Source organism: Nicotiana sylvestris, chromosome 5, assembly GCF_000393655.2.
Source record: "Nicotiana sylvestris chromosome 5, ASM39365v2, whole genome shotgun sequence".
NCBI classification, from domain to species: Eukaryota; Viridiplantae; Streptophyta; class Magnoliopsida; order Solanales; family Solanaceae; genus Nicotiana; species Nicotiana sylvestris.
Genome location: NC_091061.1, coordinates 180,791,918 through 180,852,865, shown reverse-complemented (window position 1 = coordinate 180,852,865; position 60,948 = coordinate 180,791,918). Strand labels below are relative to the sequence as shown.

At 33.0% G+C, this 60,948-nt stretch overlaps 6 protein-coding genes across 8 annotated transcripts; 3 read left to right on the top strand and 3 right to left on the bottom strand.

Moving 5' to 3' along the window:
* The first annotated feature begins 16,764 nt into the window (after window positions 1-16,764).
* LOC104220532 (uncharacterized membrane protein At1g16860) lies at window positions 16,765-23,342 on the top strand. Its single transcript, XM_009771414.2, has 4 exons — window positions 16,765-17,624; window positions 21,319-21,474; window positions 22,370-22,581; window positions 22,667-23,342. The coding sequence occupies exons 1-4, from the start codon at window positions 16,896-16,898 to the stop codon at window positions 22,857-22,859; spliced, it is 1,290 nt and encodes a 429-aa protein (XP_009769716.1). The 5' UTR covers window positions 16,765-16,895; the 3' UTR covers window positions 22,860-23,342.
* Window positions 23,343-30,402: 7,060 nt separating this feature from the next.
* LOC104220533 (glucan endo-1,3-beta-glucosidase 8) lies at window positions 30,403-32,997 on the top strand. The gene is made up of 2 exons (XM_009771415.2): window positions 30,403-30,758; window positions 31,881-32,997. The coding sequence occupies exons 1-2, from the start codon at window positions 30,403-30,405 to the stop codon at window positions 32,995-32,997; spliced, it is 1,473 nt and encodes a 490-aa protein (XP_009769717.2).
* A 1,196-nt stretch (window positions 32,998-34,193) lies between these two features.
* LOC104220534 (tropinone reductase-like 3) lies at window positions 34,194-37,613 on the bottom strand. 2 transcript variants are annotated; one of them, XM_009771417.2, is made up of 6 exons: window positions 37,303-37,613; window positions 36,368-36,484; window positions 35,259-35,393; window positions 34,932-35,057; window positions 34,591-34,692; window positions 34,194-34,499 (listed from the first exon to the last, which is right to left on the bottom strand). In XM_009771417.2, the coding sequence occupies exons 1-6, from the start codon at window positions 37,432-37,434 to the stop codon at window positions 34,350-34,352; spliced, it is 762 nt and encodes a 253-aa protein (XP_009769719.1). In that variant the 5' UTR covers window positions 37,435-37,613; the 3' UTR covers window positions 34,194-34,349. The 2 variants fall into 2 exon arrangements, with proteins under 2 accessions (XP_009769719.1, XP_009769720.1); XM_009771418.2 differs by having other exon boundaries at window positions 34,194-34,516; window positions 37,303-37,577.
* Window positions 37,614-39,735: 2,122 nt separating this feature from the next.
* On the top strand, window positions 39,736-41,184 carry LOC104220535 (uncharacterized). The gene has a single exon (XM_070147399.1). The coding sequence runs from the start codon at window positions 39,736-39,738 to the stop codon at window positions 41,182-41,184; it is 1,449 nt and encodes a 482-aa protein (XP_070003500.1).
* A 494-nt stretch (window positions 41,185-41,678) lies between these two features.
* On the bottom strand, window positions 41,679-46,720 carry LOC104220536 (EH domain-containing protein 1-like). 2 transcript variants are annotated; one of them, XM_009771420.2, is made up of 16 exons: window positions 46,583-46,720; window positions 46,406-46,485; window positions 45,556-45,624; window positions 45,409-45,466; window positions 44,836-44,891; window positions 44,708-44,753; window positions 44,545-44,606; window positions 43,957-44,076; window positions 43,758-43,860; window positions 43,595-43,644; window positions 43,255-43,383; window positions 42,916-43,167; window positions 42,725-42,804; window positions 42,385-42,511; window positions 42,129-42,272; window positions 41,679-42,044 (listed from the first exon to the last, which is right to left on the bottom strand). In XM_009771420.2, the coding sequence occupies exons 1-16, from the start codon at window positions 46,665-46,667 to the stop codon at window positions 41,859-41,861; spliced, it is 1,647 nt and encodes a 548-aa protein (XP_009769722.1). In that variant the 5' UTR covers window positions 46,668-46,720; the 3' UTR covers window positions 41,679-41,858. The 2 variants fall into 2 exon arrangements, with proteins under 2 accessions (XP_009769722.1, XP_070030239.1); XM_070174138.1 differs by having other exon boundaries at window positions 44,708-44,747.
* Window positions 46,721-50,368: 3,648 nt separating this feature from the next.
* Window positions 50,369-54,416, bottom strand: LOC104220537 (RPM1-interacting protein 4-like). Its single transcript, XM_009771421.2, has 4 exons — window positions 54,354-54,416; window positions 53,126-53,509; window positions 51,233-51,421; window positions 50,369-50,457 (listed from the first exon to the last, which is right to left on the bottom strand). Exons 1-4 carry the CDS (start codon window positions 54,357-54,359, stop codon window positions 50,437-50,439), a joined length of 600 nt encoding a protein of 199 aa, XP_009769723.1. The 5' UTR covers window positions 54,360-54,416; the 3' UTR covers window positions 50,369-50,436.
* Between the last annotated feature and the right edge of the window lie 6,532 nt (window positions 54,417-60,948).

Sequence of the window (60,948 nt, the reverse complement as noted above, 5' to 3'; positions counted from 1 at the left end):
ATTTCAGTATATTATACTGGAATCTCATATGTAAAAAAATCAAAATCCAGCATATTATGCTGGAATTTTTCCCGATCTTTTTAGAGTGTTTTTGTTCAAATTTTATCTTTATATGAAAATGTGACTACATTTCATTTACTTTTAAAAGTATGGTTATTTTTCAATTACCAATTGTAAATCAGGCAATTTCTAAATTTTTTTCCCGCGAAAGTAGCCACTAATGTTTGCATTAGAGTATGCGATTTATATCACATCCCTTGGGGCGCGGTCCTTCCCCGAACCCTGTATAGACGCGGAATACATTGTGCATCGGACTGTCCTTTATATTAATTTTCTCTTAAATGTAATTGGATGATCTATAAAATATTAGAGTATTTTTGGTCATACAATATAAATTAGTAAATCAATTTTCTTACACTTTGATTTATTTCTAAAACGTCTCAAAGAACATGCTCACGATAATATAATTTCATGAATTCTCTATAAAGTTTATATATATATGAATCGCTGTGGTTTCTCATTTATTCATAGAATTTTTTTTGAAATCTATATGCCTTGATTTTGAAAATCAACATGCAAAACTTGTTGAGAATATTTAGGAATTAAGTGAATACCCGTCTTCTTACGAAGTTAAACAATCTCTAATGAAAAATAAATAAAAAAAGAAAAAACACAATAAATTTGGAAAAAATAACAGAAAAATAATCTCGTTAGACACTAATCATTAATTATCAATTATTGTTTTTCTCGAGTACCAAACATAAGGTACAAATAGTAGCTTTCTTATGCCTAATTTTAATTATGTGGTTTCCCCACAAGTTGGTCATGTACTTGTCATCATTATTTGAAGCATATGATTAGCTCAATGTTATTTAATATAACTAATTTTAGGGTATGCGCGTTGCGCGTGTACCCATATTCATTTATGTAAAAAATTATATAACTATTATGAAATATATACTTGAGTTATAAAATAAAAAATGAAAGAAAAAAGTATAAGTTTCTGAAAGTGAAGAATGTTGATCCTTCGGTTAAATGGATAAAAATCTCGTGTGTCTATCTAGCATAAGTATTTGCTTTGTCATGAAATGAGAAACTCAAATTTATTGATTATCTTAGTTGCTTAATTGCTATAAAAAATTATTGTACTTTTAAATTTTTTTCTAAGACAATGAAGAGAATGTTGAACCCATATTTTCTAATGATTTTTTGATAAAAAAAAATTGTTTAATTTGGCTTACTACACTTTTGGAAAGAATTATAGTTATGTTACCTAATTCATTAAATGAATGATTTATAAGCTAAAATCTTAGATTTTAAAATCCTGCTCTCTCTGTCTCATGAATTTATGTGTCATACTTCCTTTTCTAATATGTCCCAAAAATAAAATTCATACTTCCTTATTTAGAAATAATTTAATGTTAGACTTTTTAATTTACACTTAAAAAGATGATTTATGGCTGCATAAACATTTGTGGCTTGTTTAGACCATAAATTTTAAAAAAAAAATCGGCTTTTTTAAAGTTCGTGCTAAGTTAAATACTGCCAATAAGTTAGGTTAAAAAGAGTAAATATTAGTGTTTTCTACATAGTTAAAATAAAAAAAGATTTAATAAGCAAAATTTTAGTTGATATCAAAATAACTAAATGATAATTTTGTCTAAGGTAAAATATATGTTTAGAGGATAAAAAAATCGATCAATATTTTGTATTGAATTTTCATTCAAAATTAATTTCACACAATTTTAATCGACCTTTTTACTCTTTAAAAATAAATTTTATATTGGATAAAATTCTATCAATATTCTAAAATGCAACATATAAGGTATTATAATTATATTAATTAATTCGAAAATTTTAAATATTAAGACTTCCTACATGTTTAAATAAGGAAATATTTCAAGGAAATATGTAGGAAGATTTATTTAAAACTAACTTAATATTTCTTATAGATTACAGTATAATTTATTGCTATTAATTTCAATTTATAAATTAGAGTATCATATATATGCTATACTTATCCAATATTGTAATTGAGTTTTTGATTTGATATAATTATGTATTACAACATGGAAAAAAGATTAAAGTATATTGTAATATTTATTATTACTATAAATTATTATTATTTTCAAATGTAGGCATGTGGTTTGTAAACTTGCTTAAAGATATTTTCTTACTAATGTGTCTCTATATGTTTCGTTTAAATTGTATATATAGTCAACTTCAATATTTCAAGACTTAAAATAGATCTATTATGATAAGTGAATATATAATGTGCATGTAAGGAGAAGCTATTAATTTACACGAGTAAAATAAGAACAAGATTTATGTAACCTAAATGTTACGAATTTATTCAAAGTTCAAATAAGGAAAATGTAATAATAAAAATTTTAGTTGATTTTGGAGTCCTAAATAATAGGAAATTAACTTAAATTATAGTATTGTTCAATATAAAATCTATTCTTGAAGGGTAAAAAAGGCGAAAGACATTTTGCTATAGTATAGATGAGTTGAGTGATAAGGGTTTTAGTTTTGAAAAATGGAACTCTAATTAATATTTTTCATAACAACCTTACTATTTCTAGAAATCTTGCTATACCTTGATTAAATATCAAATGAATAGTTTTAAAGAATACTAGTATTAGCACCCGCGTGATGCGCGAACACAAACTATGTCAAATTATGATTTGTGTAATTTAGGTTATGTGCAAATAACCTTAGTATTTAAACTTTCATATAAAAATTATAGATAATCAGTAGATATTAAGAAAGAAGAGGACATTAAATCATTTTTCAAATCTCGTAGTGGATAAGCTATTTTTTTAAATTTGTAACAACATAAATTCTTGATTTTATTACTTGCATTTCGTCCCGCGATCAACATTAAAGACTACTAAATATGCCACGTTGTGATCTATCTTGTTTGAGCATATTAAATTATATTATTTTAACAAAATTCTTACTAAAACTTTATTTTACATCTCAAGTTCAAATGTCTTATCCTTCCACATTTTTTTTTCTTTTTGTTCTTTGCTTATAGTTATTGTATTGCTCATTACTTAATATTGTCATATTGTCACATGATTTTTTATTAGTTTACCAACTGACTTAATGTGTTGATTATTTTCCTTTTAATAATTATTGAGAATTATAATTTTTTATTCTTGAAATTTAATGTATTTACGCTTTATCCTCTTACTTGGGACTCTTTTATCATTTAAATGTATCAATAATATTATATTATCTAGCTATTTAATTTATTTATTAAACCATTTCATTATCACATTTTCATGTATTTTTTCAGTAACTTTTCACTTTATTTAATATAATTAACCAAATATAATATAAATAGATATGTCAAATGAATAGTTTTAAAGAATATTTGTTGAGATTTTAATATATATATATATATATATATGCTCTGCGTCAAAATACTGATGAACTCGTTGCCGAAGGCTAGATCCACCTTAACGATAAATTTAGATTTTGATGTAGATAGATTTATATTTGATTATTGCTTAAGCTTATTACACTTGGGAATTAGTAAGAAGTGTATATACTAATTTCAGTTAACTTATGAAAGCAAAAGATTATCCCCCACTTGTTGGACATAAGATTTGGAAATGATTGAAATAACTTAACACGTTGAAAGTTTTAAAGTATACTTAGTATATTATGCTTCTTTAGATACTAACTAAAGTTTTAAAGTAAACTTAGCCCTCATTTGTTTGTACTTAATAGAGGTCTGAATTTTAATCCTTCATATCTCATACATTAAGTTCGTTTATTTTTAATATCTGAATTTTAATCATTCATATCTTAATTATTAAGTTTTTTTTTTACTTCACAACCACTTAATGGATCTTAATAGGTCTGTATGATTAAGATCTATAACAAAAACTTAACTTCATTAAGATGTTATTATTCACATTAATCATTAATTGCCATCACCACATGTCATTATCAACTATTGTCATGTCACCCACTACCACCATGCTCAACCATTGCTACCACCGCCACCATTATCGACAACCACTACCCATAATCCCCACTATCCCTACCACCATCATTCTCAACCACAACCACAAACTTATCCATCTCAAACTACCATAACTAACCACTATATCACCATCAACAACTATAATCGGCACCGCCAACCGTTATAAACTACTATCACCTTTCTCAATTACAACCACCACCACCTACCATTATTAACTATTACCACCTACAACTACCATTCTCAACCACAATCGTCATCACTACCAAATACCACTAGCTACTACTCAAACCACCACCATCAACTAAAACTACCACCAACCACAGCCTCTAGTCGGCATTCACAAGCACTACTATTAGCCATCACCACTACTAACTACCATATTTTAAAAATATATATTATATTATATTAGATTAATTAGTATTTTATTTGAATTTTTATATTTATTAACTTTCAAATAAAGATAAATTTTATACATTCAGATGTTAAAAAACAAACAGTCTTAATCATTTAGTATTCAAATATTAATACACATCTTAATATTCAGATGTGTATTCAATTTGGATATCTTAATCTTAATACACATTTTAACATTCAGATGTGTATTCAGATTCAGACGTCTTAATCTTTAAAAAAACAAATGAGGCCTTAGTATATTATGCTTCTTTAGGCAAATAATTCTATTTCAATATAATTTAATGGGGTAATAGGACCCCGGTCACAACCCGAATTTCCCACCCTCGGGAGTCGTGATGACGCCTACTAGTGAAAGCTAGGCAAGCCAACCAACTGAACTATTTACCGTGTTTTCATTTTTAATCCGATAACAGTTTAGAGCCAACAATTAGATAACAACAGAATTGAATAAGCGGAAGGCTGCATTGCAAAGTTTTAATAATACTGCTATACCAATCCATAACAGATCTACCCAAGACTGGTGTCACAACTTCACAAACTGTCCAGGAGTACTACAAATAAAGGTCTGAAAGAAATAAATACAATACTGTCTCTGTAAATACATGAAAGAAACATGAATAGTAGATAGAAGGAGACGCCAAGGCCTGCGGATGCCTGCAGCACTACCTCGGGTCGCCTGATGAACAAGAAACAACAATCTCACTGCGGTCCGAAGTCTACAACACTGGGATATGCACAAAAGAGTGCAGAGTGTAGTATCAACACAACCGACCCCTTCTGCTGGTAAGTGCCTAGCCTAACCTCGGCGAAATAGTGACGAGGCTAGGACCAGACTATCAAATAAACTTGTACAGTTAAATCATATACAACAGAAATAGAAGCAGATAATTACAATTAAAATTGGGCTGGGGAAACATGATGCGGGGAGTAACAGGTAACAACAGAACGACAGTAGAGAACATAAGGAATGCCATAAATCAATTACCAGCAAAAATAAGGAAATAGAAGAAATGGGCACACACGTAATACTATTGCAGGCGTGCAACCCGATCCCATTTCATCTATTACCGTTGCAGGCGTGCAACCCGCTCCCATTTCACATATTACCGTTGCAGGCGTGCAACCCTCTCCCATTTCACATATTACCGTTGCAGGCGTGCAACCCGCTCCCATTTCACATATTACCGTTGCGGGCGTGCAACCCGCTCACCCGCTCCCATTTCACATATTACCGTTGTAGGCGTGCAACCCACTCCCATTTCACATATTACCGTTGCAGGCGTGCAACCCGCTCACCCGCTCCCATTTCACATATTACCGTTGCAGGCATGCAACCCGCTCCCATTTCTTTTTTCAATACCAATAAAAAAAAGTCTCGACAAAGGATCAATAATATCAAACAAACATCCCGTCATCGAAACAATAATATGACAATAACATCCTGGCAAGGGAACAATAATAATAATAATATCCTGGCAAGGGAACAATAATGATAATAACATCTCGACAAGGGAACAATAATGATAATAACATGTGAAGTGCAATAAACCGCAACGGAGTCATAACAATTACAATACAAGACTCACGGACATGCTTGACACCGGTGTATAGATACTCGTCACCATGCCTATACGTCGTACTCCACAATTAACACATAGCAAATAAGACACGACTCCTAATCCCTCAAGCTAAGGTAAGACCAAACACTTACCTCGATGCCACGAACACAATTCAAGTCTCAAGCATCGCTTTACCTCTTGATTCCACCATCAATTCGCTCGTATCTAGCCACAAGTTACTTAATTACATCAATAAATGCTAAATGAATCAATTCTAATGCATGAAAATAAGTTTTCCAAAGTTTTACCCAAAAAGTTAAACATCGCCCTCGGGCCTACATGGTCAAAACCCGAGGTTCTACCCAAAACACGCAATTTCCCCCATGAAAATCATTAATTTTGAGTTGAAATCATGTGAAAAGATGTTAAGGATTGAAGAAAACTAGTTAGAAATCACTTACAATCGATTTGGAGAAGAAGTTGCCTTCGAAAAATCGCCCTAGGGAGTTTATAATTTGAGAAGATGTGAAAAATGGTTGAAAATGCATCTAAGTTATGAACTTATAGGTTGCAGGTATCGCAATTGCGACCAGGGTTCGCAATTGCGAACCCAGACTCTGCTAACATCGCATTTGCGAAGTGACCCTCGCATTTGCGAGGTCGCTTTTGCGGTAAAACTGTCACATTTGCGACGACTGGGCTACAACTGGAGGATCGCATTTGCGATAATTTCCTCGCATTTGCGAGGTAAGCTGGCCTGAGCTATTTTCGCATTTGCGAACTCGCATCTGCGAGATTTGCGAAGCCTGCAGGCCTGCAATAGAACAGCTGAAACCTGCAATTCTCAAAAGTCCAATTCTGCTCCGTGGCCTATCCAAAACTCACCCGAGCCCCCGGGGCTCCAAACTAAACATGCACATCAACCTAAAAACATCATACAGACTCGCTCGTATATTCAAATTACTAAAATAACGTCAACAACTATGAATTTAGCATCAAAATCATGAAATTTCTTAAAAACTTCAAATTTTCCAAATTTCTCAAATAAAGTCCGATTCACGTCATTTCAAGTCCGTTTCTTATCAATTTTTACAGGCTCATCTTAAATCACATATAAGATATGTACCGGGCTCCGAAACCAAAATACGGGCCCGATACCAATGGTTTCAAACATTAATTCTTTTCTTTACTTCATAATCAATTCAGCAAAATAATTTCTTTCAAAAATTCATTCCTCGGGCTTAGGACCTCGGAATTCGATTCCGGGCATACTCCCAAGTCCTATATTTTCCTACGGACCTTCCGGGACCGTCAAATCACGGGTCCGAGTCCGTTTACCCAAAATGTTAACCGAAGTCAACTTAAATTTATTTTAAAGTCAAAATTCATTATTTTCACAAATTTTCACATATTGGCTTTCCAACTACGCACCCGAATTGCACACACAAATCGAGGTAATGCTGAAAGAGGTTTTTTAAGGCCTCGGAATGCATAATTCATTTCTAAAACAAGTGATGACCTTCCTGCAAAGATAAAGTGTGTTGTGCATGAAAGGAAGAAAAAGAAGAAACATACTAGCATGATAAATGGAAGAAGAAGTTGCCTTCGAAAAATCGCCCTAGGGAGTTTATAATTTGAGAAGATGTGAAAAATGGTTGAAAATGCATCTAAGTTATGAACTTATAGGTTGCAGGTATCGCAATTGCGACCAGGGTTCGCAATTGCGAACCCAGACTCTGCTAACATCGCATTTGCGAAGTGACCCTCGCATTTGCGAGGTCGCTTTTGCGGTAAAACTGTCACATTTGCGACGACTGGGCTACAACTGGAGGATCGCATTTGCGATAATTTCCTCGCATTTGCGAGGTAAGCTGGCCTGAGCTATTTTCGCATTTGCGAACTCGCATCTGCGAGATTTGCGAAGCCTGCAGGCCTGCAATAGAACAGCTGAAACCTGCAATTCTCAAAAGTCCAATTCTGCTTTGTGGCCTATCCAAAACTCACCCGAGCCCCCGGGGCTCCAAACTAAACATGCACATCAACCTAAAAACATCATACAGACTCGCTCGTATATTCAAATCACTAAAATAACGTCAACAACTATGAATTTAGCATCAAAATCATGAAATTTCTTAAAAACTTCAAATTTTCCAAATTTCTCAAATAAAGTCCGATTCACGTCATTTCAAGTCCGTTTCTTATCAATTTTTACAGGCTCATCTTAAATCACATATAAGATATGTACCGGGCTCCGAAACCAAAATACGGGCCCGATACCAATGGTTTCAAACATTAATTCTTTTCTTTACTTCATAATCAATTCAGCAAAATAATTTCTTTCAAAAATTCATTCCTCGGGCTTAGGACCTCGGAATTCGATTCCGGGCATACTCCCAAGTCCTATATTTTCCTACGGACCTTCCGGGACCGTCAAATCACGGGTCCGAGTCCGTTTACCCAAAATGTTAACCGAAGTCAACTTAAATTTATTTTAAAGTCAAAATTCATTATTTTCACAAATTTTCACATATTGGCTTTCCAACTACGCACCCGAATTGCACACACAAATCGAGGTAATGCTGAAAGAGGTTTTTTAAGGCCTCGGAATGCATAATTCATTTCTAAAACAAGTGATGACCTTCCTGCAAAGATAAAGTGTGTTGTGCATGAAAGGAAGAAAAAGAAGAAACATACTAGCATGATAAATGGAAGAAGAAAAGCGGGACAATGTCGCCGGCGTTGATGTCAAAAAAGTGAAGACGGAACTGTAGGAGAAAAGAAAGAAGTAAAAGAAGAAGAAAAAGGGAAAGAAAAGAAAAAAAAGGAAAAGTGAAAAATTATATATTTAATTCAAAAAAATTAAGAAAGTAAATTTCTTCTAGAAATTAAAATTATAATTTTGCTTCTTAATCTCTCATACAGAGTGAAATACACACGCTCTGCCTTTAGGATATAAATAATTCAATTTCAATATAATGTAAGAGGATAATAGAACCCTCGCAAAGATAAAGTATGTAGTTGAAAATTTGACTATAGGTCATAGGGTACTTATGTTTTTTTTCCTTTTTTTTTGGTAGGGAAAATTACATATACGTCCCTGAAATTTCGACTTGTATTAAGTTCTCTCCCCTTACAAAAATGTTTATTTATTGGCCAAAACTATGTTGTAATCTATATATTATAACTACCCAATTTCGTCCTTCCTTTGTATATTTTTTTTTATAACTTTTCTTCCATATTGAGTAAGTGAACAATTTTTTTTTTTTTTTTGGCTAATCATTTTACGTATGCATTTAATTATGTCATGCCAGTCAAGTACTTTAAATTAGTGTTAGAACCCGCGCGATGCGCGGATAATTTGACGGAATATTAATCTTATAAAATTATGATCTAATATATCATATTATTTTAATAAATATTAATTATTATTTTATTATTTAATATAGTCTACATAAATATAATAAAATCTATAAAAAATCAAAGGTTACAAAGCATTATAGTAAACAAATTAATTGTTTATTATTTATTAAATTAGCAAGTACTTAGTACTATACATTTATTAATGTAATTTTTTAATTAATTTTTGAATTGACTAAATATTTTGATACTACTTCTCTTCTAGTAGAACATACGTATTGTAAGCACGTGATTTTTGCCCTATATGAGAATTACTCCCAAAAAATTCAAAAATAAAATAATTTTTCTTGGTGTGCAATTTTTGTGATATTTTGTGTAACTATTTGTATGTTTGTCTATGCATGTTTATTTGTTAAATTAATAAAAAATACAAAAATAGGCATCTTTTGCATTTTTAGCATTTAATGTCCAAATGAACAATTTTATGCTTAATTATTACTTAATTGTGCGTTAATTATTATTGGAAGTTAATTTGCGCTTTTATAACTTAATTTAGTTCTTAATAATAATTTAAGTACTTTTATAATTTAGTTTTAGAAAAATAAAAGAAGAAAAGAGAACAAAAATACAAAGAAAAATCGGATTGGGCCACTTCTTCAATTTCAAACCACAGGCCCAAATAATTGCCCAACTTTCCCCATGACCCGGTCCGTTTCAAACCGGGTCGATCCGGTCCGCTCCATTAACCCAACACCCCTTCTTCATTTTTGTCCAACACAAAACAAAACCAAAAAAATAAAAAATAAAAAGTGAATTATCACTATTAATAGTTTTATTTTTTGTTTTTTTATATATAAAAAAAAATCCGAAAATATTTTATTTTATTTATTATTTTTATTTTAAAAAATATATATATATATATAGTAATTTCGGAAATGATTTTAAAAAAATAAAAAATAAAAAAATAAAAAAAAGTAAAAGAATGTAGAAAATTTAAAAAAAGTAAAAAGTTTTAAAAAATTTAAAAGTAAAATAAGGTTGGAATTAAAAAATAAATATAAAGGTATCTGAAAATTTAAAAAATTTAAAGTAATTGAAAGTAGCATTTTTAAAAGAAAAAGAAAAGATAGTGGTTTGTTTTTTAAAGAAAAGTTAAATAAAGTGAGATTCTCTTTTAAAAAAATAAAAAGTGGAATTTTAAATAAGATAAAGTAATTAAAGTTGGAATTTTAAAAATAAAAGTAAATAAAGGTGGGATTTCTTTTTCTAAAAAAATAAAAGCAATTTGTAAGTGGGATTTCTTTTAATTAAAAAAATAATAAAATAATAAAAAAACAAATCTGAAAATTTCGAAAATTTTGCTATAAATAGAAGAGAAAATTTAGGAAGAAGGGGTGGAAAAAAAAGAGGAAAAACTAGATAGAGAGAAGAAAAAAAGAGGGGGCGGAGTGAGAAGTATACACCCGATATACATTCTGGATACACTGAATATACAGGGGCAGAATTCATTTTGGAGAGTTTTGAAGTTGAAAAAGAATAGTTACTGTTTCATTGCCTCGCTTAAGATCTGAAATAGTCAGAACCTTCCTGCCTTTTACTTCTTCTCTATACTTGGAGTCGTTTATAGTCTCCTGGGTTTTCTACTATTCCTACTGTTACTGGTCTATTCCTGTGTTGCTGGACTGTCGTTGTTGTGCTACATTGTTACTACTGTTGCTGCTTCTCAGCTTCATCTTCTCTTGTTTTCCAATACCAGGTACACGAATGTAATACTAGTTATTGCAAGCTAAAAATGTGGAAGCATGAATACATATGAAGAATCGAATTTTGAAGTTTTAATTTCGCTTTTTCTCTGTTCCTTTTATTGATTGTATTTAGGCTATTTTATGTATTATTGAATAATAATTGGAATAAGAGAAAATAACATAAGTTAGTCTTTAATGAATCGGCTTGGCAAAACGGGTTAATTCACTAGCTATGAAGGTTCTAAGATTATCAACAGTAGGTTAATTGTGAACAAGTACTTAAATTTAGCTAAGGCATGAATTTGAACTAAATTTCGTGAATTAGGTATTAAGGCATGATTTGAGTTCAAACAAAATTAGAAGAACGTTTAAGTCTAATAAACTTTCTATTAAGCTTTAGTAATTATGGTTAAATCCAGTTTCAAATGGTTGTGAATAATTAATTCCAATAGTTTTTTTTTTATATATAACAATGCGAGCTTCAATCTAACTATATTTGATTCTTTTGAATATTAGTTGTCAAATTTTTATTTTATTTATAATTTCGAATTTTTTTAGTAAAATTCTTGTTCATCAATATTTGTATTAATATAGCAATTAGTATGCCATGCTTTCTTAAATAAAAAAAAGCTCGTAATTAATTAGGATTTTCTTTATTTATTTTAGAGACTAATTTTAATAGAAAAGATGTAGTCGCTTTAGGATTTGTCCATTTAAAATAAATGAGATGAGCCTCGCCTAGTAAAATATATAGATTGCGGGGCCCTCACAAATGTATGTGTTAATTACTTAGAACTCGGGATCGGCCGCTTAGCGAACTTCACGGCCTTTTCTCAAAATAACCCTGCGCTAGTCGCTTTAGGCGCGTATTTAATAATGTTATCTCCTTAAACTCGGGTGCACATTTATGTGACCCAAATCCAAATCTCAACGAAATCGAAATGTGTCTCTAATCACGGGTACATTGATTGTGACGTGGTCTGAGATGTATTTCCATGACATTGCAAATTCTTTTTAATAATGAATGAGACGAGCCTCGACAAACAAAAAATGCACAAGCTGCGGGGCCCTCTAAATGTATATATTAAAATACTTAGAATTCGAGGACAGGCCGTTTAGCGAATTTTACGGCCTTCCCCAAAATAACAAGACGCTAGTTGCTTTAGGCGCGCCTTTAATAATTTATTTTCCTTAACTCGGGTGCACATTTATGTGACCCAAATCCAAATCTCAACCGAGTCGAGATATGCCAAACAACTACGGGTGCATTGATGTAACGTGGTTCGAGATATGTTTCCACGACGTTGCAATTCTCGTAAAATAATAACAATAAGTAAGAAAGCGGTAAAAAGATAAAATTTTGCACATAAGTTCATATTTGTATAAAATCAGATAATCAAGCCGAATATAACAGTTGAGCGACCGTGCTAGAACCACGGAACTCGGGAATGCCTAACACCTTCTCCCGGGTTAACAGAATTCCTTATCCGGATTTCTGGTGCGCAGACTGTAATATGGAGTCATTCTTTTCCTCGATTCGGGATTAAAATTGGTGACTTGGGACACCCTAAATCTCCCAAGTGGCGACTCTGAAATAAATAAACGAATCCCATTTCGATTGTCCTTTAATTGGAAAAAACTCCCTTGTACCCTCGCGGGTATGTAAAAAGGAGGTGTGACACGTATATATTTTCTTATTCTGAAAATATATATTTTTATATTTATATTATACTGTTTAAAATTATTGATAAGCATTTTATTATTTTTATAAAAAATGTACTAATATTTTACTAATTAATAAAATGTGTTTTATATATAATAATTTATCTTATGTATAATACCCTGATAGTTTCTTTATATTTTTGTATTATTCATTATGAAATTATGAGTTCTATTTATTAACTAAATTGTCCTACATGAGAAGTTTAATTAGTATATGTATTTTTACGATATCATTTGATTTTGTTTTTTAGTATTATAATACCCTAATAGTTTCTTTATATTTTTGTATTTTTCATTATGAAATTATGAGTTCTATTTATTAACTAAATTGTCCTACATGAGAAGTTTAATTAGTATATGTATTTTTACGAAATCATTTGATTTTGTTTTTTAGTATTCTTCATTTATGACTAATTGTTTATTAAGATTTTAGTTATGTGTATATGTACGAATTTTCTCATAATAATTATAATTATTTTTATAAGTCTTGTATGTGTGTGTGTATATATATATATACGCTCCTTGGTTATCTAACTGTATTATCCATTTTTTAATATTGTTAAATTGACATATGAATTATTAATAAGTAAAAAATTTAGTATAATAACTACTCCCATATATATATATATATATACACACACATATATATATACACACACACACACACACTACTACTACTACTAATATATTAAAAAGAAATTACTCTCCAACTTGAATTGGTAGTTTTTTATTTTTTTATTGTAAAATAATTTTAAAACTCCAATTTGAATTATGAGTAGAATACTTTTTTGTATTTTCGTTTTTATCATAATTATAAGATATCTATATTTATTAATTAAAGTGTGTGTGTATATATATATATATATTTGCTCCTTGGTTATCTAACTGTATTATCTATTTTTTAATATTGTTAAATTGACATATGAATTATTAATAAGTAAAAAATTTAGTATAATAACTACTCCCATATATATATATATATATATATATATATATATATATATATATATATATATATATATAGAGAGAGAGAGAGAGAGAGAGAGAGAGAGAGAGAGAGAGACTACTACTATATTAGAAAGAAATTACTCTCCAATTTGAATTGGTAGTTTTTTATTTTTTTATTGTAAAATAATTTTAAAACTCCAATTTGAATTATGAGTAGAATATTTTTTTGTATTTTCGTTTTTTATCATAATTATAAGATATCTATATTTATTAATTAAAGTAGTGTAACCAATTAATTCAAAATTTAAAATTCAAAAAAAAGTTAGTTAGAAAAGTAGTTTATTTTGTCTTAACAATGCCACTTGACTTTTTGTTGTTAAGACACTTGCCTTAATGTAGTGTATTTGCTTCTCCTATTCTATATAGATAGATTTTTAATATTGTTAAATTGACATATGAATTATTAATAAGTAAAAAAATTTAGTATATAATATATATATATATATATATATATATATATATATATATATATATACATATACATATACACACTAGTACTATATTAGAAAGAAATTACTCTCCAATTTAAATTGGTAGTTTTTTATTTTTTTATTGTAAAATAATTTTAAAACTCCAATTTGAATTATGAGTAGAATATTTTTTTGTATTTTCGTTTTTTATCATAATTATAAGATATCTATATTTATTAATTAAAGTAGTGTAACCATTTAATTCAAAATTTAAAATTCAAAAAAAAGTTAGTTAAAAAAGTAGTTTATTTTGTCTTAACAATGCCACTTGGCTTTTTGTTGTTAAGACACTTGTCTTAATGTAGTGTATTTGCTTCTCCTACTACTATATTACAAAGAAATTACTCTCCAATTTAAATCGGTAGTTTTTTATTTTTTTATTATAAAATAATTTTAAAACTCCAATTTGAATAAGTAGAATATTGTTTTGTATTTTCGTTTTTTATCATAATTATAAGATATCTATATTTATTAATTAAAGTAGTGTAACCATTTAATTCAAAATTTAAAATTCAAAAAAAAGTTAGTTAGAAAAGTAGTTTATTTTGTCTTAACAATGCCACTTGGCTTTTTGTTGTTAAGACACTTGTCTTAATGTAGTGTATTTGCTTCTCCTATTCTATATAGATAGGTAGTAGTATCCTTAGACAAATAGTATTAAAGAAGCTGAAAAATATGTAATAAAGAAGAATATTTAAAAGCTTGCATCTCTTGTTTTATTTTGTATTCATTTGACAATTTATGGTGGGAGTAGATTTGTGATTAATAAAATAAAGTTAGTGCAATAAAAGGTAATTATGTCTACTATAGATTAAGTAGTGGAAATCTTTAAATAAAGTTTAAAGATGAGATGTCTACGTATAATATTTAAAAATATAGACATTAAAAAGTGATTTTCTTTTTTAACTCAAGTTATTTTGTTGAACAATCAAAGGAGTGAAAATCTTGAATCACAAGGGAAAAAGAATTCATATTCCATTAATCAAAGTTACATTAAATATTGAACAAAACTAGTGTATATTGACATTTCTCACTTATATACTATCTTCTATTTTCAACCTGCCTTTTGTCTCACTCATTTGTTGAATTATTCATCACATAATAAATAGTCCTTCTATCAAAAAATATATTAAAAATAAAAAGTAAAGAATCAATGTTAAAAATAATAAATGCAAGAACAATAATAACATTAAAATAACAAATCAATAAGAAAACCAACACAAGATAAACAACATGTAATAATAGAAATCGAAGACTAAGATAATACGAGAATGATACGCAATCAATTCAAAGTATGACATGTAGGAAGGCTTTTATTTCAATTTGACATATCATTAGCCCAATTAATTTTGTTTTAATCTAATTGAAAATGACCTTATTAAATTAAATTTAGTAACCTTTTATTGTCAAAATCATAAAATTGGGACGAACAATCTATTCACTTACCAAACTAGGACCAAAAGATGGTGATGGCTTATTTGCTACCGACACAAATAAATAAAATGGAAAAACAATTACAAGGACATGAAAAAATAAGTAATTTAATGCATAAAATATAATCAATTAATATCAAACAAATTAAATTGATGGGCTATACTGACAATCATCCACCGAATCTCATTGATTTTTTATTAACAAATAACATCATAAAAATACTTATAAAAGAAATAATATAAAATAAGATAATGTTTAGCAACCTCCTAGATTGGAAAAAGACAGCGCATGTTGTACTGCTATTTATAGACAGGGACACAAATGTCATTATCTCTAAACACATGTCTATAATTGAATTTTCAAGCCCCTAAACCTCCACTAATACAATGTAAAGCAGCAGCAACAACAACAACAACCCAGTACCCATAACCTTACCCCTACCCTAGGGTAGAGAGACTGTTTCCAAATAGACCCCGTCATCCTTCCCTCCGAGAACTTGCCACCTTGCTCTTGAGGAGACTCGAACTCATAACCTCTCGGTTGGAAGTTGAGGTTGCTTACCATCAGAGCAACCCCTCTTGTCACTAATACAACATAAAGCGTGCATGAGAATACAATCATATTTATACTTTAATCTTTTATAGTCATATTTATTAATCCTATTTATCATATCAAAACTTAAGAAGTTGCATTCATTGAGATGAGTCTTAGAGCCTGTTTGAACATAAGAATATTTTACTTTTTTTTCGGAATTTTTTTAATTTTTTTCGAAATTAGTATTTGGCAGTAAAATTTCTAATTTTTTCACTTGAAGATATGATTTTTTTTGAAAAACTCCAAAATTTATTTTTCAAAATTTTCGCTCATATCACTCGCAAAACTTCAAAAATAACCTAAAATTTTATTTATGTCCAAACAAAACTCTAATTTTCAAACAACATTTTCACTTGATATTTTTTTTCACTTTTTTTTTTTTTTGGAATTTTACAATTTTTATGTCCAAATGCCCACTTAATCATCTTATTTAAATTACTGTCCTTTTTTGTCTTTTCAAATCCCCAGTTTCCACTTTCTAATTTCATCATTCTCCTTTTCCACTCCATTGGCTACATTACACTTTCACACTCCAAATCGACACTCTCCTCGTTCTTCAGAGCTTCAATTTGGATTCTCATTCTCTAAAAAAATGGGTTCTCGAACCGGGTCGCACCAGCTAAGCAACGGGTTAATCGTCTCGGGCCGACCCGAACAACACAAGGAAAAACAACCTACAGTCGCATCTCGTGCCGTTCCTTACACCGGTGGCGACGTTAAAAAGTCCGGCGAGCTTGGAAAAATGTACGGTATCGATTTCTCAAGTGGGGACAACCTCCACCCTCTTGGAGGCCCACCAATTCTGAGGCCTTCATCTTCTTCACAGCATAATAGTGGATCCGGACCCGTCCGATCCGGGCCTAACTCCGGCCCAATTCCGAAAAGATCCTCTTCCTCCGGTTCCGGTCCAATAATGACCCCAATTCAGCCTACCGGTCTCATTACCTCCGGTCCGTTGAGTTCCAGTATTGGTCGACGGTCCGGCCAGCTCGAACCGGCCAGTTCATTTAAGAAAGTAGTCTACGGCTCCGCCGTGACCAGCTTGAGCGATGATATAAAGATGGGTTTTAGGGTTTCAAGAGTGGCAATGTGGGTTTTACTTGTTGTGTTACTAATGGCTTTAATGGCGGGTGCTTTTGTGATGGCGGCAGTTAAAAAATCGGTGATTTTAGTGGGTGTTGGCGGAGTTTTAACTCCAATTTTGGTGATTTTACTGTGGAATTATGGGTATAAAGAACGAGGCTTAGTGGGGTTCTTAAGAAGATTTCCTGATGCTGAGCTTAGAGGTGCTGTTGATGGACAGTATGTGAAGGTTACTGGGGTAATTTCACACTCTTATGCACATTTTATATTCTGGCTGGCATATATAAATTATAAATTGTGAATTTTAAAATTAAATTCTTTCTAAATATAAAGAAGTATCATTTTTTTGGAACAGACTAAAAAGGAAGGAGTATCAAGAAGAAACATTATTTTATTTCTGGAATTTGTATTTGATTTCTTATTAAATTTTGTTTGGTGATGTTGAAGTCTATATTCTATTTTCTTTTAGCTCATGATTTGTCATTAGGTGGTGGTTATGGTTGTTTAGTAGGACTCGCTCCCGGTCCACAATAAGCGATTATCTAGCGTTTCAAATTTGGTCCAAATCAGTGACAATGATTCGAACAATTTCCTAAAGTCAACCAATACTTATGTATTAATGTTGAGGAGAGATAAATGTTAATTTAGTCAGCCAAATAACCGTCATAATTAATGTAATTAAGTGATCTTCTTATTGGGTGTGACGAAATCTTAAAAATCACTTTTTGTGGAGCGGAGGAAGTAGTTTTAAGATTGTCATTTACCATATTGTCCTTGAGGTGAATGACCATGTGTGTGAATGACTTTGAGTGTGCTTGTGGGATATTTGTTAAACTTTGATTTGAGTTGAAGAGAGAATTTTCCGTATTGATTTTGCCTGAAGTCACCTAAATTATGCTTAAGGAAAGGTTAAAGCACATAGCTTTATGTGGTGTTTTAGTCATGTGAAATTGTTGGCTGCTGAGTACTGTGATTTGATGTTACTCTGAAGTCTTTCCTTGGATTCTTAATGTGGAAGAATTGTTTTAAAAAGTGGAAAATGGAAAGATAGAAGGGAAGGAAAATATGATATAATAAGTCGATATGTAATATACTTTCATTTTTTTTAAATATAGGTTACTTCCTCTGCTGAAGTATATATACTTCCATTTTTTTTAGTAAGTTATTCCTTTGCAGTTTTAATAGATTTTTAGTTATTAGTATATATACCTTCCTGATATCTTGTATTCTTTCATTACCTATTCAACAGAGAAATACCTTTTATCTCCTTTTGTATCTTATAAGTTTAATTGTGGCGCCCTTTCCTTTCTTTTCTTCTTTCCTTTTGATACCAGAAAATAAATACTGTTTTCGTGCACTTCCTTTAATTGTATGTGGTGTTCAAGTTCTAATTGTCTCTTTGTTTCCTTTATCAAGGTAATATCTACTGTTCTCCTCTCCTTTGCGATTCCTATCCTACCTAAAACAGGAGAACTTATGCTTCTTTCTTGCTTGCTTTTTTTTCCAATATACCGTCTAGCCAGATGTACCCTTTACATGATATTATGAGATGGTCTAAGAAATAAATTTTGCTCCTGTGTTAACATTAGTAGTTGTTCTGACCTCATACATTTTGTTTGCAAATCATAGTTCTAGATAATGTCATGAGTACTTCATATAGCTTTTCAACTTGTGCATCACATGTGAAATGAACATTCCTAACGAATAATCTTTAAATGAACATTCCTAACGAATAATCTTTACTTTAATAAGATTACTTAATTTTTGAGAAAGAACTTCTATAAAATCATTTGTAGAAAGATTCTCATAATTATTGCTAAACATTTTCATCTTACAAATCTCAAGATTTGTAGAATGTAGAAGCCAATCATAAAATATAAATGGCAGTAGGAACCAACTATAATATTTAGGCGAAATCCGTGTGGGTGTTGGTACTTACTCTGCAGCCTTTTGTTTTAATTATGACCAACTTAGGTCTCAAATGACAACCAAACTTGTAATATTTAAATTTTTGTATGATTAGCTTAAGGTGGTTGTGTATTATCTAGTATAGAATACATCTTTACACATCTTTGAGCACGTTGCTGTAAGGAACTTATGCAGTTTAATAGAAATGCGTTCTGCCTTGTTAGGCAGACTGTAAAATAGATAACTAATGCCCTGACATTGTTAGGGCCACATAATTTGAAGTCTTTTTCATGTAAACTAATCAACTTTACAACAATAGTGACAGGTGATGTTTGATCGTCAGGGTGTCCAATTGCAATACAACCATTTCTCTCTTGATCTAGTTCTCCATCTCAAGATTAAATTATAAGAAAGTTCAGTACATTTGAATCCACGTGAGAAGTGAAATGGGCAGCGAGTATCGAGCTTGATATTTTATATAGGCAAGCTTGGAAGATTGATTCTTCTATTTCCCCATCTAGATTCTTTTAGTATAAAGGCAAGCTTGAAATGGAAACCATTTACGGGTCTAAAAGCGAGATGTGTTTTAAGTTCTCCTTTCACAATAACCTGATGGAATGAATAAATAGGAATTGTTATTGCATTTCTATTACCCCCTCAATGTAGAGGATTTCAGAAATGCACATTTTCTGATCCAGCCTCTTCCACGAAAGCAAAAAAAGAAGAGAAAGAATCATCCAAAACAGCCATACCAAAAAGTTGACAAGTACTTTTCTTTACACAAACAAAATAAAATAAGAACAAAGTGGCAAAGGTTGAGGGACTTATGACCTAACTCACAAATTCGAGCCCTGTGCCATGTGAACTGAGCATGGTTTAAGCAGGGAGTGAACCCCTTATCCTCGAGTTTCAAAGGCTGCAGTTGGTCTTAAAAGCCTCATTATTAGCAATCTTTAAGTCATGTAATGCCCTTATTCGTTGCTTGTGGGAGGTAGCAGGTGCTTGATGGAGTAGTCAAATGTGTAGGACAATCTGGCTCCCCGAACACCATTATAAAAAAAAGGGTCATGTAAGACCTGGAAAGCCTATGGTATAGCCGAGAGTCGCTAAGAGATTCTGATAATTGCAGTGGTTTGCCAACCTTTAGGATTGGATGCCTCATTTATACTTACCAAGAACTAAATCCAGCTTGAAACTATTATCCTCAGTATTTCCTTTAAAACATTTTTTTCATACAAACTTGGACAATTTGAGGGCTTTGCTGTAGTCAGCCGGGCATACTATGTACCCTTCCTATGCTTCTTGTTGCTCCAAGCCTCCAGCAATAGTTCTATGTCCTCGTTGCTTTGCTCTGAATTTTGTTTTGAATTCTCATACATATTACTTTTCTAATAGACACGGTAGAAATTGAACCTAGGAAATCTGAAACCTAGGGCTGTGGACTTCTAATATCCATGTTGCTACCCCAGAAGATGGAAACTAACCTCCTGTTGAAATCGTGTTTAATTGTTTTTGTCATTTAAGTAAAAGAAGAATCTTGTTTATTTTCGACAGGCACCTTCAATCTCATACCATCTAATGGAGACTTCTTGTTAGTTATACTAGCTTCACAATAGCTTGCGTATTTATTAATGTTTAGACTGTGATAGAGTTGATGACACCTGCTAGAATTCTATTCTTTCCTTTTAAGGTGTCAATTTAGTTTTTTTTTTGCATGAACGCACACAGAAAGTTTACCATTATGCTACCTTATCAAAAGTTGATCATTAAACTACTAATTAATTCCTTTTGAATCCTGTCCTTGGGAAGTAATTATTGAGAAAGAAAATTCCATCCATGTGAAGACGCCCCTGAAAACAAACCTCAGTGAATACCACAGTGTATTTAAGTTTTGTTTTGAGTTGTCATAGCATTCTCTTGAGGTTGTGGCCAACCATCCATTTCTCCGCCATTAAAATCTTCCATTCCAAATTCTGCACTCTTCATGTGTTATTTAGGGAATAATTTTAATTGTTCTCCTGTAGGTTGTCACCTGTGGCAGTTACCCCCTTGAAACTTCTTTTCAGCGGATACCAAGATGTGTATATGCTTCTACAGAATTGCAAGAATACAAAGGTTGTGGTGGAAAATCTGCACATCCTAGACAGCGTTGCTTTTCATGGGGTCGCAGGCATTCGGAGGTTAGTTTGCATATCAACTACGATTTGAGTATTTCTTGATTTGGTCATAGCACTCAGTATCAATTGGTATCAGCAATCTTTGGATGCTATTTCAAGTACAATAGTTATTCTTACATAACAGTGGCATAGATATAGATAATGTTGATACTTGTATTAGTCCATCCTCATGAGAAGTTTACACAAATGCTTCCGAGAGGTTGCCAAAGTGTTATAATCTTATATGGCTGGAAGGAAGCAAAATATGTTTTGAAGGACAAGGAAAGCATATCTCTAGGATTAAGAATAGTTGTCTATATAATTTGTATTTCTGGTGTGGAAAATGTAGAATAATACTTGGATTTTATGGAGATGCTAGGGAGGAATGTGATAGTCTGTTTTTGAGCCTTCCTTCTTGTACTTTTATACCATCTTGGTACTTTATTTAATGAAACCTTTACCTAATCTCCGAAAAGGAAATCTTATATGGGAACTTGAAGGAAGTATTCAAGCTTCAACAAGCTGAAAAGTTTGGAATTCAGGGCACATAAGGCCATGGACTATCTATGTTCATGGTTTGAACAACCAAAACTTCTGCGATTTGATAGAGTCAAAGGGTCTCTTAACCAACATCATATGCCAACTTCCAGGCTTAAATTTTGGGAAATTTCTAGACCTCTACTGGTCAGAATTTGCTAAAGTTTGTAATCCTGTTACTGTTTTTGATACTTAACTTTCTGATACGCAAATTCTATACATACTATTTAACTCCTAAGAGGTCATAACAAGTGGTGAGTGGTGACAATTGATACTTGCCCCTTCCTCTCATCCCAGGATTATGTACTGGTCATGACTCCAAAATCATGTCTATTGAGAAACTTCTATATGTTGCTGACTTCACTGTGTCTCGTGGTAGCAGAAACATGTTGCTGATTTCTATATATCAGACTTTCAGACTGGATTAAGAGCACTGGTGAAGGCAGGTTATGGAGCAAAAGTGGCGCCATTCGTAAAACCAACAACAGTTGTTGATATATCAAAGAGTAACAGGGAGTTGTCTCCCAACTTCCTAAGATGGCTTGCTGATCGGAGCCTCTCAAGTGACGACCGTGTAATGCGACTGAAAGAAGGGTAAGTTGAGTTAGTTCTTTGATTCGTATACTTCTATACTTATGTTACTCTACCTAAGGTTCTTGATGGTTTTTTGAAATTACAGTTACATCAAAGAAGGGAGCACCGTTAGTGTCATGGGCATTGTAAGGCGCCAGGAGAACGTGCTAATGATCGTTCCACCAGCCGAGCCTATTTCAACAGGCTGTCAATGGGCTCGTTGTCTCCTTCCAACCTATGTAGAAGGTCTCATCTTGACCTGTGATGATATTCAGAATGCCGATGTAATTCCTGTATAGGTTTGTGCATGTAACACCATTTTTGATTACCCTATGAGTTATGGCATCGCGAGGCCAGCAAAGCTGCCTTGTTTGGTTCCTATGCAAATATTCAAGTGTATGTAAGATTGCATAGCAGAACAGAAGCAGGCAAAACTGATATCTTTGATGTCTGAAGTTGGTAGTCCTATGTATTTCAATGTTGATGGGAGATAGAAAATACCACGTGGAATTAGTCGAGGTGTGCGCAAGCTGACCTGGACAACACAGTTATCCAAAAAAAGGGCCTTCCTACCTCGAGTAGCTAAGCGTGTTGTATCGTGTAGATTTTATATCTAGTTTGGTTTTTAGTTGCAATATGTATATTAATTGTTATGTTTATATAGTATATGTTTATAGCTTACTTTAGCTTTTCATTTCATGTGAACTTTTGGCTAAGCGTGTTGTAACGTTTGAACAAATAAACCAGTAAAATTAAATATACAGACAGACCGCTTTATAATATCATTGCTATATAACAATCATTCACTGTAAAAGCTAAATTTCTTTTGGAATTAATTTTTATGCTATGTTATAATATATGTTCTCTGTAACAACACTTCGTTATAACAATTAAAAAGATTTTGAACAAACGAAACCGTTATAGAGAAGTTTGATTGCACAATTAACCATTCTTTTAAAAAAAAAGAGAAAAGGAGAAGAAAGAAGTTGACAAGCTGGTTCTAATTTATCCACTATAACAATGAAATGATATTTTTTTTGTTCCATCAAAATAACTGAATTTTATCAATTATAATAACAATAAAATAATTAATAATCATTATAAAAGTAAATTTACAAAATTACTTTTTGTTAACTTAGCTTTACACAAACAGCCTTAAGTAAATATTTCCATCAATGCAAGTAAAATAGATAAACTTTCTTGATTTTACTTTTGTAGACTGTAGTAGGTAATTTCAATTGATTTAATGTGACCAAAAAAATTAGTTACCTTACTTTAACGTGGACAGCGTTAAGTAGTGTCCACGTGTCCAGTTAGTTAGGAATTGATTTTGGCTCCCTTTAATTTAAATAATAATAGTATCACACATTTTTCTCTTTTTAATTTCTTTCTGCTATTTTTCTTAGCTTTGTACTGTTATAAAATAAAGACTGTAAAGTAAAGACAAGTATAGAGAGAAACTGATATATTATTCGAACTCAAACTGATGTACATAATGAACTGAAATCTCTTCTATTTATAGAAGAAAGGAAGCTGCTCTGTAAGCTGCTACTACAAGCTGCTGTGTAAGCTGCTACTACAAGCTGCAGTGTAAGCTACTATAAGCTGCTGTGTAAGCTGCTACGACAAGCTGCTGTGTAAGCTGCTACAAGCTGCTGTGTAAGCTGCTGCTGTACCAGATATGGATAATCTTCTACTGAGAGCAATATTTATCCATAACGGAGTACTGAATGGATAAGCTTATTATACCCGGTATGGATAATCTTTTACCGGGGGTAATGTTTATCCATAACTGGGTACTGAAAAGATAAGCCTATTATACCCGGTATGGATAAACTTATACTGGGGGTAATGTTTATCCATAACCGGGTACCGAAGTGATAAGCTTCTTCAGGAAGCTTATTTCCAATATAGTACTAAATAGATAAACATATTTACGGTGGAGTCCCATATGGATAAGCTTCTTCAGGAAGCTTATTTACAACGGAGTACTAAATGAACATCCATAATATAATATATTTATAACACTCCCCTTGGATGTTCATTAAAATATAATGTGTCTCATTAAAACCTCACTAGGAAAAACCACGTGGGAAAAAAATTCTAGTGAAGGAAAAAGAGTACACATATTTAGTAATACGCATTGTTAGGTGCCTCATTAAAAACCTTATAAGGAAAACCCCATGGGAAAAAACCTTAGTAAGGGAAAAAGAGTGCATCGCGTATTTTACTCCCCCTGATGAAAACCTTGTTTCAAATATTTGAGTCTCCGCATTCCAATCTTGTATACCATCTTCTCAAAAGTTGAAGTTGGCAAAGATTTAGTGAATAAATCTGCTGGATTATCACTTGAACGGATTTGTTGCACATCAATGTCACCATTTTTCTGAAGATCGTGTGTGTAGAATAATTTTGGTGAAATGTGCTTCGTTCTATCTCCTTTTATAAATCCTCCCTTCAATTGGGCTATGCATGCAGCATTGTCTTCGTATAAAATTGTGGGTCTTTTCTCACATTCCAAACCACATTTTTCTCGAATAAAATGAATTATTGATCTCAACCATACGCATTCCCTACTTGCTTCATGAATAGCTATTATCTCAGCGTGATTTGAAGAAGTAGCAACAATAGATTGCTTTGTGGAGCGCCATGATATGATAGTACCTCCATATGTAAATACGTAGCCGGTTTGAGATCGAGCTTTATGGGGATCAGATAAATAACCTGCATCTGCATAACCAACAAGGTCTGCACTATCTTTGTTAGCATAAAACAAACCCATATCAAGAGTTCCTTTTAAATATCGCAATATATGCTTAATCCCGTTCCAATGTCTCCGTGTAGGAGAAGAACTATATCTTGCTAGTAAATTAACAGAAAATGCTATGTCAAGCCTTGTAGCATTAGCAAGATACATTAGTGCACCAATTGCACTGAGATAGGGTACTTCGGGACCAAGGAGTTCCTCGTCCTCTTCTGGAGGTCGGAACAAATCCTTATTCACTTCAAGTGATCGAACAACCATTGGTGTACTCAATGGGTGCGCTTTGTCCATGTAAAAGCGTTTTAAGACCCTTTCTGTATAGGCAGATTGATGGATAAAGATCCCGTCTGCTAAATGTTCAATTTGCAGACCAAGACAAAGTTTTGTCTTTCCAAGATCTTTCATCTCAAATTCTTTCTTAAGATATTCAATTGCCTTTTGGAGCTCTTCTGGAGTTCCAACAAGATTTATGTCATCAACATAAACAGCAAGTATAACAAATTCTGATGCCATTTTCTTTATAAAAATACATGGACAAATAACATCATTTATGTAACCTTCTTTCAGCAAATATTCACTAAGGCGATTATACCACATGCGCCCAGATTGCTTTAAACCGTACAAAGATCTTTGTAATCTGATTGAATACATTTCCTGAGATTTTGCTTCAGGCATTTTAAATCCTTCAGGAATTTTCATATAAATTTCATTATCAAGTGAACCGTACAGATAAGCTGTAACTACATCCATTAGATGTATTTCAAGCTTTTCATGTAGTGCTAAACTGATGAGATATCGAAATGTTATGGCATCCATAACAGGTGAATATGTTTCATCAAAATCGACTCCAGGTCGTTGTGAGAATCCTTGTGCAACAAGGCGAGCTTTGTATCTTTCAACTTCATTTTTATCATTCCTTTTTCGCACAAAAACCCATTTATGACCAACTGGTTTTATACCAGCAGGTGTTTGGACTACTGGTCCAAAGACCTCTCTTTTAGCAAGTGACTTCAATTCCGATTGAATTGCCTCTTGCCATTTTGGCCAATCAGATCTTTGTCGACATTCTTCGACAGATCGAGGTTCAAGATCCTCACTATCTTGCATAATATTAAGTGCAACATTATATGCAAAAATATTATCCACCACTATTTCAAATCGATTTAAATTAATCCCATCACCGTTCGAACTTATTAAAAGTTCCTCACTCACATGAGCTTCGGGTTCATTGATTTCTTCAGGAATCTCAGAACTAATCAGATTTTGGGTCTCTTCAGGAGATCCCTTCATAGTATCGTTTTGATCATTTGTCGATTTTCTTTTTCGAGGATTTCGATCCTTAGAACCCAAAGGCCTACCACGCTTCAGGCGTGCTTTAGGTTCACTAGCTCTCATGCTAGTAGATGGTCCTACTGGGACATCAATTCGGATAGGCACATTCTCTGCTGGGATATGTGACTTAGTTATCCTTTTCAAATCAGTAAATGCGTCTGGCATTTGATTTGCTATATTCTGTAAATGGATGATCTTCTGGACCTCCTGATTACATATAGGGGTACGGGGATCAAAGTGAGATAATGATGAAACTTTCCACACAATTTCTCTTTTGATTTCCTTTTTCTCTCCCCCTAATTGTGGGAAATTTGTTTCATCAAACCGACAATCTGCAAATCGAGCAGTAAATAAATCTCCTGTCAATGGTTCAAGATAGCGAATAATAGAGGGTGATTCAAACCCAACATATATTCCTATCCTTCTCTGTGGTCCCATCTTACTACGTTGTGGTGGTGCTACTGGCACATATACAGCACATCCGAAAATTCGTAGATGGACAATATTTGGTTCATGACCAAAAACTAATTGTGACGGAGAATATTTATTATAATGTGTCGGTCTGAGACGGATAAGTGATGCTGCATGCAAGATAGCATGGCCCCAAACAGTAGTGGGCAATTTTGTTTTCATAAGTAGTGGTCTTGCTATCAATTGCAGGCGTTTAATAAATGACTCTGCAAGGCCATTTTGAGTATGAACATAAGCTACAGGATGTTCAACTTTTATCCCAACGGATAGACAATAATCATCAAAAGCTTGAGATGAGAATTCTCCAGCATTATCAAGGCGAATAGCCTTTATAGGATAATCTGGGAATTGTGCCCTTAATCGAATTATTTGGGCTAATAGCTTTGCAAACGCCAGGTTGCGAGATGATAGTAGGCACACATGAGACCATCTTGAAGATGCATCTATTAGGACCATAAAATATCTAAACAACCCACTTGGTGGGTGAATAGGTCCACATATATCCCCATGTATACGCTCTAAAAAGGCAGGGGATTCAATACCAACCTTCATCGGTGATGGTCTAGTGATCATTTTTCCTTGATAACAAGCATCACAAGAAAATTCGTCATTTGTAAGAATCTTCAAGTTCTTTAATGGATGCCCACTCGAATTTTCAGTAATTCGTCTCATCATTATTGATCCGGGATGGCCCAAACGGCCATGCCAAAGCACAAAAGTATTTGAATCCGTAAACTTCTGGTTTACGATAGAGTGTGCTTCAATTGTACTAATTTTTGAATAGTATAAGCCAGAAGATAAAGTTGGTAACTTTTCTACAATGCATTTCTGGCCAGAAATATTCTTTGTAATACAAAGATATTCCCTGTTCATTTCATCTATTGTCTCTACATGATACCCATTTCGGCGGATATCTATAAAACTCAACAAGTTTCTTCGGGACTTGGAGGAGAACAATGCATTGTCTATAATAAGTTTTGTTCCCTTAGACAGAAATATTATGGCTCTTCCGGAGCCTTCAATCAAACTTATATTACCAGAAATTGTTGAAACATTTGCTTTTTCCTTATGCAAATAAGAAAAGTATTTCTGATCGTTGAATATGGCATGAGTTGTTCCACTATCAATAACACAAATATCTTCATGATTTGTCTTTGATCCAAACATAATTTGAGGGTTATCCATATTCTTCAAAATAACATAAATAAAATATATTATAGTAAACATCATTATCAAAGCATAACTTTTATTTATGTACAACAATTACATAACCATACTATCTATTACAAACAACAAAAATTAAAATATTTACATTTCTACAGATTCACTACCGATTACATGACTTGTTTCTCCTTCTGGGAGTGCAAAGTAATCAGCTACATCCAAATGCATAAAGTCTAAATTATCTTCAGAAATAAAATTTGCTTCAGCATTTTTCTCTGTCTTCTTCAGGGAGGCTTGATAAAGCTCAACCAGGTGCTTTGGCGTACAACAAGTACGTGACCAGTGCCCTTTTCCTCCACATCTATAGCATGCATTTTCTACATTTGGCGCTTGCACCGCTTCATGCTTTTGTTCCTTCCTTTTCCACTGCTGGTGGTGAGGAGGCTTCTTTGGTGCATTATTATTACCATGATTGGGGTTTCTTCCCCGACCACGGCCATGACCACGACTGGGGCCATGACCTCTTCCACGTTTAGCTTGGTGGAAGTTCGTCTCATTCACTTCAGGGAATGGACAAGAACCAATAGGTCGGCTTTCATGATTTTTCATTAATAGCCCATTATGTTGCTCTGCTATAAGAAGATGTGAGATAAGTTCAGAATACTTTTTAAATCTCATCTCTCGATATTGCTGCTGCAGGAGCATATTCGAGGCATGAAAAGTGGTGAAAGTTTTCTCCAACATATCATGATCAGTAATATTATCACCACATAATTTTAATTGGGAAATAATTCTGAACATAGCAGAATTATACTCACTGATAGATTTAAAATCTTGTAGCCTTAGATGAGTCCAATCATAACGTGCCTGTGGAAGAACGACCATCTTCAGGTGGTCATATCTATCTTTCAAATTATTCCACAGTATGACTGGATCTTTAATAGTGAGATATTCCATTTTCAGGCCCTCATCAAGGTGATGGCGTAGGAATATCATTGCTTTGGCACGGTCTTGGTTTGATGCCTGGTTTTTATCCTTGATGGTGTCTGCCAGACCCATCGCATCAAGATGAATTTCAGCATCAAGCACCCAAGACATGTAGCTTTTGCCCGATATATCCAGGGCTACAAATTCAAGTTTAGAAAGATTTGACATTATTTAGGAAAAGAAAGTTCTTACCTCAGATACTTTCAAAATATTTGCTCGAGATGGTAGAGCTTCGTGCTGATAACGTGTTATAAAATAAAGACTATAAAGTAAAGACAAGTATATAGAGAAACTGATATATTATTCGAATTCAAACTGATGTACATAATGAACTGAAATCTCTTCTATTTATAGAAGAAAGGAAGCTGCTCTGTAAGCTGCTACTACAAGCTGCTGTGTAAGCTGCTACTACAAGCTGCAGTGTAAGCTACTATAAGCTGCTGTGTAAGCTGCTACGACAAGCTGCTGTGTAAGCTGCTACAAGCTGCTGTGTAAGCTGCTGCTGTACCAGATATGGATAATCTTCTACTGAGAGCAATATTTATCCATAACGGAGTATTGAATGGATAAGCTTATTATACCCGGTATGGATAATCTTTTACCGGGGGTAATGTTTATCCATAACTGGGTACTGAAAAGATAAGCCTATTACACCCGGTATGGATAAACTTATACTGGGGATAATGTTTATCCATAACCGGGTACCGAAGTGATAAGCTTCTTCAGGAAGCTTATTTCCAATATAGTACTAAATAGATAAACATATTTACGGTGGAGTCCCATATGGATAAGCTTATTCAGGAAGCTTATTTACAACGAAGTACTAAATGAACATCCATAATATAATATATTTATAACATGTACTACATTTTAGACTGTTATTAAAAAGCAATTTAAATAACACTAAAAAAAAACTGATATTTCTGACAATTCTTAGAAGCGCAAAATGGCTGGGCTCCTGCCTCCTTAACTGAATAACTGAATCAAGATTCCATTCATTCCCCTGTAAACTTTACGCACACACTCTCTCTCTCTCTCTCACACACACTCTTTGGCTTACAAGAAAGGGAGATTAAATTTTCAAGATTCATTGAAGGGAGCTAAGATAAAGGAAAAAAATGAGAATGGGTAGAAGAAATGATCAAGATTTCTTGATTTTGTGCATTGTAGGATTATTTACATTTATGGGAATGTTGACAAGGTGTTGGGGTAGTGTAGGAGTAAACTGGGGTACAATGGCAACTCAACAGTTACCACCAAAGAGTGTGGTGAAAATGCTGAAAGACAATGGATTTGATAAAGTGAAATTGTTTGAGGCAGATGAAAATATTTTGAATGCTTTAGTTGGTACTGATATTCAAGTTATGCTTGCTATTCCTAACTTCATGTTGCATGATATGAGTGCTGATCCTTTAATGGCTGCTGCTTGGGTCCAAGAAAATGTCTCTGCTTATGCTTATACTGGTGGTGTCAAAATCAGGTTCAAAAGTTTCATTTCATAGCCTCCTTGTTTCTTTAATTTCATCTTCTTTACTAAAAATCATGGAAAAAGAAATGCATTAGTTAAATACTAGGTGGTTCATCTTCCCATCCGCCTAAACGGTAGAATTATTCGGTACTTGTGCTGATGGGAGGTTGCAGGGACCTGATGGAATAGTCGAGGTGTGTGCAAGCTAGCACAGATAGCATCGTCATAATAAATGCAATAGTTAAATACTAGGTGATTCCCATATGTCTAAACGTCAAAATTATTCGGTCACTGTATTGGTGGGAGGTAGCATGTACCCGATGAAATAGTACGAATAACATCATCATAAGAAATGCAATAGTTAAATACTAGGTGATTTCTTCCCATCTGTCTAAACGTCAAAACTATTCGGTAACTGTGTTGGTGGGAGGTAGCAGGTACCCGATGAAACAGTCGAAGTGCATGCGAGCCGGCCCGGATAGCATCGTCATAAGAAATGCACTAGTTATATAGTTTGTAGAGGTTTGTGCAATTTATTTCCAAGAATTTCAATTTATTTCTTCTTTCCCAAAAATCATAGCTCGAGCAATTTTACTTTTATTTTCATTTGGTATGTGACGATAAGAGTTAGAGCTTAAATGGAAAACCATGGTCAATAAGGATTCATACAACGGATCCCAATTTATTTGAGACTGAGGCGTTGTTGTTGTTATTGTTGTACATTGGGAGACGAGGTAAGGGAAGGGAAACATGGACAATATAAGAATTGATCCGCATCTGTTGTGGTTTGAACTTCCATTAGTCCTTGGTTGTTCAAGTATTTTCCTTTGTTTTATCAAAATATACGGAAGGGGAATCTTGACGTAATTGGTAAAATTGCTGTCATGTGATCAGAAGATCACGATTTCGAGCATTGGAAATAGCCTCTTGCAAAAATGCAGGGTAAGGTTGCGTACAATAGACCCTTGTGGTTCAACCCTTTCCGGACCCCGTGCATAACGGGAGCTTAATGCACCGGACTACCTTTTTTTTTTTAAATCAAAATATATGCACTTGTTAAATAGGAGGATTCTTGAGAGTTGCTTTTAAATTTCTAAGTAGCTTTTCTCAGTTTCAATTCTCTAATGAATGTAGGTATGTTGCAGTAGGAAATGAGCCATTTCTCCGAACATACAACGGAACATATCTGCCATACATATTACCAGCTCTGAAAAACATTCAAGAAGCCATTAACAAAGCAGGATTAGGGTCAGAGGTAAAAGCAACTATTCCATTCAATGCTGACATTTACTTCTCCCCCGAGTCAAATCCAGTTCCTTCTGCTGGTGATTTCAGGCCAGAAGTACGCGATTTAACCATTCAGATTGTCCAATATTTGTATTCAAATGATGCTCCTTTCGTCGTTAACATCTATCCTTACCTCAGTCTCTATGGAAACATCTACTTTCCATTAGACTTTGCCTTTTTTGATGGCTCAAACAAGCCTGTTAGGGATGGCGATTATGTTTATACTAACGTGTTTGATGCCAATTTCGATACTCTTGTTTGGTCATTGAAGAAAGCTGGTTTTCCTGAAGTGAAAATCGTGGTTGGAGAAGTAGGGTGGCCAACAGATGGAGATAAAAATGCCAATATCGAAAATGCTATGAGATTTAACCAAGGATTGATTCAACATTGTTTAACTGGACAAGGAACACCAGCTCGGAAGGGCAGAATAGAGGTATATTTATTCAGTCTCATTGATGAGAACGCGAAAAGCATTGCTCCAGGTAACTTTGAGAGGCATTGGGGAATCTTTGAGTTCGATGGGAAGCCAAAATACGAGCTAGATTTATCCGGGAAGATGCAGAAAGATAAAGGGTTGGTTGCAGTAGAAGGTGTAAACTATATGCACAAAAGGTGGTGTGTATTAAAACCAGATGCGGTAGATAATGCAGAAGAAGACTTACCAAAAAATATTGATTACGCGTGCAGTCTTTCAGATTGCACAGCTTTGGGGTATGGTTCTTCCTGTAACCATCTTAGCGCGAAAGGGAATGCTTCCTATGCTTTTAACATGTATTATCAGTTCAAGAATCAGAACAGTTGGGACTGTGATTTTGATGGCTTGGCTGTGGTGACTAACGACGATCCATCTGACGATAAGTGCCATTTCCTTGTGATGATTTCTGTTGGTCATTCAATGGTGTTGTTGCAGAAGAGAGTACTATGTATCATATACTTGTTGCTATTCTTGAGGGATGTAATTTAGTATTCTTGCTGCTAGAGAAGTCAATTTGAATACAATGCTGCAGATGGCCTTTGTCTGTCTTTTTTTTATTCTGTTTCTTCAACTTCCTTCCCACTTATGTGCATATATTGACAGTTGACATGATATGACAAGGTTTATTAGACTATTATAGGTGAAACCAGTTCAACAATGGATTTATAAAACCATCAGAAGTTGATTCATCTGCTTTGTAGAACTGACCTTTTGCGGTTGTTCTTAGATTGCTAGTATTATGGCTGTTTTCATACTATCTTCCGCTTCGGTTTTCTAGTACCTTATCGTTGTTACTGCTTGTTTCTATTGCTATACTTTCTTCCATCTATTTTTCCGGTTCATACATTGTTGGTATCATTTTTGTGGCCTTTGTTGTTGATATTTGCTTGCAATTCTTCCTCTTCCTCTTGCTATTGCTTTCATCCATCTATTTTTCCGGTTCATACATTGTTGGTATCATCTTTCTGGCCTTTGCTGTTGATATTTGCTTATTTCTATTCCTCCTCTCGAGCCAAGGGTCTTTCGAAAGCAGCCTCTCTACCTCCTCAGGGTAGGGGTAAGGTCTGTGTACACACTACCCTCCCTAGATCCCATTTCTGCTATTGCTGTAATTTGCTGGTGGTGCTGTTTTTACCGGTTTCTAAAGCTGGTTTAAATGTTATTGAGGGAGGGATTTCTGGAAAATTAATCAAGATTACAAACCTAAAAACGTCCGCCTCAACATTATAATTCTGAAAAGAAAGCAGGAACAAATCCCTCCTTTTCACTGTTCTTGAGCCAAGGGTCTATCGGAAACAACCTCTCTACCATCGTATGATAGAGGTAAAGTCTGTGTACACATTACCCTCCACAAACCCCACTTGCAAAATTTCACTCGGTTTTTTGTTGTTATTGTAAAGCAGGAACAAGTAAGTGTTATTGTTAGCTCCAAGATAGGAGATAGTACTTCACTAAATGGAGGAACAAATCCCTCATTTTCACTGTTCTTGAGCCGAGGATCTATCGAAAATAGCCTCTCTACCTTCATAGGGTAGGGGTAAGGTCTGCATACACATTATCCTCTCCGGACCCACTTTGGGGATTTCAGTGGGTTTGTTGTTGTCATTGTAAAGCAGGAACAAGTAAATGTTATTGTTAGCTCCAAGATAGGAGATATTACTTCACTAAATGCAAGGAAAGAACAGTGAGGGGGAGAACACAGTACCCCTTGTATTTCAAGTGTAGTTTTAAAACAATGAAAGGAGCACAAAGACCATAATTTTTAATATCATGGTAATTTCCTATTATGGAGAAGCGATAACGAGATTATAAAAGATGGGGGAGGACTTAAAAGAAGGATGCTACAGTCTTGCATGCATTCCACCAGCAACTACAAGAGTTTCTCCCGTTACATACGCAGCATCTTCTGATGCCAGATAGGCAGTAGCCGCGGCCATGTCTTGTGTTGTTCCGAGCCTATTGAGTAATGTCTTAGCCTCAAGTTCTCTCCTCTAAATACAAGCACCATCTAGTAAATAAACTGTTAACTTGATCAAATGTTAACTGACGACAGATAGAGATCCAAATATTTTGAGAACTTACCACATTGGCATTTCCGGTGATAAATTCAGCAAAATGTGTGGGTACAAAACCTGGTGCTACACAGTTCACACGAGTATTTGGAGCCATTTCAGCCGCGAGAGCCTGAAAGCCCACAAGTTAGAAGGAAATTAGGAATTTGCAGCCTTTCTATGAGGCCACTCTTTAAATTTTGTCCTCGTTAGCCCAGTGGACTAAATTTCGTCTTCAAAAGTAGTTGAATGAATATTTCTTCTTAGGCTAATGGGGACGTAATTTAAATAGTGCCCGAAGAAAAGGCCATTTGTGCAAATGCCCCAATACGATGTGGTTACTTGATATGCCAATAATGCCACAATAAGTACCTTGGTCAATCCGAGAAGGGCTGTTTTTGTTACTCCATACATTCCCATGGCAGCTGGTGGCGTATAACCAGCAATAGAGGAAATTATAACAACTGAGGAACCCTTCTGAAGGTAAGAAGCTGCATCCTGTAAGTGGTTAAAAGAGTAAAATATTATGTGCCGTGCCAAGAACAATTAAAAGTAATATTGTTACAATGGAAACCAGAATAAACTGAAACATGTGATAAAAAGAAAATATTAGCATCTTCTAACGTCCTCAATTAAATTTTTATAGAGTATGCATATCAGACAAGTTTCTATTGAATTTATTCATATCAAATGACTTACTTGAAGTAATAATATTGCGGCTTTCACATTGATGTCCCACAACTTGTCAAGGACTGGTTCTTTAATTTCCAATATCGCATCCACCGTAGGATTTACAGCAGCATTTGACACAATAACATCTAATTTCCCATATTTCTGAAAAATGACAAATTTCAATTAGCAAAATCTATCTTAATTTGTGATCATAAATCAACCTTAATTTGACGCTTTCACAAATATTATACCAAGAACCTGGACCAGATGCGATTAATATCAGTACATAACTACACCCTTCACATTAAAATATCTATTGGTGCCTTGTCCAATAGTTAAAAGATTACATTGAGGTAAACATGCATTTATCAAGCTACCTGGAAATTAGTCGTTAATAGATTATTAGTCCACCGTGTTCATATTTATTACTCTTGGTTTTTCTCTCCAGAATTTATAGAGAATGCAAATACCTATTAAGCTTCTGGCACTGAACATAAATTTAATATCTTCACAAAGTCTAAATCGATGTCCAATATACTTCACAAACTTCTTATCTAAATGATTCCTTAAATGGCTCCATCTCAAGCTGAAGAGGAGAGCAGCCATTTTAAGAATAGTAAACAACAATCACTCTAATATGATGAAACGGTTAGACTCCCCTACGAACCTCATGCACGAGGACCAATTGAGGAAAAGCATCTCCAGGTTTACACGCAAAAGTGGGTGCAAACCTTGGAAAGCTGGCAGAGACAAAAAATACAAAGTGATTTCTTATCATCTACCTAAACATTGGTGGGCAGAATTACCAGGTACCTATGTACCTATGCAATACCTATGATGGTGAGAGAGGTAGCGGGTAGCTGGTAGAATATTCAAGGTGCGAGTAAGCTGGCCCGCACACCATTGTTATTAAGAAAAGTATGCTCACACTAGAAAAGGATTACAAGCTAACAAGTTTCTTTCACCAGCAAATTTAGCCAGTGAAGAATTCAAGCACCAACCAATTTGACATTAGTGCATATCTCGGTTTTTAATAACTTCTGAGAGTTCATTAGTATCTGATATATACCATACATTTGAACTCAAACTTCTGAATCTGATTGATTGAACAAGTGATAAATACACTAGTGAGATACCTGAATGGTCTTGTCGATCAAATTCTTCCTTTGTTGTGCATTGGACACATGACATACGACTCCAAAAACTTCGATTCCTCGATCGGTAAGTTTTTGTACTGCTTCATCAACATTTTTCTGTAAAATGAACAGATTAAAAGAACCCTCAAGTCAAAACACCAAATGCACAAACAAGCAACCAAACTATATATAGTTCAAAACTTTCAACAAGCAAATAAAATCCATTCTAAGCAAAATTGAAGACTCAGCAAACCATGTTAGTATTTTACCCCAATATCAACGTATGGAATTCTTGAAAGATTTCATTTTTTCAATAAACACCCATCAAATATGCAATCAAAGACACAAAAAGCACCAAACTTTGGCCAAATTAGAAATACCCAAATGAAGATTTCACATAAACTTGACAAGAAACGATGAAATATCAACAAATATCTAAAATAATCAAACACTCATTTCAAAATATCAAATCTAACACAGAAAAAGCTTCAAACTTTGGCCAAACTAGAAACATCCAATAAAGAATTAAAGGAATCTTTACTGGTAATGTTAATTTCTATTTTTTTGTTTAACCATCAGGTAAAATGGCCAACTAATCGTGATTCGTGCCACATAGTACCCATTAAAGAGGACCCATTAAATGGGAAACACTCCCGGTAATTTCTTCATTCCATGGCACGAACCCAAGACCTCTGATTAAAGGTCTTGAAACATCAACACTCAACAGCAAATTATGTGAAAAGATGAAAACCCAATTTTAGAAAATGCAATCAAATACAGAAGCATCAAACTTTGGCCAAGCTAAACAGACTCATTAGAAGAAGTCACTGAAATTTGAAACAAGAAAATTATGAAATACATTAACAAAGAATTATCTGAAAGATAAAATAATTTTTTTTTTTACTAATTTTAATTTTTTTGTTTAAAAAGCAAACCTGTTTTCTGGAGGAGATAACAACAGAAGCACCTTCTAAACCAAGGCGCTCAGCTATGCTAAAACCTATACCCTGTGTAGAAGCTGTCACAATTGCTACTTTTCCTAGAAATCTTTTCCCTAATTTCTCCATTGCTGACTAATAAGCTCAAACACTTTAAAAAAAAAAAAATTAAAGAGAAAAAAAGGTGATGATTTTCTTGTTGGAGATAGAAATGCAATAGTTTAATACTTCTGAATTAAATGGGAAAGGGACTACTTTTATTCGGATTCGGATCTTTGGCCGTTTGATGATTATGAAATTTTCTACGTATTTTTACTATGGGAAATAAGTTTAATATATATATTTTAAGGCCCACACCTGTTTTGTGATAAATTCAAAGAAGCAAAAAAGGTATTTGATAAATTCAATGAATTAAGAGAATCTTACAAAAATTCATAGTTGGGAAATTTAGCGGGCGCATGGATATAAGAATTATAAAATTCTAAAAAAAAAAAAAGTGAAAATTATAGTATTTGAAAATTAGCGTTGTATTTGGACATGAATATAATTTTGGGTTATTTTTGAAATTTTGTGAGTTATCTGAGAGAAAATTTTGAAAAATAATTTTTTGGAGTTTTTCAAATTTTCGAAAAATTTCAAAATTCATTTTCAAATGAAAATTATAAAATTTATGGCCAAACACTGATTTCGAAAAAAAAATAAAAAAATTCTTATGTCCAAACGGGCTTAAATTTAAAAACTAAAATAAGAGAATTTATAGATTAGAAAAAGGAAATTGGTTAAAAGAGAGAGGGATTGTCTTAATTTGACTTGATACAATCTTTAATAAAGAAGGAAAGAATTTTGAGATATATAGTCTTAACTACGCTATAACATTTGTATGTTTGTAAAAATTTTGAAACTTGTTGTTTGAAGCCTGCCATATTTTCTTAAGAGTATTAAGGAAATATTGAAATCAAATTTTTTGAAATAGACTACTTAGGAAATAAAGAAGGAAAGAATTTTTTAACGGATAAAATATATTATATATTTCACTCGTTTCAATTTATGCGAACATATTTTCTTTCTAGTTCATGTCAAAAAAATTGACTTTTTTTCATATTTGAAAATAATATACTTTTATATAATGATTTATAGCCACACAAAATACATGTATCTCATTTTACACTACAAGTTCAAAAATTTCTTTTTTTCTTAAACTTCGTGCCCATTTAAATAGGTTTACATAAATTAAAACGGGTCAATTGGTATTATGGCTTTTTACAAACTTGGTTTTAGTTTCATAACTTTACCTTCTTTTTTTACACATGAAAGATTTATTTTTACATGTAAGAGATCGGTCTTTTACACATAAGAGATCTGAAAAGATCATTTTCTTAATTTTAAAATTGTAAGAGACATAATGTAGTAAGGGTTCGTTTGGTACGAGAGATAATGGATAATTAATCTCGGAATTAAATTTAAAATAAGTTTATCCCATGTTTGATTGAATAAAATTGCGGTATAACTAATTTCGGGATTAATTATTCCGTAACTGTAGTGTTCATTTATCTTTATAAAAGGATTAAATAACTAATCCTGGGATAATAAATCCCGAAATAACTTGTTTCAGACCAAACTACTCGTAAGATTATTAGTTTAAACAAAACAATATGCAAACAACATGTGACTTGTATGTCATTTCACACACACAGTCCTTTTTCGTCCAATCTAATAACCCGTTTGGCCAAGCTGCAAAAATCAACTTATAAGTATTTTTTTTAAAAGTGCTTTTCTCAAAAGTACTTTTGGTGAGAATCAGTTTGTGTTTGACTAATTAGTTTGAAAAGCATTTCTGAGCAACAATTAGTGCTTGACCAAGCTTTAAAAAACTGTTTCTAGGTGTATTTTTCTCAAAAAAGTACTTTTGTAGAGAAGTTACTTTTTTTCTGCTTCTCCAAAACTGCTTCTGTTTCTCCTCAAAAGCACTTTTTTCCCTTCCAAAAGCTTGGCCAAACACCTCAATTTTTGGTCAAAAATGCTTTTGGCGAAAAGAAAAAAAAAACACTGTTGGCCAAAAATAAGTTTGGCCAAACACCTCAATTTTTGGTCAAAAGTGTTGTTGGCGAAAAGAAAAAAAAATACTGTTGGCCAAAAATAAGCTTGACCAAATACCTCAATGTTTGGTCAAAAATGCTGTTGGCGAAAACAAAAAAAACACTACAACAACAACAACAACAACAACGACCCAGTATAATCCCACAAATAAGGTCTGGGGAGGATAATATGTACGCAGACCTTACCCCTACCCCGAAGGATAAAGAGGCTGTTTCCAAAAAACAAAAAAAACACTGTTGGCCAAAAATAAGCTTTGCCAAACAGGTTATAAGTAGGCACTCTCTCTTTCCTTATTTCCTCCTTCCTCCATTATTGCTTCCTAAAACCCTAAAAATGGAACATCCTTTCTTCATCAATAGCCCTCCCCCGACAAACCCATCTGAAGCATTACGGTGGCTATCAATCGCCGAAAAACTCCTCACAAATCGTGACCTAGTCGGCAGCAAATCATTTGCGACCCGTGCCCGTGAATCCGACCCGACATTATCACACGCTACCGACCAAATACTCGGTATCATCGACACCTTAATCGCCGGCGCCAAACGGATAAACAACCACTACTTTGATTACTACTCTATCCTCCAAATACCTCCTAATCAAACCCAAGATTTCGAATTCATCGCCGATCAGTATCGCCGATTTGCTCTTCTTTTGAATCCTCAGAACAACAATTTTCCGTTTTCAGATCAGGCTTTTCGCCTTGTTGTTGATGCATTTTCAGTTCTTTCTAACCCACTGAGGAAAAGTATGTATGATAAAGAGCTGGGTTTCTTCGTTAATCTTTACCCAGTTGCTTCTACACCTACTCCAGTGAGTTTTGTGCAACATGGTGGATATTCTGAAATACCTGGTTCAACTGCAGACCAAGTGTTTGTGAATTTGCCTAGTCAAGATCAAGGGTCACATGCTACTGGAGTTAGAGACCCACACGCTGGATTTTCTATGCCAGTCACATTTCTGAATCGTGAACAAGAATCTGTGACTTCTATGGCTAGCTCGGGTACAGAGCAACAACATCAGCTGCAACAACCTGCAACATTTCTGAGACAACAGACACAACCAGTGAGCTCTGTTTCATTTTCAAACACAGATGACCAACCTGTGACATTCTTCAATTTAAACCAACCACAGCCTGTAACTTCCGAGAGAAGCTTAAACAGAGAAAACACACCATTTGGCAATGGGTTGAGCTCGACCCGAGGGCGAGAGCAGGTGGTTTCTGTTGAGCAGCATGGTAATCAACAGCCCCCTGATAGAAATGAGAATGTGGTAACTTCCGAGAGAAGCTTAAATAGAGAAAACACACCATTTGGCAATGGGTTGAGCTCGACCCGAGGGCGAGAGCCAGTGGTTTCTGTAGAGCAGCATGGTAATCAACAGCGCCCCGATAGAAATGAGAATGTGGTGGGGAACAATGAAAACAGGTCTGCTAATACTAGTGATAATGCGAGTAATGTGAAGGAGAAAGAAGGGAATGCAAATGATGCATCAAATAAGATACCGAGCTTCTGGACTGCATGTCCTTATTGTTATGTTATGTATGAGTACCCTTTGGATTATGTTGATTGTACATTTTCGTGTCGAAATTGTAAGAGGGCTTTTCAAGCTGTGAGAATTGCATCCCCTCCACCAATTATTGATGGAAAAGAAGCTTATTTCTGTAGTTGGGGATTTATGCCTTTAGGATTTTCCATGGAGAATTTTAAGAATAGTGGAGATAATGTATCTAGCTGGTCTCCGTTTTCGCCCATGTTTACTTGTCCTGAGCTGGGGCGAATCTGAATAATCATGTTGCTAGAGGAAAGAATGATGATGATGTTATGTTTGTTGAGATATGGAAGGCCATTTCTGGAGATACTACTCTTAAGGTAAATTCTTGAGGAAGTTTACCAAGAGGAGAAGAAGAAGGAAGAGAGAATCAAGCCCTTCATTTCCAAAATTTTCCTTTCCATTCTTTTATCGTGATGATATGTTGTAGTAATTTTCTTATTAAGTAAACTTTGTGATTTGCGTAGATGATGAAACTAATTTGTAACTTGATTTTGCAAACTAATCTGTAACTTGATTCTGCTGACTTTGATATAATTTGCTTCAAAGAACAATAACAACATACCCAATGTATTCCCACGAGGGTGTCTGAGAAGGGTAGTATATATGCTAAGCTGGGCTCATAAGAAGTAGAGAGGCTGTTTCCGGAAGACCTTCGGCTCAATGAAGCAAATTTGCTTCAAAGAAAAAAGAATAAAAAAATATAGAATGGATGGTGACACAGCAAATTTAAGCTCTGAATGTTATCTATTTATCATAACGAACTGAATGAGGTTCGAATTCACAGCGCAAAGAATGCACGAAACTGCAGTAAATTTACATCAAGATAAAAGTAACATTCTGAATCATCATTCATGCAAAACTTTCAACCTCAAAACTTCTTGAAGTGGTGCAAACATTAAGGAGCTTTACTCATAAGGATTTCTGAAGTTCTTCAGAAGCTCTGGGATGTCATGACCGAGCATGTCATCGACAGCTTGAATCATTTTGGGCTTCAATTTCTCAAAATCATTGATACTGTAATGACTTAAAACTTCCCTAAAATGATCAACACTTGGGAAATCACCAGCTGGTAAACGAAATTCTTTCTGGACCTGTGTCGTAAATGTAAATTCAATATAAGCACATATCTGAAATATAAAGAGATCCATTTAGTACAAGTGTGTTCAGAAAGAGACCTTTTCGAACACGTTATCAAGATTCTGGATGAGTTTCTGCTGGGTTTTGGATTTGCCCATCAATGCAGGCATCTCCTTCTTAAGATGGCTAATTATGTAGGAATGGATCTTTGCCGCTCTGGCACGTTTAACAAATTCATTGATCTGCAGTAGTACAAAACTTATATGAGAATCCAAAACCATCTGGTACACAATGTTAAGCAAATTGAAATGCCATTGGACAAGAAGAGGTATTAGAAAAGGAAGGTGATCTTACTCGACGATCACAAGCCTTCTTAGGAATATCTATCAAATCATCAAGAAGGTCATCTTGCTCTTTTTCAAAAAGATCCTTTCCAGTAAGACCAACAGCTTCTTCATTAACTGGTTTGTCGTTGAAAGAGCTGCAAAGCCAAAAGTCGCGAGAGCTTACACCATGTGAAGAATGACTATGATTAAAAATGTTGACAAATGTTAAAGTCATGCACAAAAGGTGTTAGCTATAAACTTTTCTTCATTTCTTTTATAGTCGGCATGCTATCAAATGATCATCTCTAAGCATATAATGTAGCAACTTTGATCAAATTATAGAGAACTAAAAAAGACCTTCCTCTTACCCTATATAGACTCGCACAACTTCAGGTGTGTTCAGAACCTTTCCAAGAGACCACATCAATGCACCATAAACTCTCATCAGCTGCCATAAAAACGAAACGCAGAATAACTTTTAGAATCAAGCAAAATCATCTTGTGAAGTAGAAAAAAGTGAATATAAGGTAATTTTGTATTGATAATCATCATATCTTACTTGTTGTGTATCTACTTGATCTGCCTTGTTTAATACTACACGGATTTTGTCCTCATGACCTTTCAAAGATGATATAACTCGTTTGAATTCATCACTAATATCAAGTTTATGTGGGTCAAACAAGAGGAGTATCATGTCACATTTTGCAGCAAACCATGAGATGACACCCGTAAAATCATAACTTCTCTGTGTCCTTTGCTTCTCTCCGGATAAAACTCCAGGAGTGTCCACGAATGAAATATGATCAAGAAGCTATGAAGGAAAAAATTATTAGACTAATTCTTAAACTACGTGTCATAATAGTATAAAAGTAAAATAAATTGCTAGATATTTACTCACAGAATGTGGCATTTGGGAGCATTCAAATTTTGACAAAAATGCACCACCAAACTTCGTCAAATCAGTGAATGGCAAGTCATTGTGAACAGCAATAGTGTTACCAGGAATGCTCCTTTCATCTGGACCAGACTGAGCAAAAAATCACTGTAAGACACTATAATGGAAAGAGCACAACAATCAAATTGAGTCATAAACATACTGCCATGGAAACATTATTGGAGAGAAAAAATTGCAAGGGAATTACTCTTATATATTATTACTAATACATTTATTATTATGGACCTATGCATCTTTAAATAAGGGCATAAAACATATGGAACAATTACAGTTCCCTATTTACCGTAACCACAATGAATCTGTCGGTTGTTGGCTCTGGTCCGATGTGTGCACCTATTTCAGCCAAAAGAGTCAAAAGAAAAGAACAAATAGAAGGATCAACATTAGGTAAAAGAATTGGCAGGTATTAGAATATGAGTAGAGAAATTGGACATGAAATTACTAACCTGGATAATTGCTCTTTAGCAAGTGTTTGATAAATGTGGTTTTTCCGGTCGAGTATTGTCCCAAAAGCATGACCATAGGCTTGGCATCAAAATCGCTCTCCGTCTATGACAACAGATAAAAATAAGCGCAAACAAATGACAAGTTTGACATCTAAAAGGTTGCTGAAAAGTACTACTATAAGCTTCTTCCTCTACTCACCAGAGCAGGAGATGCAAAATCATTAAAGCGGTAAGTAAGTTCCAGCGGCTTCAACTTTTCATTGTATAGTCTCTTCAAACCATCAGTTACTGATGTAACAGCGGTAAGAGAAGGCTGGATCTGAAGCAAACACGAAAAGAAACTAGCAAGGTCAACATGAAAAATGAGAAAATAACCAGAGCCAATTTGTAGTAAAGACACTATTACTACATTTTTGGACAAGGCTTTGGGAAACTTTTGATTCTGCGAGTTAGCCAAGTGTTAGAAAGAACAGAGACAAAATTATATGATAAATTTGAAAAAATAGCACAAAGCTCAATCTAAAGCCAAATGAAAATAACTAGCTCTCATGAGAATGAGAAATCATCATTTTTATTCAACTATGCATGTTGTAAACTACAGGCAAAGAACTTGAGATATCAGTTTTCCTGGTCAATCAGCTTACCATGCATAGACATAATTATAGGAAGAAAACTTTTAACTGCACAAAACATAGGCCAAGGCTACCTCGGCAGAGAGTGGAAAAGATTGGAGCATATACACACAAGATAGATTTAACATCAACATCCCAAAGAAATCAAAACTCACCTTCTTTCTAGATTTTCTGGAAAACAAGTTGATTGGTGGCAGTGGCTGCAGTTGTATAGTTCCTGTATGCATTTTCAAGTTAGGCAATTTAGCCAAGACGGCTTAATATTTCTTCTTTTTTGAGTAAAAGCATCATTGATGTGAAATGATATTTTATACTGACCATTTGTTTCAATTTTTTTCATCGACGAACCATCAGTCTTCTGCGACTTGGAGGCAAAAAGTAAACCATACATTACCAGGCTTATAATTCACAATAAGAAAATAAGATGGAACTGTAGAAGCACTTACGGATAATAAAGCATCCAAACCTTCCATAGATGGAGGACTCAAATACTCCATATTAGCTACAAAAATAAATAAGAGAAAAGGAAACAAGAACTGAGTCAATCACGACAAACTCACATGTTCTCATCCCCGTGACAGATAATTGACTACTGTGTTGAAAAGAATAGATCTAAAACTTGCAAGAACAATTGTTATGCATTATTCTTACCACTTCCACACTAATGACTTGAGATGTGTGTTATCTTTGTCGCATGAATTGGTAGCAATAGTAAGTACGTTGACTACAAATTTCAGTTTTTGAAATTGAGTAGCCCAATAAGCAGATTGGCAGTAAATCCTTTCAAGTGTATATAATGAATGTCAAAATTCAACTCCTGAAGTTTCTGATTTATCTTTCAGCTATAATGCCCAGAAAATAATAAGATAGTGATTCAAGAAATATCTGGATCATACTTATCCTCGCTTAAAACATTGATAGAAAAAATAGAGCTCAAATTCTTGAGCCTATATAACTTTGTGGCTCTGCGAACCTAAATGCTTCAATATGGATTATAAACACCGATCAAGAAGCATTACCTTTGCTCCTAAGGAGATCAGAGCTGAGCTCACGTCCTTCTTGTGCCAAGGAGATCAACTACAGTAGAAGAAAAAAGGCATTTAGGTTATACCTGATCAATCTATACAGTATTTATAGAAATAAAAAAGCTTAGTTTCAGCAATCACCTGCATTGCAGTGACAAACTCATTGAAACCCAAAAAACCTTGTCGTTTAGTATCTGCAATTGCCCAAACCTTCATAGATAAAGCACAACAAAGTTGCAAATTAGTCATTTAACGCTATCACACAAGGCTAATATCTAGGAAGTCACAAACAAACAACAACACCAATTATGCAGACCAATATTACTTTAAACACAATAAAGAACCCCCTTAACATTCTCTTAAACTCAATGCATACTGAGGTAATTTTATGCTGAAAAATAGCAATGCACAATCTAATTTCATTGGTTGGCAATTCGGCAATATCTTAGAAGATAAAGCTAGTAAACATTTTTAACCAAAAGATGGCTCAATAAACAACACTTACATAAATTTTAATTAAGCAACCACTACTCCACATTAAACTTCAATACCAGATGCAAAAGACTTTAAGATTTAACTGTAATATTTAATGGAAACAGATGGCATCTCGATAAACAATCAATAGAAGACTAGTTCTAACATAAGAAATTACTAGAGAAACGCACCACCAAAAGCTACTGAATATCAAAACAAACACAGCATATACCCTATTAATCACTCATGACAAACAAATTACTAATGAAAAACAAATAGCAAAATTATGAATAAAACACAAAGCTGTAAGTTCAAAAATGATATATACATATATGCCTCTCTATGTGTGTGCGCGTGTGTGTATATCGGTAATTCAGATATATAAAATAGTATGGCTTGGAAGGTAAGGAGACCGCGTGTTCAAAATAAACAATCATAAATTACATTTTTACCAAAAATAAAACCAAAAAGTGACAAAATCACAAAAAATCAGAACAGCTGCACATAAGAACACTACCTGTTTGAGTTCAGGCCTAGATAAATTCGACAACGAAAACAACTTAGTAGCATCATTTCCTGTTATACGACCATCTCCATCTGCGTATAGAAAGACAAAAACATAGCAATAAACCAATGAGATTTCACTGAAAATGTAAAATGAAGAATGCTTGTAAATGAATCAATGAAACTATACCTGAATCGACGAAGTTGAACCAGTTTTGATAGATCTTCTGATCCTCTTTAGAACATGAAGAAATTGAACTTGATACAATCTCCATTTTTGTGTACGGAGATGAATGGTGAAGAGAAGAATGTTGGTTCAGTAATCTGAAATTTGAAAACCCTGACAGAGGGAACTTATTACTGCAATTTATATCAGATAGGGCGCTATTTCAAGTTATCTTACGACGTCGTTTAGCTGGGTGGGTAAACAGGGTGTTTTTTTTTTTTTTTTTACCATTTAGGGGTCGTTTGGTAGGATGCGTTAGTCAAAATAATACATGCATTAACTTTTGGTATTATTAATCTCTTATTTGATATACTTTTTCAATCTATGTATTACTAATTTACTAATGCAAGTATTAGTTATACAACGTATTTAGAATTATCATATATTTATATGTATAACTAATACATAGCAAACTATGGTATTAACAATACCAAGGCTATTAATGTATACATTAGCATGGTTAAAGACTATAGAGATTTTTTTGTATAAAACTAATTTTCTTCAAAATTATGCAATGCATTTTAATTTTTAATACACCACACCAAACAGTGAATAAGAAATAATCTCTTCATAACTAATGCTTGCATTATAATGGGTTGTTCAAAAGGATTCCCCGTCATTCCATCAAATATTCTGCTTTTTCCTAGATATTCGGGTTCAAATACCCATGGATTCGCTGTTTGCTTACTGGCTTCATATAATTTAGAAAATACAAGTTTTCTCGAAGCTTCTTATTCTAACTTATGCACTACTAATCTCTGCATTACAAATATACCTTATTCAGCACTATTCTATACGCCCGACCAAACCACCCCTTATAGGATAAACTAAATTTCATATGTTTCAATTTTCATTGTTCTGTTCTTCTTCCTGTTCATTTTATGTGACATGATAATATTTGTCTAGATATAAATTTTTTTTATTAAGGATAAAATGGTAAATTTAAAATTAACTTATTTTGAAACACATAAATATATTATTCTTTTTGAAATGAACTAATAAGAAAATATTATTTCAATTGAAATTGATGGAGTAATATAACAAAAATAATTAAATAGACATTTAGGTCAATTCATCTTTGAGAATATGAATAAGCATAATTAAGTTATATTTATTTTATCTCTTTTAAATTTCTCTCATAATGTTTGTCTCACATTGATATACATCTAATATTGTTATTACTGTCTTCAACAACAACAACAACAACAACCCAGTATAATCCCACTTAGTGAGGTCTGGGGAGGGTAGTGTGTACGCAGACCTTACCCTTACCCTGGGGTAGAGAGGCTGTTTCCAAATAGACCATCGACATCCTTCCCTCCAAGATCTTCCCACCTTGCTCTTGGGTAGACTCGAACGCACAACCTATTAGTGTCTTCAACTATGTAGATAATATATGGAGGTAAGTGGGATAAAATAAGAGGGTGTTTGGCTAAGCTTATAAGCTGGTCAAACTGGCTTATAAGCACTTTTTGGCTAATCTACGTGTTTGGTAAAATTAAAAGTACTTATAAGTTAAGTGCTTATAAGCCAAAAACCATAAGTTGGTATCCCCCAACTTATCAAATTTTAGCTTATAAGCACTTTAAGTTTGACCAAAATATTTACTATTCTATCCCTAAAATACTTCTTTTTAAAACAAAACTCTTCATATACCCAGTTCTTCAGCTGCATATTATTAATTTCAGCATATTTATCCAAACACGTAACTGTTTATTTTTTAAATTAGTTTCAACACTTACAAGTATTTTTCAGCACCTAATGTTTATCAGCTACTCTAAATCAGCTAAGCCAAACGGACTCTAAGAAGACAGGTATGCACAAGCTAAGATAGAGAGTTTCTGTAAACTTCATTATATTTTCAATTGTGATTTTCTTTTTTGCTTAATTCCCTCCGTATAAATATTTAAATCTAGGTTAATAATTGATGGTGTTGTCATTGTGTTCAAAATTTAGGATAAGAATTGACTCGAAAAGAATCTTTGAAAAAATGTTTATTTATCCAATAATCTCAAATTTTGAAATTCAAATTACAACAACCGAAAGAAGAGACAGCCAAAACCCAAAAGCGTGACAGAAGAGTAGTGCCTATTCAAATAATTAATAATACTAATACCCCTCCGTCCCAATTTATGTGGTTGAGTTCGAATTTTTAGAGTCAAACGAATTTTTTTTATCGCAATTTTTTCATATGCCTCTTATATATTTTGAATTGTTAATTATTGTGACCTACACTATTTTTTACATAGTTTCCAAATATATAATTTTTATTTCAAAAAACTTAAAGATTTTATGCCCGAATTCACAGTCAAAAATAAAAGTTTGCAAATATATAAATATTATTAAAAAAAACTTAAAGATTCTATGTCCTAATTCACAATGAAAATTAAAAAGTTTGACTTTCGAAATTGGAGCTCCGCCACATAAATTAAAACAGCTATAGTAGTAGTACTATAAGCTACTTTGGTTCCCCCATGATTTTTTTAATTTCTTTTTTAGCTATTATGTGGGGATTCCCACATGATTAACTAGATTATTAAGAACTTTTGTTTCTCTTTTCATTTCATATTAACTCACGAAACTTTATTGATCGAAATAATGGCCGTTATTTTATTGTTTTCCATTAAATCCATTAGTATCATGTTGTTATAAATACATGTCCATTTTATTCTTTTTAGTATGACTATGATTTGGCCATTTCTTTTTTTCCTTTTTATTTCCTTTCAAGAGAAAGTGTCTTGTGTTTTTGAGAGTTAAATTCTAGTTTTAAAATTTTTCACATATAGAATAACGTCATATGTCAAGAGACCTTACAATTACCACCAAATACTCATAAATTATACAGTGAGGAGGTGTGAGCGACTGGCGATGGTGGGCACGAGGAGAGGTAGAGGGAGGCCTAAGAAGTATTGGGGGAGGTGATCAGGCAGGACATGACACGACTTAGGATTTCCGAGGACATGACCCTTGACAGGGAATTGTGGAGGTCGAGCATTAAGGTTGTAGGTTAGAGGGTAGTTTGTGAATATTAATACAGCGCACTAGAGTGAGACTAACCATTTAGGAGTTAGTCTTAGGATGTTACTGATCAGCTACTGATGCAGCGCTATATCTGTTGGATATTCGTATACCTTACATCCTTTTCTCCATCATTTTCGTATTTTCTATATTTCTTATATTGTTGTTATTTTTATTTTATGTTATGTATTATATGTTTTATTATGAGCCTATTGATAGTACTAATATATTGTCTCTTGTTGCTCTCTTGAGCCGAGGGTCTCCTGGAAACAGTCTCTCTGCCCCTCGGGGTAGGGATAAGGTCTGCGTACATATTACCCTCCCCAGACCCCACTTGTGGGATTATACTGGAATGTTGTTGTTGTTGTTATATAGTGAATATTAAAAACTCAGTCAATACGACTTTCATCAATTCGATAACGCTAGGTTGTATAGTTTATTTGCATTGAGTTTAATATAATTTATTTGCAATGAGTTTAAGTTATATGGTCCGTCAATATCTCGATATATTAATGTCCATGGACCCCTTCCTTTCTGTTGTTGTCAGCGTTTGCTTTCAAATGGGCCTTACGCGACGCGAATCCAGATTAGTCGGATTCTAATGCGAATAACGAATACCGAAATTATCAGTAGAAATAAATATACATATACCATGTTTTTTATCAACAAAGATGCATTAATAAAATTTGAGTGAAATGTAACCAATATTTTTTCCACAAGAAACATTAATACAAAATTCTTCAGCCATAGAGTGAGAGGAATGGGAGCAAAATTATCATTAGACTTGAGAATGTAGATGTTCAAAAGAGGCAGCAAAACATCTGCAAAATAGTAGAAAATAAGAAAAATCAGAAAACCAAATAATATGTAGGAATGCCTAAAGAATGAGTGTGAATCCATTTTAACTATAGGTAAAGTTACTAAATTTATATAATTTCTTATTCCATTTTTGTCAATGGCACACATGTAGATGAGTCAACTTTTGTGATAGAAATAACATTACGTCATGCAGTTGCTAATAAAGAAATCTTGAATGACGATAAACAGACAACAAAGAAAACCTGCCTTCGCAAATGCGAAGACACCCAGCTCAGCCCCTTTATCGGAAATGCGATCCTGTGACCGCAAATGCGAGCCTGACCTTGCAAATACGAGATATGCAACTGGACACCAACAACTGTTGGGCGCCAACAGTAGCAAACCCATCCGTAACACACTCAAAACTCACCCGAGCCCCTCGGGCTCCATACCGAACATGCACCCGAGTGTAATAACATCCTACAAACTTCCTCGCTATCTCAAATCATCAAAATAACATCAAATAACAAGAATCGATGATCAAAACTCAAGAATTTCAACTTTAAAGATCATTTTCACCAATTCTCACATGACGCGCCAAAATGCGCTCGGATCATCCCAGACTCCAAACAACCATGCGTGCAAGTCCAAAAATATCATACAAGATCTTGATTTAAGCGAGCGGGTGTGGAGTACCACTACATCCACTACTATATATAGTTCGAGTCGAAAACAATTATCGTCTGTTTTCCATATAGATCTGCTCTTTTTTCTTAAAATCTCGAAAATGAGACATACCTTTGATTTAGCATTAGTTTTATGTGAGGAAGGCATGTTTGGTTGTGGCTGCACAATAGGGAACTTAGCAGCTGCTATTTGCTTTTCCTCTTTTACTTTGTTGAAAATTACTGTAAATCCTTCTCCAGATTTGGGATCTTTCTCATCCCATGCTCCAAATTTTGGTACTGATGCTGATGAATAATAAGACTGTCGGGAAAAAAAATCAAAAATAGCCAAATTTATAATTGTTAATTAAAAAATAATCACAGTTTCAAAAGTAATCATATTTAGTCACTTTTTTATGTAAAGATAAAATCTTAACAAAAATACCCTTAAAAATCTGGAAATATTCCAGCATAATATGCTAGAGCTCGAATTTTTTACATATGAATTTTCTAGCATAATGTGCTGGAATTTCATTATGTGCTGGAGTTCCAACATAATATACGGTAAGTTTATATGCAAGAGCTCCAAATTTTGGTACTGACGCGGATGAATAATAAGACTGTAGGGTTCAATTAGAGACATATTTCTTGACCACTCAGAAATTTACAATATCTATAGGAAATTAAGCTTTAATGCGCCTATAAAATAACAAAAAAAAAAACGTTTTATTCAGTGCACACACAAAAATAGTTCAGGAGGTAGTCAAGAAAAAAATAAATCAGTTGCGCACTGATTAAAATATGTCAAGTTTATAAGGGTCTCGAGATATTCTGCCTTTACTTTGATTAAATACAATCAAAGATATAAAAATAGGATATTAGATTCAAAAGAGAAGAACCCCTCCTATTGAAGTAGGAGTACGGTGGTGGCAAAATGGTCAAAAGAAAACAGCTAAACACCCATATTATCTATTAAAAAATGGGTTGAATAATGAACTTTTTAAAAACGGGTCAAATATGGGTAAGAACCATATTATCCATTTAGAAAATGATTAACCAATGTTAACCAATGAGTTTAACTTTTACATTTGTAAAGCCTCAAATCGGAGGTTCTCAAGTTTGGGATACTAGGAATTCTCCCAAAAGTGATCATATTCAAGAAGTTATGGATAATATGGATAATTTATCCGTATTAAATATGGGTTGAGTCAGATAATTTATCCGTTTTTCATTATCCATTTTGACACAAACCATATCCGACCCGACCCGCCAGTTTGCTATTCCTAGGTGTAAATATCGAGTGCAAGTAAGTTTTTGCCTTGAAAAAGACTTCATTTTAGCAGCGGGACATGAAATAATATAAACTTTGGCTCTCAATAAGATGTTTATAATAGAGTTTCTCTTATTCGTATTAACAGCTACTCCAGGGGAATGTTTTTATGTTGTGCTAATGATTTAATAACTATCTTTGTAGCCCCAGAATATTTTAGTTTATACTCCTACCTATTATCTGGATATAGCAAGAAAGATGGATCAGCTTAATCATCAATGTCACATCTATGCAGAGGCGAATCCAGAATTTTAAGCTTATGAGTTCCTATAACAATCTCAAGTTAATCTACATGAAGACTGGACCAACGTACTGGGTTCCAAACTAAATATTCTTATACGTTTAGTGAATTTTTTAGTATAAATATAGAATTTATGTAAAAATTACTGGATTCACGGGAACCCGTACCCTTTGCTCTACATCCGCCCCTGCATCTATGATATATTACTTCTTGCATGTTCTTACAGTGTTGTTACAGAATTTTATACTAAGAATAACACTAGACAAAGTTTTAATTCAAAGATATTGTATGATCCTCACCCCCAAAATGATGATTCTAAAGCTCTAACCAAACATTTAAAGAGACTATTGTCACTACATAAAAATTATTGCACGTTCAAAGCAGAGTATATCATTCAGTGTTTTCTAAAGAGACAATAAATTTAAATTTAGACAATCAAAGAGAGAAGAACTTACAAGATCATCAGATGGATTTCTGCTATTTTTCAGTCTATTAGGACTAGGTGGAACGAATATATTGCCGCGATCATTCTTATTCTTCTTAGCATCAGATATTCTGCGACAGACAGTTGGTTGGTTAACTGAACTTACAAGATTATCAGAAAGATTTCTGCGATGACCATAATTGTACTGAGGCGTTTCGACTAAAGGAGTTCTCGCAGGAGAAACATTAATTCTAGCATCTTCATATCCTCTATATGCAAAAACCTCTGGATTCTCCTCAGGATCATTTGGATTTATCATCTTACCGCCTTTTCCTTTGCGCGCATTCTCAAAATAGGCTGTGTATGGCACGTTGTCACCATCCCAGTTTCCGAACTTAGGAACATGTGATACGTGCTGCAACGAGTATACAACAACGCTTCAATATTAAGCAAGTTGAGGTCGGTTGTATGAGTCATCATTGAACATGTCGCTCCATTAAAGTTTTATGTATTTTCTACTGGAATATAAATCATTGACATGACTAAAAGACTCATTGCATATATAGGACTTACAACTTATTTTGGATGGTTGTTATGTATCGTTTCATAATGTGTCGTATTGTACTGTATCGTTTTGATGTGTACAATGTTAGGATATATTGTATTGTTTGCAGTTATTTCATGATGTCATGAACCCACAATATGAAGAATAAACTTGCAATATTATATATATAAAAAAAGTAAGGTACGAGGTAATATTATTAAATAAAAATGGTAGGGTAAATGATAAAATATGATTATTCAATAATAAAAAAAGGCAAGATGAGAGGAAAAAATAAGGTAACAACGCGACCACACCAAATCGATCGTTCTATAAAGTGATACTTTTGGTCGTTACGTATCGATCGATTTAACGATACAATATAATAAAATTTAAGTAACAATAAAAAAAATTATATTTAAAGTAACAATACGATACAATACAATAGTTAACAATCATTCAAAAAAGTTGTTAAAGTAAATATACTAACACGACTAAAATTTAATCCCTAAGCTTTTGTTCCCTGAGAAACAACTTTGAATTTGTTCTTTAATCACATACTAATATCTTAATCTACAAAATAAGAAGATTCCTAAGATTTTTAACATCCAAAATCTATGATTTCAACAGCACCTTTGCCTTGTAAGGAAGTCATAATCAAGAATAACAAGCTAATTAAGGTGCAAAAACCAGAAATTGAAGAGAAAATATTACTTACAGCCATTAATGATTTTGGGATTCTTCTTCTTGTTATTGAGTTCTTCCATTGAACAATAACTAATTGTGTATTAAGCAAACTCAAGATTTGAAGTGGGACCAATTTAAATGTATTTTCTTTAATTTTATCGAATATCCCAATGAAATTTGGACCGGCTAGGCAACTATAGAAAAAGTCTCAATGGTTATAACTATTTGTTTCCATTGAATAAAACCAAACAATTTTTCCCATCGGAGGCAAAAAGCTAGCTTATTTTTTCTTTATCTGTACAAGTTGTTAGTAATCTGTATTTGTAAAACAATTTTGGAGAAAATAAAATAACATAAGCAGAAATGTAAACGAAATAACAAAAACCAATTCGAGTCCATTGAATTTATAGTATTTCCTTAAGGAATTTAATCCCCTCCTAATAACCAACGTTATGAATTATTTCCTCCCAGGATAAAACGAATTACACACTGGTGTAGTGCTACTTCAAACCCCAGTTTTTCAGCGAACACAAAGTTCGGTAGCAAATCATACTTACTCTTGCTTTGTTTGATATTAAAAGTATGCAAAAGAAGGAGGAGAAACTCAGAAAAGCGTATGGAAATTCTAAGCAGAATAAACTTGTATTTATAGCCAAAGTTGGGCTGAAATCTGAAGAGGTGCAACTCTTCAGAATGGTTGTTTATGCAAAACGGCCACATCATAAATGTCATAACACAAATGGCTATTTACTCAACAATAAAGAGGGAAAATTATAGAGGATAGTTTAATTTCAGTTACACAACTGAAAAACGGATTGGAAGATTTAATATTAATATTTATTTTACTATTAATATTCTGCTATTAAAACAAATATTTAATAATATTTCTGTTAATATTTTACTATTAACAAATAAATTTAGTCCAAAAAATCCGAAGCTGAAGCCGAGCGACGACGGCGCTGCGAGGCTTGCCTTCTTCTCAACTCTTTAAGAATTAGAAGAAGAGCATTTGCTTATATACCCATGAAAAACCTCTTCCTCTTCCAATGTGGGATAATTTCCCTTTGTCAAGGGGGGAAACTTAAAATTTCACTCAAAAATTTCATTTCCCCCAATTTCTCATTCACCCTCTTTTAAGTATTTAATCTATACTATATTAAAAACACGAAGGCCCTTAGCGAAATGTCGTTCGCCTTTTTTACCCTTTAAAAATTAATTTTGCACTAGACAAAATAGTCATTTAACTCATTTTCCTAATATTTAGGACTTGAAAATTAATTACTATATTTTAAGTATTAAATCATTCCTTATTTAAATTGGGTAGAAAATCCTAAAATTTAGGACTTTAAAATCAATTTAACTTTTACCTTATATTAATCACTTAAAAAAAAACACCAACGTTTCCTTTCATTAACAAGAGATATATTACCTATTATATATTTTCTTAATTCTACAATATCAGTAAAATACTACTACCAATGAATTAATATTTTCCTAGAATAGACTATTGGAACTTAAAACTAACGGTTTTTTTTTGTCTCAATTATAAATAAACAAAAACTGTAGTCCTTGGAGTATGTGTCAAGTAGTATAAGAAATAATTTATTGAATAGTCAATTAATTATTTCTTAATATTTAACAGTTAAATGAATTAAAATTTTACGCATTAAAATCTTTCTTATTTGAATTATGCAGAAAGTTCTACCATTTACAACTTTAAAACTGTTTAGAGTTTACTTTATACATTAGGAGTTTAAAATTAATTAAATTTTACTTATTAATTTTTTTCTTATTTAAATTATGTAAAAAGTCCAAAACCTTTAAAAATATTAAGAGTTATTTTTATGTAAATCATACACTTAAAAACTTATACTATATTAAAAGCACAAAGGCCCTTGGCGAAATGTGTTCGTCTTTTTTACCCTTTTAAAATTAGAGTTCACCCTAGACAAAAAAGTTATTTAATTATCTCCATAAGATTTAGGACCTTTAAATTAACTAATTTTTTTAATAATTTAAAATAAACTATATAACCATATTCTATTTACCAACACCATATCTTTTAGACAAGATAATTAGCTTCGTTGTCTTTTAATTTTGATACAAAGTTTGAAAGATTCTAAGTCTATATGAACGAATACTATGTATCTTTATTACAAAAAACAAATATTACCACCATGTAAGAAATAGACATATAGATTTCAAGGGGGAAAAAAGACTCAATCCGAGAAAAAAATCAGAACATATTTTAAATCTTTAAATCTCTTTGTTATATAAAAATAATTTATTTTCTACATAAAATATTTATTTTAGAATGTTGACAAATTAAATTAGGTTTTATTTATTATTCTTCATGGAAATGGAAAACTAATTATACTTACTTATAATCTATAGTCGTGATAAATATTGTTTACTAAACCTTCCTCTACATTAGAAAAATCAATTCTTTAAATATATAATTCTCTACTATATACCACGTATTTTTTATATTTGGCAAGTTTTTTAAATTTGTAATATCTTTTGTTATAAAAAGTAGCTTACCTTCAATTTTCTACATAAAATATTTGTGTTAGAATCTTGAAGATAAATTAATTGTGAAAAAGTTACCATTTATTTTATAGCTTCATTATTTTTTGTATTCATTATTTGATAATTAATAAAAAAATGTTATTATTTCCTTGTAGGGTGATTTTAGGAATGCACTATATCTCCTTTTCAAAAATTTAAGTTATTATTCAATTTTTCAAGCTTTTAATATTTTTAAGAAAAATAGTAACTATTTAATTAATATTATTGGATGAAGATCTAAGAAAATTTGTTTATAGAACAACTTCCTGAAGACTGGCCTAATTAGGTGACTGAAGTTTTATGAAAAATTATATTATTTAGTAGATATATTTGGGAATGTAGTGACGCATCTACCGAATAAACAATCAAATTAAATATTTATATCCAGTAGCTAAAGTTTATAATATTTTGATGAAATAAAAATTTTGACAAATTGTGACGTAATATAATACTATCATTGGTCTAATTGATAGTCGAAATTTGTATTACTTGTATTCCAAAGAGATGTTAGACGAGATACAACAGCATGACATATTTATTTCTTATTTCACAAGATATTATATTATATAACTAATTCAACTATATTCATCATCTTTGTATGTTAAGAAGATATTGTTTCAATGTATACAATAATTTATTTATTTATTTTATATATTTTATATTGAATGACGTGAAACACACGTGCAACGCACGTACGTTAAAGCTAGTATACTTAAATACATAAAATCCCAATACAACTTTTAGTAGATAGAGTTATCCGATACTTATGCTGATGCAGAATAAAATAAATTTAAGTGCGCACAAACTGATCTGAATACCAAAATTGAAAAGATAAAAACCCAACAACATTGGACGTCAAAATTGTCTTTTTCTTGACATGGAGGAAAGCAAGATGATCTTTAATCAAAGCAAAATGATTTAACTGGTTTTTTTGTTGACTTCTCTTTTGGAGTGTTAATTGTTGGTTATAACTATTTGTTTCCATTGAAATAAAACCAAACAACCTTGAGTCCGATATTAGACTCTTGCCAGATGTCTTTAACCATATTAAGCAAAAATGTTTCAAAAGTTTATATGAAAACAATAAAGATGCCTCAATTATTTTAATCCGTCGTGTATATAATTTAAATTCTTTTTTATGACATTATTTTTTCTCGATACCTATAACTAAAACTAGACCTTTCCGAATTGTCTCGATTGTCTGATTTATGGAATGTCCCTGACTTGTTTGCGACTAAGACATAGTTATTGTTGTCTGGTTTAATTTTAGTATGTCTTCGGTTCAATTAATTTGGATACCTTTATTTTAAAAAAATACCTAATAATGTCGAAATAATAAACTAAAATAAGAGAGCAATAAGCTCTCGTAGCTTAGGTGACTAGAACGCCCGTTTAGTTAGTGAAGGTCTTGAGTTCGACTTTTAACAAATAATATTTTTTTTTTGTACTGTATTTCGCCTTAGTTGTATTCGCTGCGCGAATATCAATTGTATAAACTCAATTATACGGTCGATATAAGTTGTATCCTTTTTATACACTCTTATATTTCGCCTTGGTTATACAGTTGATACACATTGTATTCGTTGCACAAATGAATAAAATTGTGCCAACAAATACAGTCGATACATGCATATTATATTCGTTACGCGTTTGAATATAAGTGATGCAAGTTAGTAGCAATTAAATAGTAGCTACGGTTGGTAATTAAGCAAACTATAGTTACTAGGCTCTAAACTATAGCGGTTTATGAAAATTCCTCTTTTTTTTTTTTTGTTTTTTACCCAGTATCCGGTACACATATTGGGGGATGACTAGCCCTAATGATTACTGAAACAAATTGATAATTTCTAATCATATTCTTCTTCTTTCTAATTCATTCACGTCAAGACTGGTTTTGAACGCCGCATAATATCATCTTCAATCTACCTCCACCGTACATCAACCAGGAAGAAAAATTTAGTGTTTTTCACCTTTCCACCAAACCAGAACGAGAGCCACCCATATCGGGGGAGTAAAAAATGCTCCCTAACAAAGGCGACTGCATACATTGGTGACTTTTAATTTCAAATAATAGCAAAGTTTGCTTCTTAATTACAAAATATCCATTGATCTTGATCCTGATAATCAAACTACAGGGGTTGTTTATTGTTCGACTAAAGTTGGGATTATGAAAAATTAAACACGTATTTTGCTAAATGCGATAAAATAATCAAACCAAATACTGGTTGGATTTTATCGATTTCGGTCCAAAATGATTCTTTTTTCTTTAATTTTTTTAAAGGAAAAATGATATTGTGTAGCTGTTCTTAAAATAATGGTCAAAATATATATATATTTTATATATATATACATACATCCTGTATGTTACTACAAAAATTATACAAATTTTATACACTTTTTCGACCACCAAATATAAATAGTTTCTGACGTAGGCTAAAAGTGATAATACCTTTTTTAACATCTAAGGAATATTTTAATGAAATGCTTTTTATATGGACAAATTAAATTAAGAGTTAGGTACTTAGATCGTCTCCTGTTGGGATAGTTTCTTCATTATAATGTTTAACAAACTTTTATCGACATCCACTTTTATAGTAAATCACCAACATTTGGTAAATCTTTTTTCGGAAAAGGTTCAAATTATATTATTTGCTATCACAATCAATTATTTCACAAAAATAGAACATAGAATCATAAAAAGAATGGGCGTAACTAATTGTTCTAGCTCTTCTCAACCCATAATTTAGTGTATTTTTTATGTGAAAAGTAAGAGATATATTCTAGTTTTTTTTAAAAAAAAAAGTTTTTTGGTCAAAATTTTGTATGTGACGACCTCTAGATAACTTTTGTTCGGTAAAAGATAAAAATAACAAAGAAACTCATCCACAAGAAATAAAACAAAATGCAATTAAAATGGTTGTTAGACTATAATTAATGAATTTTTCCTATATCTTTTTCAGGTAAGGAAGAATAATAAAGGTCAAAAAAAAAAAAAAGTTCATTTATGTTAAAAGTAATCTAAAGAAAATATGGATAATAGCATCACTCAAAAAGGATCATAAATGTAAATATCAACACAGATATCGAATAACTCAGTCCACAAAAAATTGAACAAATAGAAAAAAATCGTTTAATATTTTTTACCTCCGCTGAGATCAGATTCATCACTATCTCAACTATATAATGTAGCAACAACCTGAATGGCTCTATACTCAGTACAAAACATAGGCAAAAAGTTTACAAAAATGGCCACTTACTCAATCTCTTTAACAACATTTCTTACTTTGGCTTTGATAATTGTCCCTAATTATGGCCACTCTAGATCTTTAATCCAAATTGAAGATTATAGTCCCCCGAGAGCAAGTCATTGTCTTAGTAATAAAGGTGAAGAACTAAAAGAAAGTGAAGAATTCTATGTTTGCCCACCCCATGGACATCATAATGATTTTAGCGCGCCAAAACAAGGGGCAGAGATCAACGATTACCCACCTACAAGACCGGTACATGATTTTGCAATTGATTATGGTGTGGCGAAACAAGGGGCGAAGATCAACAATTACCCAAACACGAAACCAATGCATGGTCTTCGAATTGATTATGGTGTGACAAAACAAGGTGCAGATATCAACGAGTACCCACACACGAGACCAATGCATGATGTTGCAATTGATTATGGTGTGACAAAACAAGGAAAAGAGATCAATGATGCACCAACGCAAGGATAAATTAATCATTTATTTTGGTAAATCTTGTGAGATGTATCTGCATTAATCATGATTGCACTGTGTAAAGTTAAGTGAATTTCAATTTCAATTAATAGCAAAAAATTGTTTAACAAAATTGCTTCTTGATTACATGCATGTTTTACTGGTCTTGATCCTAATGAATATAAAGTTAGTTTGTTTATTCTTCGTCCGCAGACCCCATTAGTAAAATTTCACTAGGTCGTCGTCGTCGTCGTTGTTGTTTATTCTTCATAATTTGAGTAAGGATTATGAAGTAAAGTAATTTCGTAAATACGTAAATATGAATCAAACCAAAGATTGAATCAAATTAGT

What these genes read in the sequence shown, in the direction of transcription:
- LOC104220532 (XM_009771414.2), top strand. Translation starts at nt 16,896, where the DNA reads ATGGGTTCTCGAACCGGGTCGCACCAGCTAAGCAACGGGTTAATCGTC. An exon ending in AGTATGTGAAGGTTACTGGG is followed by an intron (nt 17,625 to 21,318) that starts GTAATTTCACAC and finishes GTTCTCCTGTAG; the next exon opens with GTTGTCACCTGTGGCAGTTA. An exon ending in GTAATGCGACTGAAAGAAGG is followed by an intron (nt 22,582 to 22,666) that starts GTAAGTTGAGTT and finishes TTGAAATTACAG; the next exon opens with TTACATCAAAGAAGGGAGCA.
- LOC104220533 (XM_009771415.2), top strand. Translation starts at nt 30,403, where the DNA reads ATGGGTAGAAGAAATGATCAAGATTTCTTGATTTTGTGCATTGTAGGA. An exon ending in ACTGGTGGTGTCAAAATCAG is followed by an intron (nt 30,759 to 31,880) that starts GTTCAAAAGTTT and finishes TAATGAATGTAG; the next exon opens with GTATGTTGCAGTAGGAAATG.
- LOC104220534 (XM_009771417.2), bottom strand. Translation starts at nt 37,434, where the DNA reads ATGGAGAAATTAGGGAAAAGATTTCTAGGAAAAGTAGCAATTGTGACA. An exon ending in TGATCGACAAGACCATTCAG is followed by an intron (nt 35,394 to 36,367) that starts GTATCTCACTAG and finishes GTCATTTTTCAG; the next exon opens with AAATATGGGAAATTAGATGT. An exon ending in CCGCAATATTATTACTTCAA is followed by an intron (nt 35,058 to 35,258) that starts GTAAGTCATTTG and finishes AACCACTTACAG; the next exon opens with GATGCAGCTTCTTACCTTCA.
- LOC104220535 (XM_070147399.1), top strand. Translation starts at nt 39,736, where the DNA reads ATGGAACATCCTTTCTTCATCAATAGCCCTCCCCCGACAAACCCATCT.
- LOC104220536 (XM_009771420.2), bottom strand. Translation starts at nt 46,667, where the DNA reads ATGGAGATTGTATCAAGTTCAATTTCTTCATGTTCTAAAGAGGATCAG. An exon ending in GCTAAAGAGCAATTATCCAG is followed by an intron (nt 43,645 to 43,757) that starts GTTAGTAATTTC and finishes TGGCTGAAATAG; the next exon opens with GTGCACACATCGGACCAGAG. An exon ending in AGAAGGCTTGTGATCGTCGA is followed by an intron (nt 42,273 to 42,384) that starts GTAAGATCACCT and finishes GTACTACTGCAG; the next exon opens with ATCAATGAATTTGTTAAACG.
- LOC104220537 (XM_009771421.2), bottom strand. An exon ending in GAAATCCATCTGATGATCTT is followed by an intron (nt 51,422 to 53,125) that starts GTAAGTTCTTCT and finishes TTTTCCCGACAG; the next exon opens with TCTTATTATTCATCAGCATC. An exon ending in AAACTAATGCTAAATCAAAG is followed by an intron (nt 50,458 to 51,232) that starts GTATGTCTCATT and finishes ACTATTTTGCAG; the next exon opens with ATGTTTTGCTGCCTCTTTTG.